This window comes from Cebidichthys violaceus, unplaced genomic scaffold, assembly GCF_023349555.1.
Source record: "Cebidichthys violaceus isolate CVI_PGR_0920_01 unplaced genomic scaffold, fCebVio1.0.p SCAF_33, whole genome shotgun sequence".
In the NCBI taxonomy this organism is placed as follows: domain Eukaryota; kingdom Metazoa; phylum Chordata; class Actinopteri; order Perciformes; family Stichaeidae; genus Cebidichthys; species Cebidichthys violaceus.
In genome coordinates, this window is record NW_027176517.1 from 1,914,133 (window position 1) to 1,986,221 (window position 72,089).

Sequence of the window (72,089 nt, forward strand, 5' to 3'; positions counted from 1 at the left end):
GTTAGCAAGCCTGGCCTCACATGCATGCAGGTCCCTGTTTGCGCGTCCTCCTGGCTAGCTACTAGCCGCCGCTAGGCTCTGTGCTCGTACGGCGGCTACAGCTGACGACGTCCTCCCGACCGAAGGCGGTGTAGCACCTACCCTCCCACCCTCCTGTTCCCCGTCAGGTGAACGCTGTGTAGGTTCCGTCAGCACTGTTGCTGTTGTTAGCGCCGTTAGCTGCTTGCCGCAGGCTCGGCCGTGACCACATCAAGAGCAGTGTGGAATCCCTCAATCATAGATCAGCTCTGAATTCCATGAAGAGAAACTATGTAGTAGAATAAGTGAACTCCTCCTGCCACAGCTGTGACATCAGCAATGATGTAATCAAGATGAATAGAAGGTAAATGAAGAGGCATTTCATTTTCATCAAACTCTTTTCAAAGCTGATTGTCCCTTTTCATACAATTTGGCTCTTCCTACCTATATTACCGTCATGAATTATTACAGGATGAGCCCAATTTAAATAATTGCATTTGAACAGAATTGGCATTATTAAGTCTAGTGTTTGATGAGCATTAAGTAGGCATGTCATAGTGTATTGAAGCATCACACAGCGCCGCATGACCTCAGTTATCCACAGAAGAAACAGTGCCGATTCCAGGCTCCGCTCTCTGAACACACAGACAGACTCGGTCATTGACTGCGGAGCAGCGTATTTGTAAAAGTGTGACACAAATCCAAATAATTCATAAATGACCTTGTCTAGCGCCGGTGCCTCGGTCCTCTGATGAGTACATGTCACAGCAAAGGATTGTCTAATAAGTGATGCATCTGAAAGCCCGGCCAGAGGATCCCTGAAGCAATTCTTCTGTAATTGATGTTGCAGCATAAAATGGCTCTCAGTGGGCCAGGCTGATTAGGTTGCTTTCTTTTTGTTGCCGTCTAGCCGCTCGCCTCTCACCAACAGTCACTCACCAGGTGGAATGACAGTTTCTCATCCAATTATCCCATTAAGCCCGGCCGCATTCTTCTGCGTCTTGTCGTTTTTTTGTCTTTCGTCTCATCTCTGAATGCGTGTTCGTAGACCAGAGCGGTCCGTGTATTCATATTAAAGTCTGACTATTGACCATCACTTGCATTGATGCACAGCAATGCAAACAAACACAGACAAGCTGCTGGAGTTATTCCAGGGTATTGAATGCAATCAATAATTTATCGGGATGAAAATGATGGAAAAAACTATTTTTCTCCCCCTCTTCCCCTCCTTGTGTTAGTTTCTGTATTCCATGCCGTGTGGACTCTGTGGACTCAATGCAAATGTCTCGGTGTTCCACTTACTCCTCGATCCAACAGGGTTCATCAAATCTAATCAGATGTGTGCTCTGCTGATTCCCTTTCCTTGTAACGGAGCCAGAGAAAACAACAGAAATATATGGCTCTGCTTATGCAACCTTATCATTTCTCCCCAGTTTATGAGCTTCACATGCATTGCAAACATAACAGCAGAGTGCTATGCGGTATAACACATCATGATTAAGGCTGCATGCTACATTATAAACACAGCATTATGTTAGTTTGCCATGCAGCTTCCCCGTTACTGTTAAACCCACTGACCCTCGCATGCAGCGCTGCGTGTCGCGTATCACGGCCTCGTAATCATTAATGATAATGTGAGAGAATTAGCCCAAAATGTGCTTTTGATGACTTGTGAGCGCCATTCGAAGTCAAGCGCGGTGCAGCCGTCTGTTTGTTGTGATGTTGTGTGGGACGTTTGAAAGAATATTTCCAAAATGAAAGTGGAAGCAGAGGCTCTCTCATCCTCCGCGCTGTTGATTCCACTCTGTGTGTTTGACTTACAAGGACACTCTATTCTGGTGTTTACTGAGACACGTCTTCTGTTTGCTGCAGAACAAGGAATAGAACCGAGTCGAATACAAACTAGAGGTGTGACATTAGGGGGCACGATTGATACTTGAATAATAATATATAGGTTATTTCCAAAATTGGTTTTCCTGCGGTGGTCTGTTCAGTTTAAAATAGCTCCAACATTGAAATGCTTGAATAAGATTCTCTCTCTCTCTCTCTCTCTCTCTCTCTCTCTCTCTCTCTCTCTCTCTCTCTCTCTCTCTCTCTCTCTCTCTCTCTCTCTCTCTCTCTCTCTCTCTCTCTCTCTCTCTCTCTCTCTCTCTCTCTCTCTCTCTCTCTCTCTCTCTCTCTCTCTCTCTCTCTCTCTCTCTCCCCACACACATCCACAGTCGATGCAGCCCTGCTTCCTAATGGATGGCATTCGTCTGGCACCCTCAGTAATGTCATTTTACAATGCATCATAGTGGCTAATAAACTCAGGATTGATTTGTGCTTATACAAAAGCACATCAGGCGGAAACCATCACATCAGTAATAAATTGATGCTGATCTGGTCGCGGGGACGGAGCGGCTAAATGCCAGGAGAATTATATTTATTCACGTTTTTAGTTATCGGAGGCTCCTCGGTGGGGCAATCGATCTCGGAGCAGAGCCTTTTGTTCTCTGAAGTAATAAAGCAGCATATTGATTTATTGGCAGGCGACAGTTACCTTTTGCCTCCTCCTCCTGCTCTCTGCTTCGTTCCACTGTCGGGTCCTCAGGGAGGTAAAGTTTGGTCTGTTTGGAAACTGCAGCCTTACACTCTGCTAGCATACAACAAACATCCATACTGACATTGACATTTGAGTATATATATATATATATAGATATATATATATAGATATAGATATATATATATATATATATATATATCTCTGGACAAGCTGATTTATTCCTCTGGGTGTTACTTGGATCATCACACCACACACATGTTTGTTAGTTTCTGACTGTCAAATGACAAAACAGACCTCGTCCTAATATCCACTCGGGGATTAAATGATCTCTTCCGAGTTGTTATGATAATTGTGAGCGTGCATGATTGTGCAAATGTAGGCAGGAATTAATGCAGGAAAACGTAGTGACAGATGTGAGAGGAGAAGCCACTGCACAGAGCGGCACCAAGAGGACTCATGTCACAATCCAACCCTTTGCTTTTACATAAAGTGTGATTATAGAGCAGCAGTTCACAGAACATATACAGAACAGCTCGGCCTCTACAATTTATAAGATGCCATTTGGAAGAATCCTGCAAATTACCATATCTGTTTGACCAAATTAGTTCATTTCCATCATTCAAATACACTGTAAAAAATGACTGTGGGCAATATGTCATCAGGACACTCTGCATCTAAAGTTCGTGGCTTGGCTGCAACAAATTGTTTTTGTTGATAAAAAACGTTTATCTAGTTTCTTATTTTGTTGCATATTGCATATTAGTAGTACCGTATATCCATGTAGTTTCTACAATGAGACAGGGTTGCCCTTTGGTGAATCATACCAATTGCTGTTGTCATGCATTCAGATCTAAAATTACAATCAAGACAATAACAGCTTATTATACTTTTAATATTCAGCAAGATTGAGACAAGTTCATGCCCAAACAAGTAACGGAAAAACTGATTAACAACAACAGCAACAGCAACAGCCCACGCAGAGAGCCACTCACTGATCAGCTCTGCATTCCAGTCTGTCGAGGAATAGATTTTACTGAACTACGTCTCAGATCCTCTGCAGGAAGAGGAACTCACCGGAGCTCTGGGGTCAGAGGCCACAGGTGTCTCCATAAAGTGCTTCGAGCAACGATGCTGAACAGATCTTGGCCAAACTTCCAGGTGGTTTAAGTTTGTTTCAATATAAGAATACGTCTCTTATTTCCTTCACTTTTTCTTTTATTCAGTTGTTTGAGATGTTCTTCGCTGTGATTTAACTTGTCTGACCTTTTGTTTCCATCTCTGAAGGAGAGTTGTTCATTTCCATCAACGTTGATTCAAGCCGTCAGAGGTCATCATCAGTATAACTATTCTGCCTTTGGTTAACATTTACCTCACGGCTCACTCAAAGCTGAAAGAAGAGAACAACCAACCAACAGAAATCACAAACAGAGACGTGAATCAAACAGGATTACGGTGAATGGGACCGCTCCGATGCCTTTGATCGACAGAACTTCTCCAATCAGAGCTCGCCCCCCCCCCCCCCCCACTAACACAAGGGCGGCTGCATTGAAACACAGGAGGAATGAAACCGTCAGCTATTTACAAGCTCACAGTGATGCATTATGTGGCTAGCTGCGTTTGCTCTGGTTATTGCATGATGAGTAGAGTGCTGTTAAACATAATTATGAGTATGCTATCTTGGGATTTTGAGGTTTTGTGCTGGAGGAGGAACACGTAATGTAGGGAGGGAAGTCCTCCATTTCCATTTTTCTTTGAAGAACACCTTCCATAATTACTCAGACTGTGCAGATGTTTAATTGTTATTCATGAGAAGATGAGTAATTGTGTTTCACTCCTGCAGTTTCCTGTCTAAGAGTTCTGCTAACCGTCCTCCAGAGACCGTTTCTGGACATTTAGTGACCTTAAAGTTGAAACAAAGTCACCGAAGACTCACAAACACAACATGGCGCTCATTCCCTCCGACATGCTCTTTTCATGCTTTGGTGAAGCACTCATTCCCTCATTTCCTCGTAGCTGACTCGGCTGTAACCAGGAGAAGACGTGCTGACATTTGGCAATACATTCCAGCACTCGCACATCTCACCACACACACACACACACACACACACACACACACCACTCACCCATGTGCAGCCCGTCGCTAACGTAGCTTTTGACATAAGTTGGCGTTGATGGGAGGAACAGACAAATTGAGGCGATGACCGTTAACCTTCACAAATGCTCGACTTCCCTTTGGTCTGCGGTGTCACTGAGACACGTTAACAGATCAGATGTGGCGTCTTATGTCTCACATTAATAATGCAGATGCAATCGTTGACCTTCAGTTCAGAGGCACGCAGTGTTTGATCAGTGACTATCTCTTTAACATCAATAAATCATTATTAATCTGGTGACATTAGTTTAAAGCCTGAACCTGCCCATGAGTGAAAGTGAGCCTCCACAGCTGACTGTTAAACCTGGACCTTCACCCAACCTACCAACACACTGCCTTGGACAGAAGTCCTGTGTTTGTTCGACCCATTCATCTCCTCTCCCGGCAGCCCTGTGTGGACGATCTTTCCCTTAATACTTGTTGGTCTGAGCGTTGAATATTAATAGAAAGTCCGATAGCAGACGCAGACGAATCAATGGTATTTGAAGATTCTGGAGTGAGACCCGGTTTCATTTACAGTACGCCGCAAACATTTAACAGTCGAGCTAAACTCTGGTTTGACATTTTGTAAAGTTCAGCGGCAACATGTATCAGTAGCAGGAGGTCATAACAGTAGTTTGACTTTACGTTGTTTATTTTTAGTCCTCCAAGTGATTCAAGGGAATATCCTCCAAGTGCACCATTTACAGACTAATGTAATCCATCAAGCCACACTGAAAGGCTGGCTTGAGCACTGAGATCGCTAGTTAGCTTGCTTGCTAGTGGAATGGTACGCTACATTTAATTTTGTTTTAAATGATCTTTTGGTACCAATAATCAACCTCAGCAAACATTGTAGACAATGAAAAATAAACTGGTATTCTGGTATGAACTGGTATAGTAACCAATAGTCAGTGTGCTATTGAGGAAATGACTGTGATCATGCTTAAATATTACAAGCACAAAATGGCCTCTGATGTTGAAAGTAAAGCTCTTGTTTGCTTCTTAACAGAGTGCCTCCCACACACTGACACAACACACACACACACACACACACACACACACACACACACACACACTCACACACTGTCTTGCAGGCACAGTTTAACAATAGTGTGTTGAGCTGCTATGCACTTGGGTTGGACAAAAAGTGCTGCCTGAGCTTAATTGGTATTTGGTCCCATTACCTCGTCTGAAGCAGCATGTCAGCAGCACAATAGCAGCAGCTGCTGTCCTCTGTCAGAGTCTACTCTGGACCCGTTCAGCCCCGGTGCTGCTGCGTACTCAAGATGTGTTTGACAGATCTCTCAGCTCAATGCACAAGCATATCGGTCTCTGTACGTGATTTAGAAAACTGGAAAATGTTGAAATTAATGTAAAAGGTTCCTGGTTGCAGTTACGTAATGGGAGTGAGGCAGGAGCCACAGCAGGGCCGATGTAGTCAGCTGCACTGGTTAGAATGCAATGCGCCTGTTCACAGTCAGTGTAGGATGTCACTCGCAAAAGACTTCAAACTCTGGGGTCAAATCATGTATTTTTTGCACCACTGTATTAGATTTGGCAGAGAATGAACCTGATGGTTTGACAGTACTGGTGAGTGAAACTGTGAGTAACACTCCTTTTAACTTAACACTATTCTGCCTCATTGGATTTCACCTTAAAGGACTGTTTTCTCCTCGAGAGACGGGGAAGAATACAGCCGAATAGCGTCCATAGGAAGAGTAGTCTTAAGGAACACAGAGGGTGAGCACCTTCATTCTTCTCTTCAGGTAGACATCTCGCCATTATGTCTTTACATTACACATAGTTAGTGTGCTATATTAACAGGTCAGGGCTTGCCGTTGAATCCACCGTCTTTACAGTAACCCGACCACAATGAGGGCAGTTTATTGATTGACGTCTGATGTTTGTGCTCCGAGCAGATTTCCCTCGGTGAATGTCTGTTCAGTGAAGTAAGCAGCGAATGTTGTGACACATTAAAGTAATTGCAGAAGTGAATTATCCAAAGATGACTCTGTGGACGTTACGATCGCTTCATCCAATTCATTTAACCCAATTCTAATTTGCCTTAAGTGGATTTTAGAATGAGAAGAACAAAAAAAAAAAAAACATCCCGACAGCTGTAATCTGTTATAACGTGATGTTTTAATATCAATTTATCTACAAAATCTTGACTGACACCACTGTATTCAGGTCTTCATGGAAAGTGCACTGTTACTGAAGCAAAGGAACATATAAAAGTTACAAACAAACAGACTTAACCATTGTTACCATAAACTGTCCATTCATTTGGCATTGGTACTTACAGTATAAATGAGCAGAGTCATATTGAAACAGGATGGTTCAACCTTCATGTCCTTTAGTTTGTACTGTATAGTTCTTTGTCGTATAGTTCGTTCTTGTGAAGCAATTGTGCGTCGTCTCGCCGGTCCACCTCATTCTTTATGATCGAGCACTGAAGGTAGTTGCCACAAAACAGAAACCAAAACAGCCAGATGAGTACATTCTTCAGCTGTCCACAAGTCGTTCTCTCCCGGTTTACCATACAATTTGGTAATCCATAGAGACGGAGCACGACCGTAAGCATCTGCACCACAATGGGGACCCTCGTGAAGTCCAGGAGTTCGGTACAGGCCGGTCCAGTTCTCCCTTCAAGCAGCTGTTAACTGCACAACTTGGTGGTCTCGTAATCCATGGAATTGGGCAGACGTGAGCTGAAGGCCTGTAAGGAGGCATGAATGCGAACCACCTCACTGGCAGTAAGTTTGAGACGGTGTCGCAGAAGACAAGCGAACAGATCCAACCTCTGTTGTCCCGCAGGGGACAGCCGGTTCACCCGGTCTCGTATTTCCAAGAGCTGAAGCATGGCAGTGTCCTGGGACCCTTGGGTGTACGGGTAGTCCAGCTGCAGAATCAAGTCGCGGATCGCCTCTGGGTCAAAGTGCATGCTGTAGCCAAAGACCTGGATGCTGTTGATCTTCATGTAGCCCAGGTTCCGAGCAGGATCCGTTACTTCTAAAGGCTCGTAATATATGCTGTCGTTCACCCCATCTTGAGTCTTTATCCTGCTCCGAAGGTAGATGTGGATGGTTTCAAAGAAGGTCTTCCACTTGTTGCCCAGCGTCAGAGTCCAGTTGTAGCACTCGAAGGGCAGGTCCAGCTTGGTGGCCTGCCAGTCTGGAAAGTTGTTCTCATTCACGGGGATGAACCAGCTCTCCGAGTGGCTCCCCCCAAAGGGGTTGATGTAGAGAGTAAGGACAGGCTCCAGGGTGCTGTTCTTGGTAAGGCAGATCTGGAGGGATACTCCCAGCAGCATGTGGACCATGTTGGACTTGTACTTGTTGCTCTTCAGCGTCAGCAGCATCCTCTTTCTCCACGACGGGTCAAACCAGCTGTTGAGTCGCATGTCATTGCTGATGAATATTGCGTGGACCTGTGGGACACACAAAAGATGAAAACAGTATAGATGTACCCGCGTCCATGAACACACCGCATACATGCAGTGAACGATTGGAATTATTATAACCTAAAACAAACTGTTTGGTTCTCATTACATCTTTGCAGCAATCAATGAATCAAATGCTCTGCCAAAGGAAGAACAACAATAATTTGGTCTGAATGAAATAATCGGACTGGCTAATCAGCCTGTGCGTAATCTGCACATGTTTAAGTTCATTATGATATCTTTACTCTCATAATGATAATTTTGGGGGCGTGGCTTTGGAGAGAGGCCTAAAGGGAGCAAGTGTTGACGACTTTGGTGGTAGGTGGTGGCTACTTGTTGGCAACACTGGGCTGAGTCTTTAATTTGGATGATTTATTAAATGTAGCACAGTCTTGCTTCTCAAGATTACCAAAAAAAGTAATGCATGGAGGGGGGGGGGGGGGGGGGGGACCTCAAAGGCAACAGAATAGGTATTAGTTTACTTCTTTATTTTGCATCTTCTTAATTACTCCAACATACAACAACTTAAGCAACTTAAGTCCAACTTAACTGTTTTTTCAAAGCATTCCCATCTACCCTATGTTGTCAAACAATGCTTGTGTAATATTAAAATTAATCTAAACTATCTTTGACATTAACGACCTGATCATATATCATTGTCTACAGATCAGTAGATTCAGTTTGGTTTACTATTTTCTATTACAATCAAAGAGCCACAAGTTCCCTCAGATGAACACAACGTGTCTCAATAAATACGATGAAAAGCACGAGGACATTATGAAGTCACTCAGTAGCCAGAAGGGCAAGACTCCCATGAGTGAGTGTGTCTGTCCCCGGATGCTGCTTTGAAAGACAGCTCCGCTCCCGGTCATACATTAAACAAAAGGCTAACGTGAAAAATATACCTCCAGCCTGCGGTCACTTCTCTGCAGTAGGTAGCCCAGCTCCAAATCCTGGAGGTCCGTCTCGAATCCCAGGTAGTTTTCCGTAGAGTCCGCCACCATGGACCTGCAGGCCCCCTGCGTCAGGGCGAAGCCCGGGTTGCAGCTCCCGCAGCGGGTGTGGTTGTCCGGCGCGCAGGCCGCGCACGCCGAGCCTTCCCCGACAGAGCAGGGCGGCGGCAGCTGGCAGGGGCTGTGGTCGTACCGGCAGCTGCAGCTGTGGAGCTCCTCGGAGAACGCGCCAAGCTGGTTGTTCTCTGAGCAATACAGCAGGGACTGCAAGTGACTCAGCCAGTAGGACTGAGGCCTGCACCAGGGAAGACAGAGAGGCAGAGGGAGGATGAGAGAGAGAGAGAGAGAGAGAGAGAGAGAGAGAGAGAGAGAGAGAGAGAGAGAGAGAGAGAGAGAGAGAGAGAGAGAGAGAGAGAGAGAGAGAGAGAGAGGTTGTTGAACGGGGCTTATAGGATGAGCTGCTTTAATAGCTAGCTGCTTTATTAGCACTGGGACACCTGCCTGGGTGTACAGACAGCTTGCTCATTAAAAAATAAAAATAGAAAACATAATCGGTATGATATAAGGTGTGCAGACAGGCCTGAGAGGATTCAAGTAAGCATGGTTGAGGTGAGGTCAAAAGGCTGATATCAAAGTTACATAAATCATCATTTCAGCAGCAATCATTTAATTCATCATATTGCATTGTGCACTTATAAAGTTCCCATTGAGTGTAGGCTACATATGCAAAGAAACAGCAGAGAGAGAGTTATCTTTGATCAGCATGTGACATAAATATTAGAAGTGCGCTGCAGCCTCGGGGTATCTGACTCTCAGACATGCATACAGTATAATTCCCCCATGCGGGCCAGAGTTTGATTCCCGTCTGCAGCACTTTCTTGACTGTGATCCCTTTATGCCTCTCATCCTCTTTGCTCGCTGAAGAGAAGAGATGCACGGTACATACCGCCGGCTTTCCTTTCAGAAAAAAAAAAAAAAAAGAAGCCTTTTTCTTTGATGAGGGTGTATTGTGGTAAACTTTATGCTAATCTGAAAATGTTTGCCGGATTACATTTGGGGCATCCTTCCTCTGCATTCCAAATCTCCATTGTATGTTTGGCAGTTGGAAGCAAGTTCAGAAAATCACTGATTTGAATATCAAAACGCCCCAAATGGAAGAAGCGGTCATGGGAAATGATCCGAGAGCGCTCTTCCTTTCCATCACGCGCCACCTGTGGGCGAGGCATTCCACCTCCGACAGCTTCAGCGGAGCAGAGCGGTCCCCAAGACCAGACTGCAGCTGCACCGCTGGGTCCCTGGTGTGAGTGAGCACAGCCTTCCTGCAACTCCTCCTCCCGCTTGGATCACAACGTGTTCCAACTTCTGCGCCGCTTTAAAAAAGGAGCAGGCGTCATATTGGCCAAGCGGAGCTACACCTCAACGTACTGTTATCATATTAGAATGTACCTTTCTGTCCTTTTATATTCTTGTATATAAAATGTTTTCACATTTGTTTGCTTCTGCCTTGCATTCCATTAGATGGTGAAAATAATAACGAAGGAATAGTTAAACTGCTTTGACTACAAATCACTTTCTTGTCAGACTCATATTCATCTGCTGTCAGAGGTACAGTATGCATGCTACTCACAGAAAATGTGCCCAGCCAGTCAATTTGTAAATCAAAATGTAATAAATGTGGACGATGTAAATGGAGAAAACACCAGAGTCATCACTTCCACGCCTTCTGGCCGTTTGTCCTCGGTGTGAATTAATGTACTGTACTGTAATTGAAACAGTGTGAGGCTGCAAAGATGAAATTGGTCTGATCTACTGAATCCCTTGACAAGTTAATTAAAAAACTATTCAACATTTCTAGAGTCAAATCTTAATTGCACTCTCTTAGTAGTGGAACAAAGACGAGAGGACTCGCCGGCACCTTTTCTGTTTAAAGCCGAGGCGCAAGAAAGGAATGTTCTCAGCAGATAAAAGCAGGAGCACTGAAAGGAGCACTTGAATGACAATGTGCATCATTATGCCTAATGCCAAAAGTTTGAGCAAGTGTGCTGTGCGGTCTTATCATTACCCGCCTAATAAAAGACAAGCCGACTGCTGCTTTGACTGGATTATTCGCTCATAATTGTCAGAACAGAATAGAAAAAAAAAGTAGGCCCCAGGACGCAAAATCAATCACATCGCTCTCATCTATCTCAAGTGCCTCAAACAGGACGTTAAAGGAAGAGTGAGGGGCTTTCCAAGAGCTTCCGTCTCTCTCCCAGGCAAAAAAAAACTGACAAACATCCCATTCTCCTTCCACATTTCTGTGAAGAGAGGGAAGAAAGGGAAGGCTCTCCTCGTTGATGCGCCGGTAATAACGTAGATAAACACTCCCTGGATGAGGGCGATGACGCTGCCGCTCCTTTTCCTGGCGAGTGGGCGGGAATATCAGCCGCATAGATCAGTGATTAATGCGTCTGTTGGCAATGTTGTGGAGGGGACGACACGAGATTAGTGCTGAAGACAGTGACGAGAAAGAAGAAGAAGAAGAAGAAGAAGAAGAAGAAAAGAAATCGAGAGAGGGAGAGACCGGACGTTGGACAGAATGCACTGTATAGATTAATCTGCCGGTTGATTTATGTGTTGTGCTCTCTAGCATCGCGCCATTACTGTGAAAGCTCAGTCCATCTGAGAGCAGCGTGACTGACAGTAATGGTCAGATTCATCACCTTCGACAATCAACCCCTCTGACGGGGGGGAAGGCAGCCTGAGTGAATGTGCATCTTAGTCGGTCTTAAAACACTAACTTGAAATTCGGAAGCTGTCCTCACCGGCATTGGTCAGACACTTAAAATGACCTGTGTGTGTGTGTGTGTGTGTGTGTGTGTGTGTGTGTGTGTGTGTGTGTGTGTGTGTGTGTGTGTGTGTGTGTGTGTGTGTGTGCTTTTTCACTGTCAGGCCACCTGAACGGATCGTCCTCTCTCAGCAAGCAAAGGCTGAGGGAAGCAGAATTCTTCTCTTTGTGGCCTGGAAACCAATGCGGGGTTCAGAGGGATGTCATGGGGATGAAGTCCAATGAAATGAAATGAAGATTTCATGATTTCATGAAGATTTCATGAAGCCCAATGCATTTTTGATGGAGCAGAGACTTTTTAAAAGTTGAAGTTTTTCTGTTAGCGCAGCCGACACAAGCAAAGTAAGCCAGGTATAAAGGTCACTCGTGTTGATCCGCAGAATTAAAACTAATGTAGGCGTATGAAAACGGGGCTTACGGTTCTCTTGCAGTAGATGTCTGGCTTGTTTTATTGGGATTTCACTGCATGCAGGAAAAAAAAGCGCTGCACTGTACGCCATTGGATTAATCTTTAGAGAGAACCGCACGCTGTGACTCAATGTACAGTAGCTTTGAGCAAACAAATCCCAGAACCTCGTGGATGTATCCATCACCAGAAATGGAAGGATTAAGAGATATCTACATGGAAAAGAGGCACAGCTTAAATGTAGAACGGCGTTCTGCAGTCGGGTTACACAGGACTTAACATCCACATGCTGGGCTCACCGTTCTCTCGGTAGGCGCACTTGGGGCTGTCGATGGCATCTTTTACTGAGACTGAAGAGCTTGAAGACGACTCTCTGGGCTCGGCCGGCAAGGACCCGCATGCTGTTCTCCAGCTGCTCGTATCGCCACTGGAACAAGTTGTCCATCGACCACAGGTGCTGGATGCCCGACACGTTCAGGAAATAGTTCTGGGGGAGCCTCGCGTAGAACCCCTTGAACTCATCTGAAACCACAGACGAGACACACGGGGACATCTTAACGTTTCATCAGCAACACAGCGCTGCCAGGTTCACCTCCAAGAGGATCGTTAGCATCCGCCATCGTCTCTACCAGCGATTCAAAGATCGGGTCTTTTTTACTTCTACATATGTGTAAATATGTCTTCCTGAACTTCCTGTCCTGGTTTACAACGTGTTTTGGAACTCATTTTACGTTCATGCTCGGCCTCAATTATTAATGTCATCATATGACATATTTACAAGCCAATGATATACCGGCTCATAAATACAACGCGGTCACGTGATTGCTCCTCAGCGCTCCATTAAACTGACCAGCGCTCATTGGGTTGTGGGCTGCTGTAAACACACAGGATGCTGCAGTGGTTTCCTCCCTCTCAGTCGGAGGATGGCTGTATTTTTCAGTGGCTTTGTGAAGGGGCCTTTGAAATTGGACATACTTTGGCAGCCTGTTCTATTTGGTACCTTACATTTGGACAGAGCATCTGGCATGTGGAGCTTTGAAAAGTCAGCTCACAACATTTTGATCGTGTTCGGTAAAGCAAGAAGGAAACCTCCAGACTGACACTGAAGATAATGAAGGACACGACAGGGCCACTGTGAAGCAGAGAGCAACATGTTTAACGGCATCTTTGGTTTTATATAAAATGTATAAAATGAATTCAACCAGAACATGTTATTGTTTAAAATGATACAGTATTACTACTGCAACAATCTGTACTGATCCCGTTGGTAAAAGTATCATGAACATCGTCATTTATCTTCTTAAAGCTGAACATCCTTCATCGACTTTTCTCCTTTTTACATTGCACCATTATGTTACATAATGAGTTTAATATGTTTCAATATGTTGTTTGATGTGTTTTTGTCACATTCATCGTCTTCTCCTGAATACGTGAATTAACGTTAAAGCCACACATTGTAACATTTAGCTACGTCCTGCCTGAATCAACAGAACACCGTTTGGATTTGTGACTCCATCATCTGGTTGAAGGTCAACAACAGCAGTGGCGTTAGTGAGGAATCCCCTTTTTCATCTCACGGTGAGACCGTTTTCCCGGCTTCTTCCCCTACCGATGAAGTGTGAGGTAGCCTACGCTGAAGGACACATTCATGATTCTGGGCACGCTCCCGCCCTCACTTCACACCTAGCTATTAACACATCAACTTTAAAAGTAATTGCACTTAGAGATATTTCAGCCAAATCTGAGGAGTGGAGAAAATTTAAAAAAAAAAGAAAAAAGACAGCCATTTTGATTTCACCTGAGTAATAATGACCAAGACAGGGTGACCGAGTGCAGCAATAATAACCAAACATTATGCTAAGAGCTTCTGCTGAAGCTCTGTTTCCCCGGTGATGTGAAACGCTGCTCTGGCAATGAATGGCTTTTACAGCTGATTAATCTGCTCTCGGCATTGTAAACCTCCGAACGCTGTTGATTTTGAAGAAATCCCGTCCCGTTGTGCTGTTAATTTCCTTTCTGCAGATAGTGTTCCAGGACAGGAGTCATAACCAGCGATTATAGACCGTCTATAAATCATGGAATAGGGAGGAGCATGTATATACAAACCTCGCTCAGATTTAACGGTGCAGATAAAGCAATGGAATTCATCCTTCCTCCCTCTAATGATTTATATTGTAAAAGTTTGATTTCTCTGCATTAAGTCTGAGGCACGCAACGTGGAAAAAGTGCAAAAAAAATCCCAAAACTTTCTGGACGGCTTCCCTACCGGATTCCTCAAACTCTTTGTAGAGCATCCCCCACGTCTCTGTGATCCTCTGCAGGCTCTCCTCCATGGCCTGGATGTCCATGTAGGGGCAGTTGCACTCTGGGAACTTGGGTTCACAATGGCACCAGCAGTCGTTGTCCTTGCAGACAAATTCACCCTCTCCATTGCAGGCGATGTAGCTCAGGGCAGCCTGCACAAAGCTCTCTCTCAAGTAGTCCGGAAGGATCACCTGCAAGCCTGTGAACCGAGACAGCGGCGGTGTGATCACTGCAGCCGTGCATCAGGGCTGAGCTTATAAATTTACTTCATAACATCTGTAAAGCTGAAGATCATCCCACGTGCATATACTTTTTAAAAACACATCATGAAAACCACAAAAAACGTGGTGAAAATCAGACGAACCTTGCAGCTGGACTTTATTTTCAGGGCTCTGAACCAGCACGGAGCTGACGGAGTCAAGGTTGTCATAGTTACTACATCCAAGAGGACCTGTGCGGGTCTCCGTCACCTGGGCAACGACAAAGAAAGAAGGACGATTCGTATGATCGTGTTAGTTTGAGGGTGTCTAAAATGTGCCTCATGCAACATAACCGGCATCTACAGAACGGACCGAACAGAAACAGAACGCTCGTTCGGATCCCTCTGAGCTGCAGGAGTTGTTCCCTGAACTCATTTATCTGCGAGGATGCTGCACGGTTTCCCCTTTTTCCTCTAGTCACTGATTGAAGACATTTCGATTGACCTTCTGCCACAAAGCAGCTCCAGCAAAGCAGCCTCTTTCACTTCATTTGCAAGAAGAGATCTTATTTCAAACGCTCTCCTTTTTTTCTTGCCACGACGACAGCGGCGAGCGTCTAACCCGTTCTCATTTTTCTCTCTTTGTGGTTCTGGGACACCGCATTTTGTTCAGCGATTTGTCCCGGTCGGGCTTGTCAGAGGACAGTTGGTGTAAAGTGACAGATGGATGAGGCGAGACAATGGAGGGTCAGTCGATCAGTAACACAATCAGAGGGCGGAAAAGCTCGGGAACTCGTACGAGGCCGGTGCTCCGGGGGGGGGGGGGGCTTTTTAATACCACGCCTAATCCGGAGGAAAGGGGTTTATGAGAGGAAGAACAAATATCCTGCGAATGAGAAAAGGAAAATGGAGATAATTTGAGTGCAATTCCTCGACAATGATATTGGTGTCGCATTATAAATCCCTTGTTTCCCTCATAAGGGATTTTAATGCCGATATGAACGTGAGGAAATGAGACACAGCCCTGGTGAATGGTGAATCTTTTTAAAGGAATTATTTGATATGCCATATGATATGCCATACGGCAAAACATTGACTGATGAGCAGAGCATTCAATTTCCGCTTTGCATAGCAGCTGCTATTCACTGTAGATACATTCTGGTATATTAAAAATACTTAATAGGACATTATTGGCCACCTGTATCTTGGCACACGGCTGTGTAAAGGAATGAAGCTGGAGGATTTCTGCCTTTCTTTGGTACGTTTTCATTATTGTTTCATGATGTGGGCTTCGGGTCCAGGTAGCGCAGTGTTTAAAGTATGCCACCGACTCATTGGAACAGCAGAGTGGGAGCAAGAGAAGAAGAAGAAGGTTTGGATCACTGCCACGTACAGCGGATGAGACATTCTAAATATTCTGGATTACCACAAACCTTTCACACAGACTGGAAGACAACAACAACAAAAAACCTTCCAGAGGGAGTTGAGACGGGCTCCAACTTCATGGACAAAAGAATTGCCAACATCCAGCAGTTATACAGCAACAACAGCGTTAGTCTGTTTGTGTCCACTTGATGAATGGACGTCCAACATCTAATCTCCTTTTAGCTCTGATTTGATCTCCACCGGCTCCTGAGACGACGCTAACGCTTTAGATTGTGAGTTGTTTTGTTCACCAGCCTGTCACAGCACACAGGTCACACCTGGTCAGGTACAGTACGTTTGGTGAAAACACATGTGGGCCAAAACTAACGAGATGAACGAGGTTTAAAATGTAATGACCAGAGAGTCATAGCAGGGCCCGGTTTAACAAACTCTGAGCTTCACCCTAAACCTCTGGAGGAGACTAACCCCGAGAAACGCCGAGCTGACGGTTCCAGAACATCTGATCAGAGTTTGTTCAATGAGTCAAGAGAGAGCTCAGATACCACGATTCACCATGGCAACAAGCTAAACAAACAGGCAGAGCCTCCATCATAATTCAGTCAATACAGAGATATGAATGTATGTAAGCTATATATGGACATCTTTAAACAAGGGCCTCAGAGCGGGGGAATGTCACCAAGTCACCCGGTGTTGTCCTTTACTACATCTTCAATCAGACTTCATTTCCTTAAAGGACGATTCAGTGACTGTGGCCTACATCGCATTTTAAATACATTTGTTCAGCTTTCAGCACAGAGCCCAGCGACTGAAGATGAAACATACAGTCGAAGATTATAATAAATATTTATAGATTAAAGACAGAGGGTTGATTGCAAGCTCGCTGATCCGGTAATGAGGTTTGATTTGCACTTAAATAAAAAAGGTGTTAAGGCTACATAGAGCAGATTTATAATTTGAGACATATTTAATATAAAAACATAATTCAGTGGTTTTATTTCATCTTCTTCAACACGTGTACTAGCTTTAAACACGTCCACTGCAGCGCTGTTAAAACATGTTCAGACTATATGCAGCCAACTCACTTTCAAACTTCATTCTGCTGCTGCTGCTAATCTCCAATATTATAGGAATTATGTTCCATCAGTGACAGCTAACATCAACTGTCACAGCTAGATATATATATATATATATATATATTTCATTTTGAGCTGAAGGTGACTTGATGCTGTGGAATACTTCAATGTGACGGCAAAACACATGCTGTCACTGACGACACATAAAAAGCAGTAACGTTCAATTACAGAACTGATATCCATCCAGGGTTTATATTTTAAAACATAGTGAACCTCCACTACTTAGAGCGCTTCACAACATGCTCTGAAACAGACTGAATCACTGTGCGTTCACCGCTGACCGGCCGGCGGCTGAAGAGCCGGGGTAGATATGCTGCCTGCTGATGAGAGGATGAGGAGCAGGTGAGCCTGATGAGCTTGATGAACAGGTGAGCGTGAGGGAGGCCACGCCCACACCAGACAAAAACAAAGTTGCCGATAATCACTACAAGCAACCCACGCTGTCGTCTGATTCAACGTTTAAAGCAGCTTTGAGTCTTGCCTTTAGTTTATGAGGATATGCGGAGGTGTTTTTATTGCTCTGCCAGTAAAACTGAAGCTTGGTTTCATTGTGATCTACTCTGTGATAGTCCAGACAATAATTGATCGAGTCAGTCGGGAGACACCAAAATGTGTCTCTCTACCATAATGAGAACGCAATGCAATCATCGCCGTGTGCAGACAGATGGGCAAACATGGCCGGAGTCAGGTGGGGATATCGCAATCGATTCAGTCTATGAAATTCTCCAATCGTAGCAAAAATGATCCCTGACGCTCTGCAGCAACTGGAGTCATTACTCACTGTGCAAACAAGCCGCCCTGAACACAGTTTGCTGTGAGCCGGGACTTCTTTAAGAGAGCCCAAATTTCCGCAGCCAATCCTCAGCACACCACGAGGGTAACAGGCTGTTCCCCCCCAAAATGAGCTTCAATTTCCCCTTTGCATGGACACAGCAGGGGGGGGGGGGTCTTCGCCTCGCCAGCCCTCTCTCATTCATTCCTTACCTTGTTTGATATTTTGAATTCATGCAGAGGAGCGCTTAGTTGTGTCTGTCCCGGTGCCGTGTGGGTCACCGCCCTGTGGAAATGATGCACAAGTGTGGAGGAATACGTCGCCGCTTTGACTCGCTCTCCGTCAGCGACGGAGGTGAATCACAGCTCTTTCTACTTCCTACCCGTCAGTCACGCCAGATGACTACCTCTGGAGCATGAAAGCACACTCTCGCTCTCTCTTATTCTCCTTCCTCTCTGTAGCTACAGAAAAGAAAAAAAAAAAAAAACACAACTTAATTCCCAAGAAATGAAACAGACAAAAGTATCTGCCTCTGCACCTCTGATGCTCCCACCTTAGCAGCAAAAGAAATCCCTACCCCTCCCTGAACACAATGTAGCGAGAGGACAGAGCTTTGATATAAGCACAGGGAGTCTGATTCATGCTCCGCTACAGCAGAGGAAGCTACACTTCACAAGGTGTTTTTCCAGAGGAATGAAGGAAAGGCAGAAACGAGGGTCACCCTGCGCTCCGTGGCCCTATTAACCCCGTGCTGCCTGAAGGTGACGACTGGAGGCAGGAACCTGTCACCAGCTGTTTCTCACCAGATTCATTTATCTTCCTCTCACCGTACGCACTCATCACCCGGCTTCCTCCAGACGCCATGTGCTCGGGGTTAGCTGGAGATCATGTCTCATCACAAGCTGGGTGATAAAAACCATCATCTCCCCATCGTATTGGCATTTTCATTGTATCAAAACATGGGAATCAGTCACACATTGCTTTGACAGATGACGCTTTCTGCTTTGTATATGACACCTGAAAGCAACAAACGCATTTAATATTCAAAATGAAGTAAAAATTTGAATCTGCTACTTTTTCTGTATCCTGTAGCTGCTTGCAAAATAATTTCCCCTCACAGGATCAATAAAGTTACTATCTGTCTGTCTGTCTGTCTGTCTGTCTGTCTGTCTGTCTGTCTGTCTGTCTATCTCTCTCTCTCTATTATCTCTCTCTCTCTCTCTCTCTCTCTCTCTCTCTATTACCTATCTATCTATCTATCTATCTATCTATCTATTGTCTATCTATCTATCTATCTATCTATCTATCTATCTATCTATTGTCTATCTATCTATCTATCTATCTATCTATCTATTATCTATCTATCTATCTATTATCTATCTATCTATCTATTATCTACCTACCTATCTATCTATCTATCTATCTATCTATCTATCTATCTATCGTCTATCTATCTATCTATCTATTATCTATCTATCTATCTATCTATCTATCTATCTATCTATCTATCTATCTATCTATCTATCTATTATCTATCTATCTATCTATTGTCTATCTATCTATCTATCTATCTATCTATCTATCTATCTATCTATTATCTATCTATCTATCTATTGTCTATCTATCTATCTATCTATCTATCTATCTATCTATCTATCTATCTATCTATCTATCTATCTATCTATCTATCTATTGTCTACCTATCTATCTATCTATCTATTGTCTACCTATCTATCTATCTATCTATTGTCTACCTATCTATCTATCTATCTATCTATCTATCTATCTATCTATCTATCTATCTATCTATTATCTATCCATCTATCTATCTATTATCTATCTATCTATCTATCTATCTATCTATCTATCTATCTATCTATCTATCTATCTATCTATCTATTATCTATCTATCTATCTATTGTCTATCTATCTATCTATCTATCTATCTATCTATCTATCTATCTATCTATCTATCTATTGTCTACCTATCTATCTATCCATCCATCCATCCATCCATCTATCTATCTATCTATCTATCTATCTATCTATCTATCTATCTATCTATCTATCTATCTATCTATTATCTATCTATCTATCTATCTATCTATCTATCTATCTATCTATTATCTATCCATCTATCTATCTATTATCTATCTATCTATCTATCTATCTATCTATCTATCTATCTATCTATCTATCTATCTATCTATCTATCTATCTATCTATCTATCTATCTATCTATCTATCTATCTGTGGTGCATGGTTGTTCCCCCTACTCTTCTATTTATGAATTTACCAATGCTTCACATATAATTGCGGTATGGGGGAAACAATATCACATCATATAGTAACTGGTGATTGTGATTCGCTTCCATTCAAAGATGAGTTTCATTCGAAGCTTCTCTGGGCAGATTCCCATGTTAGCGACTCCAGTTGGCAGCGAGAGGAAAATCTCAAATCCTTAAAACCCAGAAATCATGTACCGTGATTTTATGCCGGCTCATGTTGACACTCATAGCCGGTCTGCAGCTTTGGAACAAAGGATACAAAAGAGACAGGAACACAAGGTCTCATGTCTGCGATACCTGGCTTCTTAGCATCGAGCGCTTGTTCTCTGCTTTACTACATTACACCAACGACGCCTAAAGTAGCTGCTTTGATTATGCAAAGATATTGACTTGGGTTTGGGATGACGGAAGATTAAAAAAAAGGATTGAATCTTTGATAATTAAGGCGTTAGTCTGCGGACGTGCCCAAAGAAGTCGGCAGCAGAGACACGGAGGCGTTACCTTGATGGCGGTGGAGGCGATCTGGATGTGGTGCAGCTTGCGCAGGGTGCTCTCCCTGTCGATGAAGTAGGAGGCGGCCAGCTGGTGCAGAGCCTCCAGGGTCACGGTGGAGGAGTTACTGGAGTAATCGCTCACCTCTGCCTTCTTACTCAGTTTCCTCTTGTCCACAAATATCGTTAAGGCCTCTTCTCCTGCAAAGAAACACGACGATTAAAGAAGGACATTCAGGTTTTCATGTGGACCTGCCGCAAATCACCTGTCAATCAAACAGTGTGCCAACTACACTGGGCTTCTTCACTCGCACTTTCTGCTAATGAGAGTCGAGTGTCTGCATCTTGGCAACTCTTTTCACGACAGCTCATGATGACTGTTTTGTTTGGAATTCATGCCAATTACTTTTACAGTAATTTTAAAACCCGCCGCACACACACAGACACACACACACACACACACAGACACACACACACACACACACACACACACACACACACACACACACACACACACAGACACACACACACACACACACACACACACACACACACACACACACACACACAGACACACACACTATATTCCAGGTGGTGAAGAGAAAAGGAGCACCAAGGGGCCTCTGAAGAACAAAGACACTTGACCACGATTAGTTTATGCCGCCCTGTATATCAACGGATCACGGCAATCAGCCCTTCCTCGGTCTAGGGGCCACGGTTCCTAAGAGTCCCCTAAGACCTCATCATAATGCAGCGTTAATGTCTCAGGGCCCCTTTCTCCTGCCCACTGCTTTTCTTGCTCAGCTGCTGAAGGGCACCCTCTTGATATCGCAATCTATTTATTAATTTCATTAGGTCCATATGTGTCTGAACACGGAGGCGATCCGTTCAGAACCACAGAGGCGTATCTCTGGCAGCGATCCAAGGCAAACTCCTCATTCTCCTCTCTTCATACCACTAAGTGCTGGCCGGGAGCCAGAGTTATGGGCTGCATCGGCTCAGTTCGCCGTCGGTGGCGTTGCATCGAATGCAGCCGCTCACAACGGTGACCTTTTCTAAGCGAGGAATCAGGGCCGACATCATTGACAAGTGTTGCTCTGTCAAAGCAAATTGGTTTCGCAAGACTTGCTCAGACTTCTTGAGTTCTGTTCTTGTTCTTCACTCGGAGGACCATTAATGCTCGTCATCAAACCGCAGAAAACCAACAGTGGGCTGACTGTGACCGGCAGTACACAGGCGTTTACATGCATTCACACGGTACATCTCTGAAGAGCCATTTCTGTGCCGCCGGTGGCATACTATTTCTCTGCGATGTGTTATTCAGTTACTTACTGTGACTGAGTTATTGTGCCATGTCCATCTGTTTTCCATACGCAACGCCTGAGGGAGCAAACTCTAAAAGCTTTTATCAACACGCATACTTTACTAAAGCCTACATCATCTGAGAGAGGGGTAATAAGTTTGTTCTATACCGTAATGGAGAAAAGTTATTCCTAAAAACACATTTCCCCCATTCTGCGTAAACTGCAAGAGTCGCCACAACAACAACCCTTCTCCTTCAGTTCTATGTGTTCTACATGAGCGATCAGCTGACTTCATCCAGACCCGATAACTGAAGATTCAATCTTTTTGTCATACTTCCTGTAAGGTGGTGACAGGCTGATACAACAACAGCTGTTCTCTGTTTACCTCCCAGCGTAGCCGACAACAGGAAGTGAGTCCCATACTTCCGGATCAGGTTGTCAGTTATCATCTGGGTGGTGGGCCTGCGGCCCAACATTCGGATGTTCCTGATGAACTCCGGAGTCAGAGGTAACGAAGACTCTAAGAAATCTCTCCTTTCCACTGCCAAGTTGTTCACCTTCCATCTCCCAAACTCCCTGGAAAAAAAACACAACAACAACAACAACAACAACAACAGAGGCGTTCGGTTAAGAGCGAAGGAATATTTGCTGCTTTATAGGGACATCATATAGGGACATCATATAGGGACATCGTATAGGGACATCGTATAGGGACATCATATAGGAACATCATATAGGGACATCATATAGGGACATCATATAGGACATCACATAGGGACATCGTATAGGGACATCATATAGGGACATCATATAGGACATCATATAGGACATCATATAGGGACATCGTATAGGGACATCATATAGGGACATCATATAGGGACATCATATAGGACATCACATAGGGACATCATATAGGACATTACATAGGGACATCGTATAGGGACATCATATAGGGACATCATATAGGACATCATATAGGACATCATATAGGGACATCGTATAGGGACATCATATAGGGACATCATATAGGACATCATATAGGGACATCGTATAGGGACATCGTATAGGGACATCATATAGGACATCATATAGGGACATCATATAGGGACATCATATAGGGACATTGTATAGAGACATCGTATAGGGACATCATATAGGGACATCATATAGGACATCATATAGGACATCATATAGGACATCATATAGGACATCGTATAGGGACATCGTATAGGGACATCGTATAGGGACATCGTATAGGGACATCATATAGGACATCATATAGGGACATTGTATAGAGACATCGTATAGGGACATCATATAGGGACATCATAAAGGGACATCATATAGGGACATCATAAAGGGACATCATATAGGGACATCATATAGGACATCATATAGGGACATCATATAGGGACATCATATAGGACATCATATAGGGACATCATTTGCCTAAAGCTGAGTGCGTAAGCAGAATAAATTGCCAGAGGAGAGAGAGAGAGATAGAGAGAGAGAGATAGAGAGAGAGAGATAGAGAGAGAGAGATAGAGAGAAAGAGAGATAGAGAGAAAGAGAGAGAGAGGAGAGAATTTAATTCATTATGTCGCTCAGTGCTTTTGCAATGTAAGGAATCCCTCGACCGTGCCGACGCAGCCCAAACTAAACCAAAGTGAATTGATGGAGGAAGAAAGAGAGAGAATGAGAAACAGAGAGAACTCTAGTGAGAGAACAGGACAAAACATCCAGACTAAAACCTGGTATCGTCTGAAACTACGACTGTCACCTGGGACGGATATGTGTGCTGCTGCTACACAGCCGACAGATGTTTTCCTTAATAGCCCATCGCGGCAAAGATACACATCGAAATGAACGAAGCACAAGGTGGGACGAGAGACAGCCTCATTCGCTCCAAGAAGACGTGTCTTCTGTACGGAGAGAGAGACAAAGCGGGAGCACAACTGTCATAAAGATGAAAGCAGTGTGAACCAAAGACTGTCCGCCGGCGTCCTCTTCCCCTCCGACAACCATGTCCGACCTCAACCACGCAAACATCTGGACGTGAAGCAACACATGCTCACTCCTGACTGGACACATAGCGACGGTTGATCGGTGGCTCGGTGGCTCTCTTAGGCACCGCTCCACAGCTTCCGCTCATTACACGCAAACAGTGTCTTTTGAAAATAAAGCTCCAACACAGATTGACTTAGTTATTAGGTTTGCTTGGTTAGAACCAAAAGAATCGTGGTTTAGGTTAGAGTAAGTACGTTTGCACGCCGTTAGTAAAGTACATAAACCAGTAACAAAACTGATATTCTTATAACTTTTATGCAATTATGCAAACCCAACCATTCAGTAGGATTATATCAGGTTTTACTTATTTATTATACCTTTACTGTGTATTTATTACACGTGTTTTGCTTTAATTCTCTTGTTCGTGCACTGTCCATTTTGCTGCTGTAATCCTGCGATTGTCCCGGCTGTGGGACTAATAAAGGATTATCTTTTCTTATCTCATAAGTCAACATTGACTTGGTTTCATAAGGGACCGCTGTCCCGGGTGAGTCCTGTGTCCGACCCGTCCAACCACCCTGGGTGGACGTTCTCGCTCGCTGCACTATGTGCGTCGTCGTGACGGTTAATAAGAGGAGTTAGCTGAAAGCCTGCTGCATCCCATGAAGACTCTAAAGGGTGCCTTGGTGCCTCAGACGCAGAGGGCCGCCGACCAATTGTCCATATTTGACGAGTTGTGTGGAAAAAAAGGAGGTTTGGATAAAACGAGGCAAGAAGCAGGGAGGGAGTGGATTTTAATAACGCGTTGTGAGCTGGTAAGGCAGGACTTTCTCCCTCACTATCTCCCTCTTACAGCTTTAAGCTACTGTGACTTTCCTCTTCCATGTACAAACCTAACATATACACTGTAAGAAGGATAAATATATATATATATATATAGAAATATATAGAAATATATATATATATATATATATATATATATATATATATATATAAACGGCAGCATGGTAAGCTGAACTGGTGCAAAACTCAATGAACCAAAGGATAAAGGACCAACCGGCACGCATTCTGTCGAGTGCTCTTTGTAGAACATTTGTCCAAAGGTAAGCTCTTTGAACTGATTGCCTTGATTCATATACAAGGTTATGAATGAAGGTACTTCCAACAATTCCATGCCAAGTGTCCTTTTGCTAGACTTGTAGTTCCACACTCAGCTTAACAGAGGGAGCATCCTATGACTTCCATGTGCTTTGTGTGTCTGACATTTAGCAAAACAGTTCACACTTTAGCCTGAGAATCACGTGTTTTGATTAAGAACAGAGGTGTGCATGGTACCACTGCCTCACCGCCGATTCACCACAGACTAAATGTCCGCCGATATGTAACGTGTGTTTACGTGAATACATTTCAAAGATGGACACAGGTATTGATTGAGCATTTGTTTTGTTGTGTGCAATAACTGCCTGTGAACCTCCAGTCATGACATTATTTTCAGAGATATGTTTGATGAGGAAACGCTGTTCCTTTAGGAGGAGCACACGTTTTCACTATTTTCAGTTTCGAGGTGGATCCAAATATTAACCAAATATCTATGTTTGGAGAAAACTATTTTTATACAACCCCCCCATTTAAAACACAAGACATATGTAAGTTATGAAAAACATGGTCGTAAGATGTTTTGTTACAAGAAGTCAGTTAAACTCAGTTTACTCTTCTATATGTCTAGAGAGTAATATTCATAAAATCAATGTGATCGCTCATACACTTACATATCCTAATTAAAATAACAGCAGGGTTATGTAAGCCAGTTCATGTGTGTGTGTGGGGTGTTATTAACGTTAATTTATGAATCTGTTATTAATCCAAATTAGCTAAACATATAAGAGAACCACCAACAGAGAAATAACCTGTTTCAGCATCGGTAACAAGAACTAATTCAATATTTCCTTTCAAAATCAAAGACACTGTTTGAAGACCATAACCATCTTTGATGTTTAAAATAAGTACAACTCTGATATTAGGCCACAGACTAGATTAATGCAACACTGCTTTCCCTTCATCACACATCTGCATACGGCTGCATCAACAGGCAGTTATGAAGACACAAACGGATATCACAGCTGTAATTATAACAGATGAGGCTTCAGGAGCGACTGGCACCGCCCCAAAATGACTCACACGGTCATGCTTACATGAGACGGAATAAGAAGTCCCTCAGAGAGCCGTCTGGCTTTTTAGAGAACGTTTTGAGCTTCTTCATCCCGATGCTTTCTCTGAAGAAGCGTACCTCCTCACACCACGAAGGAGCCGCGCAGACGGGAGCGTGATTCATTGTCTCGACCGAGGGATTGTTTTTTGTCAGATTGCATTGCGAGAGGAGAACATAAACAGTCCGTGAATTTATGCAGCGGCACTATCGGTCAAACGTCGCACTTCTCTCTCTCTTCAAAATAAAAGCTTGACTGCTGTAATCACAAGGCGTTGAACAACCTTGGCTGCCGATGATGGATGTAGGGAGTGTGGCCTTTTGAAAGGGTATACATCACATTAAACCAGGAGTAATGAGGAAAGCGCAAACAGCCAGATGTTTGAATGATACAAAGTGTAAATCCCTGAGAATCCAAACTGCTGTCCACAGGGGGGGGGGGGGGGTTTGTGCAAAAGACATCAATCTGAATGTCTGTTATATAATCTCGAAACAAGACACTGATTCACACAATATTAAGCAGAACGTGTGGGAAGTAAACATAATGATGTTAAATGGATATGTGGTAACCGCTGACCTTTCTGCTGACACTGCAGTGTTCAGACAAAGCCTTTGACGAATCTCTTGCTCAGATACATGTAGTGTGGCTATTAATCTCCACCTTATTCCACGCCACGCAAATAAATGACCTCTTCAAATGGGACACGGTGTCTCCTCAGTTGTGCTTTGCAGCGCTAGTTCAAAGCCGCAGCACGTTCTGTGGAAAAAGACCAATACGCAAGGAGGATGGGGGGGGGGGGGCAGGAGAGAGATTGGGGGAGGGATGGGGGGGCAGGTAGAGAAAGAGTGTTCGCAAATCCCCGCTGTCGTTCGTTTCCTCAGTTATCGTCGACTGCGATAAGCTAGCCCCGTCTTATCTTAAACCCCCGATGGGCCAAATGGTTCGTCCTGCAGGGAGGAGGAGGAAATGAAATGGGTTTCACCACAGAGTCAACTTTAGGGGCTGCAATCCCCCGAACCAGCAGCTGAGTCATTACTATTATCAATTCTGTTGCACCTTTTTCGCAAAGGTACATCAGCTTCATCAGATGTGGACGCTATCAAAGCCAAGCTGTCTGAGCTGTTGAACTTTCTCCACGTTCAAAGACGACCCCCCCACCCCCCCCTTTCTTTAGCAGGTTCATCAGGTCTGCATCTACAGTGGTGGACAGTCCCTAAGAGGACTGACTGAAGGACTGAAGTAAGTAGAGTACAAGTACAACGTTGAACTTCATCACTTATGTATTATTTTTGGATGTCTCAATCATTTCTCAATAATTTAAAGCATAAGCACTGAAGACAACTCTCCGCCCTTTATCTTAACAGAACACAAGCTCTCAGCTGAGCGTGCACACACACACACACACACACACACACACACACACACACATATAGAGCATGTGGAGATTACAATGATATAGACAGAAAGGCATGTTTCCCTAACATCACCACCAGCCGAGTGTCGGTTAAATAAAAGACCAAACAAAAACAACAATGTGCCAATTTAGGCTACCCTACTATTATTATTATTATAATTATGAAAAAACAAGTTGTGCACGTTGGCCCACCGTGAAATGGCCCGGTCTGCCAGATGGCCAGTGCACCCCTGGTTGCCAACATACAGTATTTGGATCACGACCCCTTAAAAAGAAGCAGTGGGATCATTTGTCAGATGCCATTGAGTTGTTAGCACACAGAATGGTTTGATTTAAACAGTGTAAAAGGCTCTCTCTCTCTCTTATATATATATATATATATATATATATATATATATATATATATATATATAGATATAAACAGGATTCAGAGCACTAATACGGCAGCAAACACACACACATCCTCTGTGTGTGTGTGTTGTAAATCTGAGCTTCTCTGAACTCTGTTTGTGTACCCGGCCCAGCTGTGCATGCATTTTTGTGCATGTGAGTCTCTCAGTTGTGCACACCCCAGCTAGCACACGGCCAACACTCTGCCTGGTGCCCCCCCCCTCTTTCCCCCCCCCGGTTAACACGGTGCGCTCCGTCAGCTCCGTCAGCTCCGTTGCTGTTGTTTGCACTGTTCACGCTGATAGCACCGTTAGCTGGTAGCCACCGGCACAGCCGTCACCATGCTGAGAGCTGCATGGAACATGTGTAGCTACAAGGGGAAGCTGATGCATTGATGCATTAGTAACCATCTAGTAATGTTGTATGTTACAGAGGCCAGTAATACTTTCTATAACTTTTTAGATTGTTGTATTGGTAATTTTTTTTAAGGATGAAAATATGACTTCTGTTGTTTGTTATATCCACGTTTATTCGCTGGCATGCAGCCTAATCTTTAAGCAGTTTAATAATATTTAATGATCATAGTGCATTTTCCACAGTTAAAAGATGTTTATAATTAAATCGTATCCCATAAAAAAAATAATCACATGCATTAACCAACGCAGTATGTTCAGAACGGGGCCAGAAACGCGTCGACACACACACACACACACACACACACACACACACACACACACACACACACACACACACACACACACACACACACACACACACACTGCCTTCACCCTGCTGAACATGGCCGCCCTCCCTTGGCAATGCTTCCTGTGGACAGGTGGTGCAGGCGGAAGGCCCACATTGTGTTTGCACTGGAAGCAGTGGGTCTGCTCTCCACAGTGAGTCACCAAAACACACACAGACACACAAACACAAACCCGCTTCCATTTCCTACAGATGACTTATTTATTTATTTGTTCAAATTCAATCAGTAAGAGAGGCGGGGAATTAAGTGGGGGGGGGGGGGCTAGCATGGTGTGAATTCATTACTCCATCAATCCTGAGGAAGCTCACACACTGTAACTCCAAGCACTGAGTCTGGTGATCCATCTCCTCCTGTCACTGAGCCATTTGTTAGGATTAAGCAGAGATATGGACAACACACATGAGGAGGACCGGAGCAGAAGAGGACTTTCTTTCTATCACCTCCACCCTCTTCATAACACAGAGTGATGATCAGAAATGATCTTTTACAACAAAAACAAGCTCAGCATGAATCTGTCCACCTTACTTTTGTTTCATTTAATTTATTTTGCACAGTGCAAACAATAAAATTAAAAATAAACAAACATAACAGAGATAGATGAATATCATAGTGCAGGAAGAGGCAGAACGCCAGCTGGGCTTATTTGAAGCCTCCACCTGTATAATATTAAAAATGTACAAAATTACAAACAACATGAAATAAAATATGCACAAGACATTACGTTAAAAAACAACAAAAGAAAGAAAGAAAGAAAAAGAAAAAAATAATGTAAGTGTGACGAGTGTGTGCGAGCATGTGTGTGTGTGTGTGTGTGTGTGTGTGTGTGTGTGTGTGAGTAAGCATGGGCTTGTGTTTGTTCAGGGATGTTGGTTCATACACCTGCAGTAACTCTAAAGCAATGGTAATGCTGCAAGTCCCCATGAGTGAAACAACTATGAATGTAATATAACAGCTAAAACAAGAAACACTAATACATAAAAAAAACAACTGTTACAAAACAGTAATTAGGTTTTCTTTTGAAACATTAGGAGGGAAAAGTCATTCCATAATTTGGATAATTCCTAAATCTTATTGAAATCTTATGGACCTCTGCTCGTCAGTAATCAGAGGATGAAGGCGTGAAGATGACGAGTTGAGTAAGAGTGAACCTGTGAATTGACTTTAGGTCTTGAATTGATCAGGAATATTCCTTCACATGAATGAAAACACAAGTTTGAGAAGTATCGACGTCATAAATAGTAAGAATCTGCAGTTTTCTGAAATAGAGGAGCAGATGAGATGTGAGACTCTGATCCGAACAAAACGTCAGGAGAAAAGTACGAACTATATTACAATATGAAAGACAGGGATACATTATACTGTAATAAAGAATGAGGAGACAGTTTGATTTAACTTCCTCAGATTAAATACAACAAGCAGCGTATAGAAACCAGTTGTAGTAACAGCTGCTTCATTTCTGTCTTCATACCTTTTGTTTTGAATTTATTTATTTACCTTTTTATTATTAGCATCAAGTCAGCTAAAGTCAGCATGCTGTGATCACACGGCTAAAGGTTGATGTCAACCATGTTCACCGTATTAGCATATTAGCACGCTAACATTAAGACCAATCCATTTAATACGCTCCACGTCGAAGCGTTTCACTCCACACCACGGATCACAACCTTGTGGAGGACAGTCAGCGGATCACTGGAGTCGGGAGGATTAACCCTGTGGGTACGATGGACGTCTGTATAAAATGTAATGGCGATCCATCCCGTATGTGTTGAGATATTTCAGTCTGGACCAAATTGATTGACCATCCCACAGGCTGAGTCGGCCGTCCAGCCGTACTGCTGGTGTGTCTGAAAGCCTGAAGAGAGGAACCATAATGAGGCTTCCCTCACCCCTCGTTTTACACTTTCACTCTCTTTATTGAATACAACTTTAGAGAGACAGCTTAACTGGAGAGAAATTGCCTTCAGCTTGCGCGCCGTAGTAACAAATTAAATAACAGTAAAAGCTAAAATAAAAACTGAGCAATTAATGGGGCTGATTCAAGGGAAAGTGTCTAATGTTGTGTCTTATGAATCGTGCAACGCTCAATAGTTTTTCTTTTCCGATGTATTAAATAGCAGATGTGGAAAAGTGTCTTAAGGATGAAAAACTACAAGTTATTGCCGTTCATTTCGCCAGCTTATTAACCACAAGGAGCTGCTCGCCAAAACGTCCGAGAGAGGTGAGGAGACGAGGCAAAGACCGTCGGTGGGACGCTGAGGAGACACTCCCCTCAACCCCCTCCAGAGCACCTGCAGACTCCCCCGTGGTTCAGGAAAGCTGCTCATTGTGCTTGAAGTGGCTCTCACATCCAACAGGAAGCAGCGCTCTTTTGATCAGGTTAAACTCAACGGGTGGGCGTGTCCTACACGCTCCCATTTGCAGAATAAACTAATTGCAGATACTCCTGGCTTGAATTAATTACGTGTTGATGCACGGTAATGACTATTGACACAGTGACACTATCTGTGCTGTAATTTACTCATTTCTAAACCCCCCCCAGGGGTATTTTCTGCAGTTTTAAGTGAGTGTTCTTCATTTTAAGTATTAAAGCAATTACTTGACAGCAGCTTCACGCCTCAAAAAGGCCTTTTGGGTGATCGGATATAACGCATAAAGAAAAATACACGTTGCAGTGTAGTAATGCAGCTGCATTTACAATCAAATACGTGATCGCGCTCGACATTTCCCAACCAGCGAGGAACGAGACGACGTGACATTGCGTTGCTTGAGTTGGACACAGCGGTTAGATTCTAATCCGATTTGAATGGGGACACAGGAGACTCATTAATACCAGGCATACATTTCATCTCGACACGATCTGGACATGAGACACAATTAAATCCAACTTAAGTTCATTTGAACTTTTCATGTTGGGGAAAAGGTCCATATAAACTCCTCAAAGCTGATAAATCCTTTGATTTAGTGCATCAAATTGCTGACTTTATCCCATCAATGCATCCACGTTCTGCACAGCACCTTGTACATGTAAGTCTCTTGAGAAACACGTCAAACGTTTCTATTCTAAATTAGTAGAAAGCACAGACGTATTGTTCTGCTGCTATTCAAATGAAACGGCCTGAGCTGTGAGCAGGTGTTTCCCTATCGGACACCGTTTCTACCTGCGGTGCCCGGTGGCGAGTGTTCATCTACCTTTTTAAAAGACGGAGAGGTTGGGACTCGCTGCCGCATAGATCCACTTCCTGCTTGTGTTCGTACACGGCGGTTACAGCTCGAGTCAAACACGTGAGGACTTCTGTCACGCAGCAGGTATGGAGTCCGGGGCTCTTGGGAGAATACTGCAGTGGGCACACTTTCTTTACTAAGACAACCCCACTAAATTTTTCACGAGGCAGCTCCAGGTGTGAGTCCCCCCCAAAACCATCACCATATATTTCACCCCACCATGACGGGCATTGAAAGAGAGCTATAACAACAGAGGCTTGTACCCACAGCTGCATCCCTCCTGTTTTCTTTAGATTCCGTACTGAAAGCGAATGGGACTGAATCCAAGTGAATTCAATTTAGAAAGATTTACAAGCTATTTACTTTTTAGGTTAGTTTTTCCTTTTAATATCATCTCTATTAATCAATGCCACATTGTGGTAATCTAGAGAGCCTCAAACACAACCTTGCAGCTGACAGAAGCCTCTCAGGGGATTCTGTGATAATGCAGAGTAATAAGTACTAAGAGCTCACTAATCACTTGGCCACATGATAAGACTATTAATCTTGCCGCCCATGCAGCTCCGCGCCGAACGAATGGCTGCCTTTTCGCCAGAGAAGGAAATATTAAAAAGCTCCAAAGCTGCAAACGATCACCGGAGCCATAAAGCATCCTCGCGCCGATCCATAGATGTCAGGAACCTTGTTCGTCTATTTCCAGAATGCCTGGACAACATCCTCCTAAATGACGACGGATATGATTCATGACACAATCGCCGCTAATTCTGTCGCACGCCGATACCTCGGACCGTGCCGCTGTCGTGACAAATCATCATTGTTTCCCGGTGCTAATCAACGTATTTCAGTTGACCACCTGATCAGGTGACACCCCCCCCCCCCCCCCCCCGAGGGTTTGGAAGAACAGCCAGCGGATGGCAGACGTGCCCACATTAAATACATCGTGATGATTGTGTCTAGGCATGTGCTACATATCCTGTGAACATCGACTGTGAGGAACCTTTCCTGCATGACAAGCAGGCCAAACCGTATCGGCCTGAATAACCAATAATAATCACTGTGTGAACTAATATCACATAATGCAGTTGTATTATATTCTTCCTTATATCATTTTGATGTTACAGTGGAAAAGCAGATGTAACACTAATAAAGACCCTGTGCAGCTGTGGACACTACCGTCACAGCAGGGTTGAGAGAACCTCATCACATACGTCGTTAGCATAAAACACACTTGGAGTGACCTTGTCCTCAACTTTAATCTGATCCGTCACCAACATATTCCAGCAGATTCACATTTGCCAGTTAATTCAACCAAGACAGATGGAGGTTCACTCCCTTCCTTGTCTCTATCAATTTACCTAACTTCAACTGATTTCGCTGCAGTGCATTTCGCTGTAGTTTCCCGCAGAGTGCCTTCATAATAAAGCCGGGTCAGGTGAGGACACGCGGGCTCCAGGTTGCTGACGTTCATGGTTCACATTCATTATGAAAAGACACGTCTCTTCATCCATATGTTTCTCTTACTGCACATATCAACATATGCAACATCTGACTGTCAATACGCGTTTACATGAAATAGTCTGCGTTAACAGGCGAGAATGACGCTCTAAGGTTGATACTGTTGAGTAAAATACTTTTCCCCCAACCAACATATGTGCATAAACACAATGATATCTATACTGGAGGTCCTCAGCATTTGGTACAGCTGTGGTTGTGAACTGCGTCATGGCGACGCAAACTAAATAGTTTGACCTCTCATGTCTGTATGCTGAAGTTGTGTAATTCCTTCGAGAAATGTGTGAATGACAAGTTGTGGTTACGCTGAGGGTTGTGTGTCTGAATATTTATATTAAACAAACAACAAAGAGCCTCTTAATTAAAGAGCTTTAGAGGCGGATAGCCGTTAGCTCTCAAACCGAGCTAGGTCATGCTAGTATCCCAGTTTTTCAAAGCTAAGTGGCTAGAGGCTGTAGCTTCATGTTTACATGTTTCAGGGAAGCTAATTAACCTCGTGTATTTTTCCAAAATGTTGAACTATTCCTTTAACGGACACGGCTCGTACGTTTGATCATGTGATCAGTTTGCGACGTCGGCGTGCTAGCAAAAAGTAGTATCTGGTCAGCTAGCATTACTGTCTTCTTCTAACGTAGCATGCTAACTCACAAAGCTAGAGTGACTGATCCAATGTTAGCAGTGACTGCTGGCATCTTCACATGACCACTGAAGGTTTTTGCTAATGCTTTAAATCAACAATGATCTGTTTGCTGGTGGTAGATGAGCCGGATCACGCAGCTCTGAGTGCTGCTGAGTACAGGCTGTGGCTCGTGACTTTGAGAGTTATACTCATCTAAATATGTAAACACATCATATCATCACATTATGTATGTGGCCTTTATTTACACACAGCTCTGATCCTTCAAAGGACAACCATGGGGACCGTATTATGCGTATTATGGGAGTAGTGACAGCAGAAGTAAACAGTGTGGAGTGCCTCTTCCTCCCGCTGCCCTGACTCACCTGTATATCTTGTATCGGGTGGAGAAGCCTTGCCGGTTCTTCTCCAGAAAGTCGATGTACTCCGGGGAGTGGTGGAAAGGCCCTTTATCAGACAGGAGCCAGTCCAGGGGGCCCCCGGGCTTGTCATTGGGGAGGCTGGCAGTCGCCACCGCTGCTGCTGTTACCGCAGAGTGTAAACACACCCAGCAGTGAAGGCTGAGGCTGACGACGCCCCATAGAGCCATCAGAGATGGAGGGAGCGAGGAAGGGATGAGGGTGGTGATGGTGGGAGGGGGTGGGGGCGGTGGTGCGTTCAGCAGCCAAAGCCACTCGTCGTTAGCTGGCTCCTCCACTGGGATGACCGGGGGCCACGCATCACCTCAACGCCCCCCGAACACCTACAGAAACACACAGATAAAAATAAACACCCACGTCCAACATAAAGCCTGACAGCAGTTCAACCTGAACCAGCTCCTTTTGGCAGCTAAACGCTTGAACTGAACATTGTTTGAAGGGGTTTTATTACATGACAGGACCCGGTTATTGTCAACAATGTTGATAATGAGTTATTATGTGAGTAATGTATCAAGCATTTATCAGCAGAAGCTCCTTAAATGTTCGGATTTAGTTGTTTTTTTACATCAAAGCCAAGGCTCAAGCCGCAAAGCCCCAGACTCATGGACGGCCTCGCAGTCACACATGCGGCCAGTGATGCAATATTAGTGCTCCATGTGTTCACAAATGTTGAACCCCGCGATTTGAAGATTTGGGAATTTTGCGCATGTGTGGCCATGTCCTTACGTTCTCAAATTAGGGAGAATGTCACTCACAATCTGACCACATTAATTGGCAATGACTAATTATGGCAACTGCGTGGAAACAGCTGACATATTGTAGAACATGATGTAGAACAGAATTACACCTTGGGCAATGAAACAAATCAGACATCATGTAATGACAAATCATCATTTTTCTCTGATAACGATTAACATATTACTGTTGACCAGCCGTTTAGGTGACTGCATAACCATAAATAAGAAACCGTCTCCACTGTGGTCACCGATATCAGATATCAGGTGTATTAAATTGACCCAAATGTGCTCCTAATAAAACCCTACTGTCACACTACACTAGCGCTCGGATAACCTCATCACATGACCTTGTCCTCAACATAATGTTCCTGCACAAACAGATTTGTAAATTTGCAAATTAATTCAACCAAGACAGAAGCAAGCTCACTCCCTCCCGTCCTCGTCTCTGTCGTTTAAATCAACCTCACCTGATTTTACTGCAGTGCATTTCATGGCAGGCACTATAACTTTCACTCGAGCGCTTTAATTAGGGCGGCGTGGGACACGGACACATTGTAGGTGGACTTAAGGAAATAAAGGCCGCCTCTCTAAATCTGAACAGTAGGAATATTGTAGTAAAGAACAACGATGTAAAACACAGTAACCCCAACAACAATGCAAGACATCAATCTGATGCTGGGAGCTTTCACGCCTTAGAACGCTGCAATGTTAATCGATATAAAGTAGAAATAGTTGGTTATGGTTGTCAACTTAAATCTGATCAAACAAGAATCAACCTGTTGATAAAACTGTGAAATGAAACATACAAGACTATAAAGAAAGAATGATGTCATATAACAAAATTAAATCAACACTGGTAAATTGTGATGGGTATGTTTCACACATAGTCCTGAGTGATTAGCATAAATGAACGAAATATGAATCAATAATAAAAGCCCTACACTACACTTAAAACAGCTTTTTTTTTCGGGGCTAAATAGTGTAAGTCATCAGATCACAGCAGTTCAAAGTGAAATGTTTCTTTGTGATGATGTGAATCAATCTGCCTTTGATGAGAGAATAATTCAGCTCTTTTTTTTTTTTGAACAAAGTATTTCACGTTCCTAATGAGTCACTGCTCTCTGTGATTTTCCTTTTACTTGGGTAAAAAAACCCACAAAGTTTCTCTTGATTAGTAACATAACACGTTTCTGTTGCGGCCTCCCTTTCTGTGGTATTCTGACCAAAGTATCGCCTCATACGACTGCTTCTAAACTGGCAGTTATGATTCTAATTGTGAATACGGCGTATAATTGCTGTGCTGCTGTTTTCAAAATTGGCTCATCACACTTCAACAGTCACTTTGCCGTAGCACTGCAACTACGGCATTAAGAGTTGCGCTCGCGTGCAAATAAAGGAAGGAATGCGCTCACGCTCTCCTCTGCTGCTAAATACAGAGTGTTGTTTGTTGTCTTTTAAAGGACTACCTGCTGTTCAGACCGTTGTCCAGGGCTCACATGAGTCTCCATCGCCATCTCGAGACCTGTCAATCATCTCCCCCACAGCGACACACTCCTTTACTGTGTGTGTGTGTGTGTCTGTGTGTAGGGGGGGTTTTGAGTCCCATTACGGTATTCTGATGACAATCTGTCAAGCTAACTCAGCCATATGACCGTGTGTGTGTGTGTGTGTGTGGGTGTGTGCGCGCATATGCGTGGGTTTCAAAAATCATTACTCTCAGACAACACAGCAGACAGCACGGGAAGAGCGCACAACAGCTGGAGGTGGATAGGAAGCAGATTTGAAATGTAGTGTTAAGATGGTATCGTTGGTTCCTGCTGCATGCTCACACGTACGAGAACCAACCCGCATCTCCTCCTGTGGATGCTTTAAAGTAGCAGCGTTAATTAGACGAGATGAGCTCACGTTTTCAGTGTGTGTGTGTGTGTGTGTGTGTGTGTTCATACACAATCCATGTCTCAGTGTGCTATCATGATAATGCATGTAGTTTGTTTTTTTTGGTTTAGTTTAGTTTTAACATTGTTTAACATGTAAACAAATGAATAAATACAATAAACACAATCTTGCACGCCTCCCTGGTTCCTGCTCCAGAACAGAACTACATCATAAAGAGTTTGTTTCTATGCTTTACCAGAACAACAACGCAGCATGAACACCAGCACTTCACCATTTGCATCGTCTGCTTTTCCTCCCTTGGTCCTGACTCCAGTTGTAAAAATGACTCATTTCAAATAATGTTATTGGGAAGAACGGGCAGAGACTTGACCAGAAGGCCAATGATTATCATAAAAAAATAAATTAGAATCACACGCTGTCAACACCCACGGGTCCAGACTGTGATGGTCCAACATGTTTATGATGCCAAATCATCATCGGCACCATAGTCCTACAGAGAAAAAAGGTCTGGCTCCACACATTAGCATTCTGGTATGGGGGGGGGAGGGGGTGTTTGTAATTCTTTCAACCAATCACAATTGTTTTGCACAGGATGCAGAGACGGGGTCTTGCGAAATAGAAAAAAACGCTAGACGGCAGACACGGAGTTGAACGCCAGCTGAAATATGAGGCCAAAGGCAGGCTTACAACCGGCCTTCATCCCCTGAGTCAGACTATCGGCGAAGCAATCACAATGTGTGTCCCCGCCTTGAGTCTGACTCGGGTCAAAAGTTTCCAGTTCTTACACTCTGTATTATGTATTATGTGGAGCTTGGAGTGCACAGCACTGCTGCTGACAGTAAATAGAGGCGGCGGTATAGTAACCCGACACTGAAACTGAGCAAATTCTTCCCAATTCTCTCTTAACTTTCTTTTTGTTTGTCGATGCAGTTAAACTTTGAACAAATCCTGAATAGTTTATTCACACGGAGACGGAGGCATCTCCCCGGCTTCTCTGTTATCTTCTGCCGAAACTCAAGCACTGCACTATTCTCTCTATTCCTCCGGGGCCACACAGTGAGCAGAGGCACTAACGCTGTGGCTTGTTACCGTACGGCATCAGGGTTGGGAGTATGATAACGTATGACGACGCCTCTCTACGCTGTAATAGAATTGGCCTCAAAACAGCTACAAGTGCACCTTTTGTGAGCTAAATCCAAAAGAACACTTTGCCTCCAACTTGACTGGGCGTCACAGGTGAGGCGCCGCCGATGCTTTACATGCTGCATGTTGCGTATCCAGCGACCTATCTCGGAGGGGACTCTGTGCGGCGTTAATAGCGAAACGGAGCACAGAGGTCATATTAAAGGACTCTTTAATCCTATCATCCTACAGGCAGCCGTCCAGAAAGCTGATGCAGGAGAACTCTGCTCTCTTTTCCTTCCTCTCACACTCCTTTCGTCTTTTGCTGTTGTCTCCCCTTCCTCAAACAGCCCGCTCTCGTCCTCCTCTGCATTCTCAAATGCCTCTAAAACCTACTTTCGGGTTGTTGTTTTTTTTTCCCTCCACACACTCGCTGTGACAAGTGGCGTTCGTAAACATGCGTTGTTTTCAGACAGGTCTGCTCCAGCCTTACAATCACGTTATCGCCCAAACAAAGCCGTCCACTGAGCCTTTGTTATCAGCTGCCGGGGAGATATCAGATACATGCCATTTTCATTTACAGGGGCATTATGTCACATTTCCAACCTCGTGCAAACACTGCTTTTCATCAAACGATGTTAGGAAATGCTCCTCCTTGAGGCAGGAAGCCCTCGCATAATCTAGAAACAACAAATCAAATGTCGGGTGATACGACGAGGAATTTCCAATTCAAGCGGGAGGCAAGCAGCCATGCTGCAGTGGATCCACTCAAATATGATTTTGCACAACGTGGGCCACCAATAACCCGGGGCTGTTTGGAACCTCTGTGCAAAATGAAAGCTCTGTTTGTTCCTGTGAGGTCCTCTCAGTGGGATTGTGAGCGGAGTGCAAATGATCGGGGGATAGTAATGAGGACCTTCAATTCTCTGAACGGCCGAACGCCGAGAATAATATCGGTGAAAGGCGCGACGCGGCATCACACGGCGAATGCAGCCCTTTAATTATCCTCGCAGATGTTATTTACTGAGTGACTCTGATTATGAAAACGCAGCGCCGAGGTAATCACAATGGTACGAGCCGTCAGGAGTATTTGTTTTTCTGCTTTTGAAAAAGGGGGTTAAGGAATGTCTCTCTGGGCAAACGCTGACTCTTTCTTTCGCCTCCTCCACTCCTCTTTCTCTTTCATATGTTTTTTAAAAATGTCCCACACATTCGCACAGGAAATATGAATATGGCAGCACCTTTGTTTGAGTAAAAAGACAGCGCAGACGTCCCTGTTTATCTCTGAAACGACACCTACAAGGTCCTGTTTATCTCTGCAGGGGAGAAATATCCGCCTGGAAGTCGTTTACGTTCTGCCAGTTGGAGAGACAAAGGAGGGCGTTAAACAAATGGCCGTTTCGAGTGAGACGCAGCCAACAGTGGATCAAACTCTACAACAGTTTTACGCCCACTGAGCGTCATAATGACCGGCCATATTCAGTAAGCACCGCTGAATATGAAATACTTCAGCCGCAAAAATAGTTAACAAGTCGGCTGGGATGAGTCCTGTCATCTGCAAAGGTTTAATGTCGAGTCGTTACTTGACCAAACAGCCCAGCGGCTCACAGAGAGCGCCGTGTTTCCCTGCTACTGTAGAGAAACACGGCGCTCTGTTTTAAAATACAATTCTCTGAGAGGGATTTCAGACATTCTCTATCCAAACACAGAGATAACTCCGTAATGTCTACAAAAGAGATACGGGGAAACGTTACGCAATAAATTCATCCGAGGAACCGAAGCGACGTCCAGATTGAAAAACAGTGTTAGAAGACCAGCAGTCGAGCAAACAGGGAAAGACGCTCACGATGTACTCATATCTCCAAATGCTCTTTCCTGAGGCATGATGAGATAGTGAGTCACAGGCATTTTTCATTACAAGCACTACTGGTGGTTACATTAAGGTGTGACGTACTCGCCTGGCATGTCCTGCGGCTATTTGGAACGTCTGAGTGAGATGACAACTTTCTTTGTTTTTACACTTTTTCTCTGATATATATATATATATATATATATATATATATATATATATATATATATATATATATATATGTATGAATTTTAAATCTTGTAAATTAGTAGCCTCAGGATAAAATAAATAAAATGTCGTAGAAGCAATGATTGTTGATATTCTTATTACGCGATGGGTTCACTTCTTCTTCAGCTGAATTAACTGAATTTCATTCTCGCCACTTTGCGTTAATATCTCAATGGATTTTGCTAAAGTAAACTTCAGAATCGCTCTCATGTATTGGCCTTCCCTGCCAGTCTGTGGCGTCTGTGATGAATACATTCACACGTCTTCACGGGCGCGTCGTTCAGGCCGCTCTGCAGCGCTTCCCGTTAACTTTGAGTGACTGCCAGAACCACACCTTCCCTCCGGAGTTCTGCCGGCTCGTCGCTGCAGTGCTGTGGATCTTGACTCTCGCCCCGTCTTTCGGAGGACACAGTTAGCTCGATGAGGTGTGGGAACTCCCAGCTCTAATCTTTGTTGAGGATTTCAGCAGCTGATTTCGTTGGAGACCCGGAACAAAACGGAGCATTCGGGCCCCAAACATCTGCTCGCTTACTGCAGGATGCCAGAGCTGTAACGGTCACCTCCCTGAGCCATGTGTGTGTGTGTGTGTGTGTGTGTGTGTGTGGTTTCTTGCAGTGTGTGTCCACATCCATGATTGGAACACTCACCTCAGCAGATCCTTTTTGTTGGCACTGCAAGTATGCAAATTGAAATTATTCTTTTTTGTTGTGATATCTCACACTTTGAACACGTTTGAAGGAAAACAATGGTGGAAAGAGAGACGATGGGAGGTGCATGCTTTGCGGGGTGGGCGGTGGGGACGGGGGGGGGGGGTCCGATTAAAACATTTCATTAGAATTAGGATCCACTTTGTAACTTGTCTGCGAGCCAACCCCAAAACCATCCTCAAAGTAGGGAAACAGGAACCGATAAACTTTACATCTTCCCCTCAGTGCTGACTAATGAGGTTTTTTGGCCCTAATTAACCCAGTTATCTTCCCTCCTACAACTGTCAACAATACCTCTCATACCGGCGCCACGGGGAAAGCACCGCCTTTGTGAAATTACAATATGACTGCCAGTCGCACTCATCCGGCTGTCTTACAGAACACATGCAAAGGATGAGCTCCCGCGGTGTCCTGGGAAGACGACATCAAAGACAAAGACATAGATGTACAGATCTACAAACATGCATATATAATATAAGACTCAAAGCAACAACACGGGGCTGTTGGAATCAAATGAACGAGTGACTACAGGGTGACGGTGTTTTGTTTGTTTTAGCCCAAACTGTCGTGTCGGTGTTGAGTGTTCTGTTCAGCCTCCTGGAGATATTTTATGGATCTGATATGATGATGGAAGCTTCTGAAAAGAGAAAGAGAGACATTTTCTTTCAGCCGCCCCAGACCTTCTTCTTAACTACGGTCTTCAAGTCTAAATTGAGATTTAGTAAGTGGACACTCTGAACCATAATTTCATGCACATTAACTCAGTCTTTTTCATAATTCCTCCTTTTATCACTGTACATTCTGATTTAAACTATGATGATTTGCATAATGACTGCAGTATTCTGGATCTCGTGTAATCCTCTTTGTATGTAAATGAGTCTTAGTGGAGCCACGGTAAAGAAAAACAACATATTTGCATTTTTTATTTACATTGCCTTCTGCTATAATGATGCAGACTGTATGTGGATATACTGTAAGGAACACACAAACTGTAGCATTCTTAAAACGTACTCTTTGTATAGACTATATATTTCTACATATGTGGAATTGTTTAGGCAACAAAACTACAGTTACAGGCGCTGTTAGGTTTCGATAAAAACATCATGAACTTAAAGTAACGTAAGCTGAGTGAGGAAAAGAATGCAACAGGAAAACATAGAACAAACACTACTCTGGGAACATAAATATCGGTCTGGAACAGTCCGGTGTTTGTCTGACCTCCCCTCCCACAAACCATTCGTCTCTGTCACACGACGTCATACTACGTCACATGTTCAGAGTGTCTCATATCCACAGGGAGAAGTTGACAAAGCAGTCAGTTCACACGACGTGAAAAAGCAGGATATGCGTTGTTACAGCACGCAACATGACTTACAAGTTGTCGTGTGATTCGTACGCCGATTGGTGCGAGTGAGCTGGGTCCCACAGGCCCCATTGCTGCACGATTAAAATATGAAATTAACTACATTTCCAGCTTTAAATAATTCCTTTAACCGACACTATTAAAACCCAGTAGGTAACAACTAATTGAAGAGTAATCATTCTCTTCTCTGGGCTAGAGAGAGACCATCCTCCAAGAAGAACGACGGCATCGTTTCATCAAGTGACAGCCGTAGTAGTAAGGAAAGGAAGCAAGGTGGCATTGCTATACAGCGTCAAAGTCTGCGTAGGGAGGCGGTCGACCTTAATTATTTTAACCTAAACCGTGATCCAACCCCTAACCATAACCACAGCGTTGTCACATCACCACACATCATTTTTGATTTGTGGCGATTTCGTAAAGCAGACGATGACCAGAATACCATCAGAAACATTACCATAAAGTTATTGCTGCGAATAAGATCACAAATCATGCGTCTCGTGTTAAACGGCCTATAAGTCATCAAACAAACGGTTATCCTACACAGTGATAGGTCTGCTGTCACAGGCCCCAGAGAGCTCCAACTTCACGGTACGACTCTGATGAAGAAATTGTCAAAAAAAAAACGTAGAGCAAAGAAATGAAAATAGATTGTAATTGGGGACTTGGGAGGGATAGCGCTGCGTATAAAAGTACTGCCAACATCAATCACCGCTATAGAGCATGTAAAGATCCTTTGTACAAAAGCTCGCTTTACAGCTGAAGTCTCTGAGACCCCGAAGACAAGTGTCATCAGTCATCCAGGTCAAACCGTCTCCGTTTGTTCCACATGAGCGGCTCATCAACAGGGCAGCAGACACACCAGCCGGTGTCAGCGTGGGCCTTTACAGCTACGATGTGTGTCGATCTACAAATGTCTCTGCAAAAATCACATTTCATCTCTCTGAGGCCATTTGCAAAAATAAGACGGCGGCTTATTAAGGCGACGAAACACAGCAGACATCTTCTAGGGCCGCACGGAAACCGATCAGGCCAAGACATCCTTCATCTCACACGGGCAAGATGGACGTTTTAGCCGGAGGAAGAAGCAATGAAACCGGCAACAAACACAGAGAAACCTCCTGTTTTGAATCCAGCTGCGATTCATTTAGCACCGAGCCCAGGCTCCTCCCACACTGTGAGTACATGTGTAGCCTTTAACGCGTTTAAATGAAGTGCGCCATCTGTAATCTGCAAGGCTACTGTAGTAAATCACTATTGTGCATAACGATTAAAAAAGAAGAGTGAAGAGTTTACAGGGGAAAAGTCACCTTAATAGTTGCTACCTAGACTGTACACTTCTGTTGTGTGTGGCTGCATACTGTGTCTCACGGTGGGGGAGTGAGGCTCCTATGAACAGCGGAACGTGGAGCTCTTCAGCTGATGGCCTTGTTCAAACACGGACAAAGGTCGCTCTTAAATTGAGAGGGACGGTTTCCAGTCGTACTCTTCTGCCTGGCTTCGCTGCTCCTGTGTCTTCTGCTGCTCCACACATTAGACACACCTGTGTCCTGTTCTTACGTCACGTCTTCTATCTATAGAAGAGGCTCATAGCAGGACACGTATTCAAGCGCTAGCTTTCATGTCATCGGGATTGAAGTTCCACTTTTTGTGGTTTAGGTCTGAGAAATGACATTTTCATGTAAAAATCCTCCACGATAACAAAATATTTATGAAATGTATATCCAATGAAGTTATCTTTTAATTTGCTTTCTTCTAACTACAGAACCACAGCGTGAACAGCGTGGTCCTCTCCCACCTTTGTACTTTTAAAACGCTGATAAATAGTTGTGAGCGTCACAAATAGTGAAATAACTCGTTTCACCATCAGAATGTGATCATTATGTCTAGAAAAGACACTTTAATTATTAGATCTGCATTCAAGTTAGCATCGGCCGAGACGTCTTCTTCTTCTTCTTCTTGGATTTGGCAGCAGTGCGCAGCAATAGTTTGTTTATTATCAATAATCGTTTTAACAGTTATTAATATTTGTGTTTGTAGTCAAATATTGTGCAGATATTCCATTTTAATTTTAGTCCAGTTCCGGCGGAAATCTGCTCAAATGGAGTGTGCAGCAGTGAGATGGGCAACAATATATATATATATATATATATATATATATATATATATATATATATATATATATATATATATATATATATATATATATCTTGAAGCATACAAGTTGAGCATACTTATTATTATTAAATATATAGTGTTAATTATTTATATTGATACAAAAACAGCAACATGATAATATGTTGGTCCATATCGCCCAACCCTGTGTTAAGCCCCAAAATGAAGCATTGCTCTTTAATAAGGAATGTTTTGCGTCACTCTTCATGTTGGAACACAACCCCACTCGTTCCTTTGGAAAGCTGCTTCAACTATGATCTGTCGTGACAATAATTTGCTCTATGAGGGATGAGTTATTTCAGGCGTATGAACGTGGTGAGTCACGTTTGACTCGTCTCTGGTTTTGTCCCTGCTTGAATGCCTGACGCTTGCCTGCTTTCCTGACAAGTCTGCACTCGATTTGTAGAACATCATATTTAATAGAGCGTTTGTTTCTGAGTATCTGTTGGTGACTTACTGCACGTGTGTCGTGTCTGTCCATTAGCTTTGTGTGTCTGCTTTTACAGAACGTGTTCGGACTCAACATTCAATTACCAGTTGCCTCTGAGAGGGATTCTGGTTTAACACCGCAGTGGTTCTTAATCTGAGAGATTCTATTTTAACGCTCTTGTCGGTCTCAAATCCCTCAATGAGACATTCTTTCTCCCACTTTTTAACATTTTATCCTCTTTTGATTTATTCTCATCGTCTCATCTCTGCTACTATTTTATTCTCTCCCTCCAAAATGCTCTCCTCCATAAATTTAGATTGAAGTCAAACTCGTCGGTTTGCTCATTATCATAAAATAATGGGCTGTGGATATTGTGAGGAGATCTTGGCAAAACTTGATCCCGAAATACCACCAAAATCTGCATCGTCTATCATTCCCCTCTGTTCATTCTCTCTTCTTCCAACCCCTTATCTTCTGATTTCAGACTTCATTTTTTACCTGACTCTTCCAACTCCCATTCCCCGGCAAAAATATGTGATTATCAAATACACTGCTGTGGTAATTCACACAGCGAGGGCTCTCATTCATTAAGTCCGACACTTGTTAGCTTCCAACCCACCCACCACCCACAGCTGAGCAGCGTCGAAGCATTTTGCATGGAAGTGAAGCTGCGCAGAGTCTTTTCATTCCCTTGTGGTGTGTTTACAGTGGGGGGGGGGGGGGGGGATTTCTTTTCATTCCCTCCCTCCTCCCTCCTCTCTCCTCAGCCATCACACCTACGGATGATGCCTCATCCAAGTCCAATCAGGCACCCAACACTAAACCAAGAACAAGCAGCCCTCTCAGGCTCATGATTCCTCTGCTGGCATTAGTCTAGCAGCCCACAGGGGGCTCTCTGCTCAGCCACAGTTGCATGTAGAAGTGTTCTCCCAGCTCCATTTGTCTCTCCTCTCAAGTACATGCCCATCACAGGCAGCTGGTCTTATCGTCAACCCGTTTGACAAGCGAGCGTACGAGGCAGACGCACAAACAGCCGGCCCGGCTGGACGACCTAACGAGGAGCGATCGCGGCGTATTTGTTGAGCCGGCCACTTTCTGCGGGGCAGGTGAGCAACGCCAGGAGAGGGATCTCTCTTTTCATGGGAGGAGACAGTGTGCCTTTCAGGCCCGGACACGGTCGGGTTCACCAGTCTCCCAGGATAGATGAGGACGCTGCTGAACAGTGGCCCTGTTGTGGCCCTATAAAAAGTCACAGGCGTTGGCGCTCCTGCCTAACACTGGCAAGTGGCAATGAGAATTACAGCGGTGATTCACTGTTTTCTTTTTCCTCCAGCATAAAGCTCAGCCACAGAACCTGCCTCTGCAGTGGGATAGTGGCTCTGAAACACTGGTTTAGTATGGAGTAGAATTTAAAATACATTTGGACACCTATGCAAACCTGCCCTCGCACCGGTATGATTGCATTTAAGATGATATTCGTTTGGCTCATTAACAGAGCCTCCGCTGACGACCCCACGAGGCTGCCCTGACTCTTTGAGGGTGACGCTGGAGGGTGAAATGTATAATTATGAAATCGGTTAGACTGTTCTTCTTCTTTTTCTTTTTTTCCAGCCCGAGAGGGAGCTGGGGGTTTTTTTTTTTCTGCATCGCTGGTGCTCGGCAAACCCTGCTCCGTGCACACATCACACATCGGTGTTAGAGATCTGATCCTCTACAGGCGGGGATGTCAATACACCCTAAGGAATATAGATTAGAGATGTTAGCAGGAGAGGCAGATAAAGGGTGGCAGTGTTAGTAAGGGGGGGGGGAGATGGGTCTGATTGTGCTAATGTATATAGTGACAAGGCATGAAAAGCAATATTTTGTAAGCTTTGGAAAGCGGCGGGAGATTCTCTGTGTATGTGTGTGTGTGTGTGTGTGTGTTTGCATACATGTGCAGGAGTCTGGAGTCATGTTTGTCTAGATGAGTGTGTGTGTGTGTGTGTGTGTGTGTGTGTGTGTGTGTGTGTGTGTGTGTGTGTGTCTGTGTGAGAGTGTGTGTGTGTGTGTGTGTGTGTGTGTGTGTGTGTGTGCGTGCATTGTGCTCAGGCCTCAGAAAGCGTTTCACACGAGTCACAGCAGAGCAGATGGAGGAGTGCTCTCAGGTCGAACACACTGCTGGTGGGTTGTTATTATCCAGGAATCAATAGAGAACACATAAGCAGAACACATCCACAGGTAGGCTGCTCACATTCTTTTTTTTTTTTTTTTTGGGGGGGGGGGGATTCTACTTCCACACAGCAACATTGGACAACAACACATGCATAGATAATGAACTCACCGCGGGTTGGAACAGCGGATAAAGTTTAAGTCAGTATTTCCCATTCTCTTGCTGAATCTCGGTGGCTCTCAACGCACGGTGTCGTAAACTCATGTCACAGTTCGTCAGGGTTGAGAAGCGAGTCCGCGGAGAAGGATTAAAGAGAGTCACAGCGCTCCAGAACCCTCCAGTACGCACTCGGGGATCCGAAAAGAGGTGAAAAAGTGGTCGGCGAGGATGGCTGCTCCGGACCAATCCGTCGCGCGGTTCTACACCAGTGAGAAACTTTGACTTTCTGCTGGGGGTGAAAAGTCGGCTTATCCCAGTGTAATGCAGTTCCTAGAAGCAGAGGCTCTGACCTTTCTGTGGATAATGACTTAACAAAATGAAATCATCCAGCAGGAGATGCAGTCAAGAGCAGACACGAGTAGAGGCGGAGGAGGAGGAGAGAGACTCAAGGAGCGCAAAGGGGCTGTCGATTAGGAGATTAAAAAAGACGCGTTTGCGCATTGGTTTCAGCCAGAACCCGGCGGGGGTCCAGCGTCGGACAGATGCGACGGAATGCGGCTACCGGGACGCGCACAGCCGCCCCACGAAGATGGTTAAATATCCCGTCATGAATTCCACCCCAGCGCCGTTTTTTTTTTTCCCCTCCCTATACTTGACCCGCCTACTCCGCATCGCCGTGTGGAGGAGCGCGGGAGCCAGATCCTGGAGGAACCGTAGGTAGGCGTCCAGCAGCAAATAGCGGGCATGAGCGCTTGAGCTCTCCCCTGTGCCCCTCTCTCACTAAGTCACATGTTTAAGGCACAAGTAACCCTCTGTGATAACTGCCAAAGGGAGCTAAGGTAGGCGACGTGGCGAGAATGATAACAGGCGTGTCGTTAACGGGCTCCCTCTCCCCTCGTCACTTTAAATGAAAAGCACCGGTGTGCACTAACAGCAATGACAGTCTTGTCAATAACTCCGAGCCCTGATATAGTTCTTTTAATGTCGCAGTTATTTATGAACAGCGCAATGGGAGTAATTGAATATCCCCATAATTGCTTGACTCGTCCAGTCCGAGAAAAAGCGCCTCCGGAGAGGACGTCAACGTTTAAGTCCTTCTCCGTCTGAGCTGCCACATTAGTAAGAGGAGAGCGAAGGTGCTGAGCATAATGCCTAATCCTCTTTGGTTTGTGGAGCATGCCCATGCATGAACCATGAGTCATTAAGTGACACCGCACAAGGCAGCTCTGCCAAAATCACCATGCAGGAGAGACTGTGGCCACCGAGTGAATGAATAGATGCTGGCGTCTTCATAATGACCATGACAGCACACATTACAGGGACAGGGATCAGCGCCGTTTCACGCAGAAGGTACCTGATTCCACTTCACATTGTTGTGATCAGAACCAGAGCCGGAGCGATGGGGGATTTGGACTCGTCAGGAGGGCAGATTCTGCTGTCTGAATTATACAAGTAGAATCCCTCAGTGATGCGGAAGCTCTTCGTTATAGCTAGTGAGAACATCACTTATGATAAAGTGAAAACAATGCTGTGTGTGTGTGTTTCAATTAGCGTTCATGTGACTGAAGTATGTCAGGAAGACACAGTGTAACTAAGGAGAAGGTGCTGCATCAGGTGCAGTACCACGAGGGTGGTGTCCATGGGTCGTTGGTTAACTCCTGATGATTCTGCAGGAGCTACAGAAGAGAAACTCGTTCTACCCAGAAACAGCAGAAATGAATCTGTGAAAGCAATCAGGTGTTGGAATTCAGCAGCCTCAGTGTGGCGCTAATTAACCCAGTTCCCCGTGTGTTTCAGTGTCCGTTTAGTATGCTGCGATGTGCTGGAGCTGTCCGCGGGTCTGACGTTGATTTATGTCGGGTCCCAGCAGAGCGTTCTGCCAGATTCCTTGTGTCACAGACTCTGTTCTATATTCCTACTGTCAATTGTGATCAGGACGATGCCGCAAAAAACTGACAACGTATAAGAAAAATGTCATTAATTTAGCCATTTCCTTAAGTGTATTCACCCATCTGTGCGCTACGCTAGGATAAATAAACGACAGCGTTGTTTCCATCCCGACCCATTTGTCATTCACATTGAACCTTTCCAGCTCCGCCGGTGTTGTTGCCGATGGACGGGGTGCTGTCCGTGGAGCTGAATCACCAGCCTCACCCTGGGATCAAGTTTCATTTTCCGAATAAAAACCACTTAAACAACTAATTCAGATTATTTATATACGCAATATACTGCTTACACAACAGCAAACACAACTTAATTACTAACCACTTTAGGTGATTGTGTTTTGTTTGACAAAAACACTTCAACAGAACCAACATTTCACCAGAAATATATATTTATTTTCTCAAAATGGCTCCTTGTCGGCGCCCCTTTCTTCTTGGCCACGGACGGCTTAGTACTGTAATTCCATTAATTTAGCTATCAACCATTAATGACTACCATTAGCATATTAATGAGTGATGTTCACGCGACGGATCTCCATCACGTCTGGTGGGACTGGAGCGTTCAGTGTCTGTGATGAGCAGGGCTGTGTCACTAATTTACACCTTCAGCAGAGTGTGGTGTGAGGAGTGTGTCTGGAGAGCACCGCGTGTCTTCAGAGCTCTGCCGCTGTCTGGATGGCTGCAGCATGTGTTCCCTATAGGGGGAGGGGGAGGGGAGGGGGGGGGGGGTAACATTTGGCCATTTTCACTTTCTTTTTTTCATTTTCTAATGCAAGCGTTCTGTTCAAAAGGGAGTTCATGTCCATGTCAGAGGTGAGTCAGCCCTGAACCAGAGATATATATATATACCGTTAATGCACAGCAAGGATTTGCGTTTTCAACCCATTCCGTGTCCCATCTCAGTCAATCTCACTGTAGCGGAATGCCTGAATGTCAGGCTCCTGCAAACTCTTAAGGCAATTCGTCCACAGTCGCATACGAGCTGAACCCCCCTATAATTTGACCTTAGCCGTCTCCAATATCCCTCCGGCAGCCGTGGAGGACAGTTGATTCAGATAACTCCATTCCACTGGGCCTGTGAAATGAATTTAGGTCTGTTCAACTAAGGGCCCATTCATTTTACCTCCATTTCACCGTCTATCATTTCCCCAGAATACCATCAGACCAGCAGTTATCTATTCTATATTTAAAACAGCTAGGATTATGTGGTGCAGGGGATGAATATACCTCATACTTCATACAGATTACCCCGAGCCATCTAGTGTTACCTTCTATCTATTGCCGCACTACAGATTCAGCATTAGAATATATAAGCCAGCGCCGGCAGGATCGCACCCTGTTTATTATGGAGCGTGCTTATCACCGCATAGCCAGGACAAAAGGTTCATGAAAAGAGAAACTTTCAAACGGCTCACAGGGGGATATTCACCGTGCGTCTCATCACGCGGCAAATTCTGTTTCTTCCCTTCTCGACTTTTTAAGAAAACGAGTAGCAATCATCATCATTTACCCTTTGTTGAACACGGCGGAATCTCAAGAACAAGCCGTTGAAAAAGACTTAATGGTACTCAGGGTTAATGCTTTCATCTACCCAACTTCTCATAATATCATATCCAGTTCCCAAATGCACGATACCGTTGTACTTATTATACCATAAACAACACTTTGTGTAATTGCCAATACGAGGCTTAATGATGACCCTGATGAGAAGAGGAATTAAGTCGATACCAGAGGCGCTTTTAGAAAAAGGTGAGATAACCTTGTTTTCCACTGAAAGGAACAACAATAACACCGTGATAGTAATCAGTGTATTCATTCACGATATTTATCATGGTGTGACAGCGTCGGTGCTTAAACAGTGTGGCTGCTAATTCGGTGGGATTGCAGGACTGATAAAACAACTGTGGAGGAGGAGGGGGGGGTAAACTGCTCCGTCTCCCCTCGAGTAAAGACAGATATCACGCAGCGATTCCTCCCGTCGTGTGACGCGACAGAGCTGCAGGTTCAGAGCGCTTCAGTCAAGCTTTGAGTCTTAAACTGCATCGTCTTGCTGCGGCTGGAGAAGTAAACTCATGACCAAGAAAAAGTTGTTGGCACAAATCCCCGGACAGACCATAAAAAAAAGTTAAACATCAACTCCAGTCAAAGTGCCCTTAGGTTAGGCACTGAACTTACAACCACCCCTGCTAAGCTGTTCATTACAGAGCAGTAACACACATTCGACACATAAGTCCCACTGCGACCGCTCCCTTGGTGTTGCTGTAATGTTTTTACATCTTTGGTATAAATGTTTAAAACGTTAAGAAACAGAATAAACTAGATTGTGATCGTGATCTACGGCCCGTCGTTCTCTGCTGACTTTGTGGTTGCACATGTCAGCGGTGCAGACATCATCAGTCACTTCTCTGACTGGGACAAAAAAAAAAATTGGGAATTGAGAGGCCAGATAACCCGGTGTGCTTTCATACCTGTGCTGCCATGGAGGAAGCCTATCATTGAAACCCAATGAACAGATAGCTTTGAGATTTATCGGAAATGATATAGCGCTGTGAATGAGTAGGCTACGGCTTCTCCGCTAGCCATCCATCACCGGTGATGTATTGCAGATAAAGTACTAGGCAGCAACAAGCTCTCGCTGAGAGGCTGACCTCGTTGATGAAAGCAAAAACTCCCCCATGGCCATCCCGGCACACACAGCCCCCTCCTTTCAATACAACAGTCGGAGCTTGTCTCTGTACAAGGGAACTCATATCAACACTATTACTCGTTGGGGGTGGTGTGTGCGCACTGACAGAAAAGAACAAACCCGCAATTTATCTTCAGACGTGGGATGGAAAGTCTCCCCTCTTCAACATCAAGTTGAAGTCAGAAGGCACTGTGAAGCTGATGCGTCTTCACTTCCTACACACCGGTGAGCCCGGCACGCGCTCGCACTCGACACCTGATTAACGCTGTGGATTCAAACTGAGCACCTCGTTAGCTTTAAGGAAACACATCCTGCTCGGGCTTAAAGGAGCAGCGTGTAGAATTTATCCAGCGGTGACGTGGAAGCCGAAGCAGGTTGATCTGTCCATTCTGAGTGACTGTAGAAACCAGGCGGCAACCGTTGGTTCTATAAAGTGAAGCCAACGAGAAGGTGCCTTAAAGCTGCATTCTCTCTAGTGTCCACCAGGGGGCGACTCCTCTGGTCGTATAGAAGTCTAGTCTAAAATGACTCTACTTCTCTCTTGATTTATTCCCTCAGTAAACATTGTAAACATGAGTTTATGGTCTCAATCTCTAGTTTACAGTCTTCTTCAACACAGCATGATGTTCATTTAGTCAACTGGGGGTGTGGCTACCTTGTGATTGACGGGTCACTACCAAAGGCCTCTACTGGGTCTCTACCACGGCTTCACTCCTCAGCAGTCCAAATATGGTCGCTTCTGTTCCCTGGTTGCAAACAAACCCAGATGAGTCTCAGGAAATACGTCTCAAGTGGAGCTCATTTCTGCACTCACCCCCACCCGAGTTCTTCACTGCTCAAGAATCAGTGCCAGGAGTAAACTGCTACATAATCAACCTACGTCAGGTGACTAATCTCTCAAAAAGTTCTACAAAAACCCTGACCTTCAGCAACAATAAGCTGGCAGTAAATGTCCCAATTCATTTCATCCACAGTCCTGACTTCACACCTTTAAACATCGTGTTGACCTCCATCAGCAGGCGCTCAATATTACATTTCTGTTTGTACTGTAGCACGGCTGCACAGTGCATGCATTGCATAATGCCTGCACTACAGTAAATAAGCCAATGTATATATCTTTAAATATTGTGTTAAATAAATATAGCTTATTATCTTACAGGTTTCCTATAATTAGCTTCCAATCAAATGTAATAAAGTACCTTATGTCATGTTGTATGATAACAATTTACTAAAGTATATTAACATAACCATTAGTGCATGTATAAATAAGTCTGTATCATATCTGTATGAATGTATGAATAATGTCCATCTAAATCATTTACTTACACTTTATAAATTAATCATCTACAACTCCTGAATAATTGTTTTGTAATAAATACAATACTTCATTTACACATGTGGACTCCCATCATTTATAAAATATGAAAACACAATCAGCAAACACATAATAGACGAGCTTATTAATGAAGAATAACCGTTTGTGAATTGCATACTAATGAGTGTTAATGTAGGAACAATGCTTTATGAATAATGAATTGTTTACTCATATTTAACTAATGCTTCATAAAGTGTTACCTATATTTGTTTTTAATGAGCTCAAGGAGCTCCACCATTAGTAATGAATTCATTAGTTATTAATTAGTAAGAAATGAATGCATCACTGAGTTTGTTCGATTGCAGACCCTGACCAACCATGAAGAGTAACAATGAAGACCAGACCAAGCTGCTTAGTCATCAGTGCTATTCTAGAACATGTTTGTAGAGTTGTGAGACATTGTGAGACATAACACCGGGAGAATGTCAATAGCATCATAAGACCAACGATGCGGTGTTGGGATCTAGTTCCTGTCCCCACAGGAAGCCTTGGGCCAGCCTCAGAAGTGATGGAGGAACGAGATCTCATGTTTCTGATATTTGTCTTTTCCTGAGGGGGAGAGCGTTGCTCCCGGTGACCTCAACATACCACAGAATAAATCTATGATATCTAGCAGCAGCAGCACTTCATGATTTAGGCTGAGGGCAGTTTCACATGTTAAAACCTTCTCATTGCAGCAGAGCAGTGCTCCTTGTGTTTTACCCCCCCCCCCCCCCCCCTGTGTATTCTTCTTATCCAAACCTTCTGCTTCAGCCAGAAGAGAGCAACTGTACGACACAAAGCTGAGAGGAAGTTGTGCAGATAAATCCTGGACCTGCGGTTTGCAGAGGATTGAGCGTTAGAAGAAAGGACAAGTTAAGGCATGTGAAGTGACCCGGTCCACATTACCCCTGTCACTATCTGTATTTCCCAGCTTTGGCCTGATAGATCCATGGGCCCCTCTGCTGACAGAGATAATAGAAGTCAGCAGGAAGGACTGTTTTGTGACAGCGTTGGGAGAAGCGGAGAAGGGGGGAGGAAAGTGCATGACTCAGCGGAAGGTGTCGCACCATTAAAATTAGATCTGCAGCTGGTTTCAGACAAATCTGTAAGCTTTGTAGCAGCAGGCAGAGGTGGTTGGGCGTTTGGAGGACGTTACAAATTGACACCCTACTTCTCAGGACTACTGAATCATTTATTACGCCTACCTCTACTTAAGCTGTCCGAGCAGTGATGGGTTTGGCACCGTGTTGTCCACAGTTCATTTATCAGGGGCGGGGGCGGCCGGTGCACCGTCTGCCCAGTCGGCCGTTGAATCTTCCTCCCGTCGTTAAAAACTCCCCAGCCTTTATTATCCTCATCATCATCATCATCGGCAAAGCTGAAGGAGACGACGCCATGAATGCGCTCGCTACAGTATGTTCAAGAAGGCGTTTATACGGCTGCCGATTTGAACAATCGATATCATAATGTGCCGCCGCTGCTCAGGGACTTCATTGATTCACGGTGAAGTCGTAGCGACGCCGGCGGTTAACGGTTGAGGTGGGGCTTTGATTGGTCCGACAGTGAGGCGCACACCAGCTGATGTTTCTGTGAGTCCCTGTCGGGCGCGAGTTTAACTCCACCTGAGCTGCACTGTGCTGCGATGAGCAGCGATGAGCAGCATTTGTTCTTCTAGAAAAGGGAATTTTTTTTAAGTATCCGAAAGCAGCAGAGCACAACTCCACGGATAGCAGTGATGAATTCCTCCTGTGGACTATGAGCCCCGATTAAACACACAAATTAAAAGCATATCTAAAACCTGGCTTTCCCCACTGAAGTATTACTAAAACCAGAAATTGATTTCTTTTTTTAGACATTACCATAATACCCTTATATCTGTCTGCCCAAATTAATTACTTCAATTACAGCGAAGCTTAGCAGAATGGATTTTGTATTTTTTTGGCCAGAGAGCAGAAGCCAGTCTGTCTGTTTAGATTCTGCTTCAGTCGCGACGCTTGATTCACCGCGCCTTAACGCTCATTTTTAGACTCTCATCTCATTAAACGTCTTCTCAAAAATGTACTAAATTATGTTTTGTATTGAAAAACATATTTGAAACAACAGCTGTTATCAACCCATGCTTCCCTCGTCATGCGAAGATGTTTGCTCTGTAGCTTCACATAAAAGTCAAGTAGCTCATAAATATCATATAACCTATCAAAGTGAATACACAGTGTCTCATTAAGCCAGATCATCGCCTCGCAACATCAATCTGGAAGTCCACTGGTGGATTACACATGTGGAAATGATGTGGTTATTAAGGAAACGGATTGAAAACAAATTCATGAAGAATTGAGTTAATATGCCGCAAATTGCAGCGTAAAGCGTAAAGTTTTCTCAATGTTGTTTCTAGATGTGAAAAGTATTTTCTTTCTTATTTAAAGAGCATTTTGAAATAGATCCTCCGAGCCTCTGCGTAGGCAGACCGGTGGACATGTTTGACAGATTCTCTAACTTTAGAATAGATTTCCTTCTCATTGAAATTCATATAATTCTTATTCAGTAAATACAAATGCGCTTGTAAACACTCTCCAGGAGGACCGAGTGAAGATGTAGCCGCTGAGTTTCTAACGCGTCGCTGTTGTTGCCGGTTAAGTTTGACACAATCAGTGTTTGGGGGACATGAAGGTGGAGTAAAGTGAGGTGAAGCAGCAGCAGCAGCAGCAGCAGGTCACACTTGGTTTTCCAGTCATGAAGTTAAAACATCATAGCTGTTTAGTAAATGTGTATTTAAAGTTAATACTGTGTCACTGTTCTGAGGGCTCCTCCAGCGACTCGTCACACATTGAAAGAACCACCACAGCTGCTGAAAGACCCGGTAACCTTCACATGCGATGAGTTTAATGAACTGACGATCAATCGCTTCCTCACAGTACATATAACTTGAAACAGAATATTTAAAAAATGCATGGTGATGAAAACAATGAAAGGTCACCGCTTGAAGCCTTTTTCCTTTTTACACCGGTGAACTGTTCCTATCACACCGACCTGTGTGGGATGATTCTGCTGCACACATACAGTAGATATTACAGTAGATATGCGAGTGGACCGAGACACTGAGACGTGGCCGTTGGACTCGCTTTCTGCCATCGACAAGTACTTAGATTTTGAAGGTTGGACGTCTGCTTTTTCAGGATTTCGTGGAACGTTTCCTGAGAGTCAGATCTCTGCTCCGTTTGTGTTATCCCCGCTACAGACGAGGGATTCCGGGGCCCTTTAGAAACGGTGATTGACAGCCATGTTAAATTACACAGAGCTTCCAGAAGAGGCTTCTTCCCTCGCGGTTTGACCGTCTGTAATTTTTCCCTGAATCTGGTGCAGGCATTCCCACACGTTCCCGAGCCCTCATTTAAACAGGCCTAAATCACCCGAGTGCAAACCAAACGTTGACTGCCAAGTTAATTAATAGAAGCCCAGCTGCCCGGGCCTCATAATGGCACACAATGCCAAGGAGGAAATATTCGTCTGCGTACATGTCTATTGTGACAACAATGCGTTGGTGTCGGGGGGACATGCCCTCATTGGCCCTCTCATCTGCTTTGTTAATTTTGTTTACAGAGCCGTTGCTTTCCAGAAAAAAAAAAAGAAGTGCCGTGATTAATTTCCGTATCGAGGCTCTCGGGGCTTCATGTGCCGTCAGATCTGAACCGAAGACGGTTCTCACTCAACACGCTGCTGGAATTCTGTCTTTTGGAATCCAATTTGTCGAGAAATTTCTGTTTTTGTAACGATTACCTGCTGTTTGTTATAAAAAATAATGATCTTATGATCTGATCTATAACAGTTTCAAAAGTTGTATTGTTTATTTACAACCATCTTTAACAACACACACACCTACACACACACACACACACACACACACACACACACACACACACTACATTAAAAGTAACTTGGGAACTACTGGAGTTTGTTTTGCTGAAATTATTGAAGGAAACATTTTCTTTCAGTTACACCTGTGAGGACAGGAGAACGTCCAACAACTGAATGTGACACAAAAGATAAAAGCCAATAAAATGCATTTCAATATATATAAAATGAAGTCCTTAAATAATTAGAAAATGTTGACATTTCTTTTTATCTTTGACTTAATATGCATATCAACATCCAGAGAGTGAATGCCTAAAGCAGACATGTATGGGTGTGAACATGTGTGACAATAAATGAGCCTCACTCTTCATCCTTCACTCACAAAGTAGTCCTACACCCCCCCCCCCCCCCCCCCCCCCCCTTTTCAATGTAATCCCTGGTCCGGTTCATCGAGGGACCGGGGTGATTGGAGGCGTAGATAACAACATGTTTCCATCGGGTGCAAAGCGTTATCTCATTCACTTTTGTGGGGAGATAATGAAAGGTCAAAACGACTGACCAAGGCGGTGCCTTCATTTGCAATGTTGTCCCCTCTGATAAGGCGCCGTGTCATCCAGTCGCTTAATTGACTTTGCTTTACATATTGTACCTCAGAAATGGAGAGCGATATGTACGGTTGGGGGAGGTAAGGTCATAAATCATCTGGCCTGCCTGTAAACACCATCACGTGAAAAGAAAAAGGGATTATAGAGATTAGCGGACGCTGTTAACAAATCTCCTTTGACCCGAGAAACAGTCCGGACCCGGACCCGGGTCCTTTTAGCAGGAGCGGTACGCGTGCAACTTTTGCATCTGATTCTTAGATTTTTCATGCATCTCGTGGTATGAAGAGTCAGATTGAGAAACATTGCCTCCAGTATGGTAACTGTGGTCAGTTAATGGCCCTGAAATATATGTGGGCATCGTCTCCCCGTCGGAGGCACGCACCCTATCGATTCCTTTGGGGCGCCATCAATCGTGGCGATAACTTCGCCGTCACATAAGTTACTGAGAGCCATCGCTCAGGCCCGAGGGTGAGGGAGGACAAGACAGGAAGGGACAGAAATCTATGGGCCCTTTATCTTCCCCGGTTGTTAAATTCGTGCAGGTGTGTTGTTGCCAGCAGTCAGCGTATGATGCCGTTAAAGCAAAATGAATAGGCTGACATAAACACGTTCCTTCTAATCCTCCTGTTTATCAGTTATCGTCACCTCTCTGGGATTCATGTGATCATGCCGAGTACCCTAATGTCCCGTTCATCTTTGGGAAGTAGGGAACGCTGTGGTGGAAGCACGCTACTAAATTACACATACGCCTTTTTAATTTGCTCAAAGCTTCACGAATCAATATCGTCTATATTGCTTTTTACACTCATGATTAATATGCTTATTTAAGAGCAACAGTTCCGGTAAACAGTTGTTTTTTTTCTTTCAGAGAGCCAGACAACAGATTTAATAGGCTAAGCTAATTTGGAGCCTCAATTACAATCAAAACGTAATTAACAATGAATCAAATGGCCATGCTTAACGTGACGCTATATTTTATATTGGCTACTTATTGTTATTCATGTGTAATGATTGTTGATTTTAGAAAAAAAAGGAGGCGAAGACACACGTCCCTGGAGGTCTCCATCAGTGGAGCTGATGAAGTATGCAGCTTTTAAGTGACTGGTAGTCAGCACCACAAACAAGCTGAGGTGGTCCTCACACATCTCCACCCACCTGAAGAAAGCTCAGTAACGGTTGTATTTCTAAGCTCAGGGGATATTAAAAGACAAAGACCCAACCTGTCCACCCTGCTGCTGTCTGGAAGGAGATACAGAAGTATCAGCTGCCCAACAACCACACCTCAAAACAGCCTCTTTCCTCTTTAATTCACCCTCCACCCTCCATATGTAATACAGTTTTATTTGTTGGGAGTACAATCTAAATGTCGTTGTGCAACCCTGTCCTACAACGACAATTACAAAGCTTGTGACCATGTAACTTTGCAACCTTAAAACAGTAGAAAATAGTAAAAGTAAAATGATTCATCAATTGTTATAAATTGATTAATTAACTAATTGTTTCAGCACAATATAGCTTACAGGCTTATTTCATGCTTCAGTCTGTCAGAACTCTCATCACCCTCAGGTCCAGCAGCAGGGAGCGGTTTCAGCTCCGATGAACCCAGTTAACGCTGCCGGCCCAGAACCACAGACCAGACCAACGGGATCTCAAAGACATACACGAGATGCCCACGACCTCTGAACAGCACACGGTGCGTTTGAGTGCCACCACCGTGAAAACAGCTTAACGTTGTAGCGTTAGGCAACAAAAACACACAACGCCACTGGTTCAGGAGAATCCTCAGGGTCGGGCTTAAAGTGAGTCTTCAAACACGTGACAAACGAGACTTCAGAATAACTCAACGACATGTCGGGTCTCAGGTCTCACCCGCTGTTCTCCTGGGTGTTTGTTTGACCCGTCCTCCTCCAGCTCCCGCCTGATGTTAGCAGTCCTTCACGTCGTTAAGACGTCACTAGTTCTGAGCATATTCTCATGGATGTGTTTAATTTGTGGGTCCACCATGAAGAATGATCACAATTGGACTTTCCATTGTTTGGCTGACAGATTACCTGTTACCACCATGCGATGTGCTGTTATGAGGTCTTGGTCAACTGAGACACAACTCAGGACTATCTAGTGAAGAAGTGGAACATGTAGCCAGAGCGCTGGATCTTTATCCTCCGGTGTTGTTCAGGCCAAAGCAGATCTGAAACGAGAACAAATCCTCTTTTCTCTCAACTGGTCCACAGAAATGGAACTTCAAATGTATGCTAATTTTAGACTGTTTGATGTATAAATAGGAAAGTATTTGCTAACACATTTACCATAATAACATAATACTTTGTCAGGGCTGTGTGAGTGGTGTTGAGTAGTTCTGCTCACAAGTGAACAAAAACTGTGAAATATACAAATATTAAGGACACTGTCGTCAATCTGTGCCTTGTGAGACAAATAGAACCGTTTGCACTTGGACGGTCAATACCTTTGGTTAAAGTCTTTCTGACCAACAAATGAGTCAGAAACATACGTTTGAGGTTTTATGTTCTCTTTTTCCTTGTGATTTGCACAACGTATTTATGTCGTCGTGTGTGTTTATGCTCCTGGTGATTCCCTCTTTAAAGGAACGGGTCACCCTGCTGCAGACAATCAATGAGTCATCAGTCTCATTGTGCTCCGAGGACTTTTGTGTCTTTCAGTAACTTAAAAACGTTCCCACACATATTGATATCCACCTCGACCAAAAGCACAATTCTTACGAAAACAATGACCACCAATTTTTGGCAAAAGAAAAAAGTCTCAGTCCTAAAATATCCACGTCGATATCCAGTCATCCAGGTCCCAGCATTCTGTTTGTTTTCAAGTGCCATAATGTTTGTGTTTGCCATAGATCAATGCAATTACTTTTTTTCTGACAGTAACGGTATGTGAAAGTCAATTTAGAGTATTTCTGTCTGGCTGACGACCTGTCGACTTTGCTGACACAGCCTTAATTGTTCTGGTGCGGCAAATCCCCGCCATCATGTACCGCACACCGATTAAAACAGAGATTGATTAGCAAGTCTTTGACCCGGGCCTCGCTCGCAAGCAAGCCTGTGCAAAAAGTCACTCGCACTCGCTGCACGTTCGAGCAAAGAGAGCGCCAACGGCAGCAGGGCGAACTATTTACTCTAAAGAGGGTTTTGACGGGTTTCCAGAAGGGTCTGTTCTTTCTCTGCTTGCAGCAGGCTGTGAGTAAACAAGCGGCTGATTGCTTTGCTGATGTCAAAGCTTTCCCACGGGACTGACATAGCATATGCGTAAAAAAGGCACGTCTTGAAATGCATGTAAAGCCAGAGCAGTGAGTGAGTTGCAGAGGAGTTGCACTGCACCACTTCTGTGTTAGATCGTGTGACGAGGGGAACGACACGCGCATGTGTTTGACCTCTCTGCGTGTCACGTGAAAAGGTGTTTTCAGTTCAGGCTGATTAGACCAATCCTCATGTTTAGTGTGAATAAAACACATGTGTGAGGACACATTCAGAAAGTTATAAGGTGTTATTAAATGAATGAGGAAAGTACTCACACAATACTTTTAACTACTTCAGAAGAGTGTATGTAGCCTGTTGTACACTGGACACACCTGTAAAGTACCACACCATTTGAGCACCAGTTGAATACACAAAAATGTCATCTGCAAACGTTCAACAAAAAGCATCATCGCTGCGAGTTTGTGCTCTGCACACAGATCTCTGAGCTCTAATCAAACAAGTGAACAGTCCTGTGTGTGTGTGTGTGTGTGTGTGTGTGTGTGTGTGTGTGTGTCGAGGCTTTACCCAGAAGCACTTGTTGTTGATTAGAGCCCGCGACACATTCCAACCCTTTAAAATGTTATCTTGAACGTTGCACACGAGGATGCTGTTTCCGGAGCGCTCCCTCACCAGATCGACTTCATCCCTCAGAGCTCGAGGGAAGTGAGTCGTTATCTCACCAATTACGCCGCGTTCTCATTACGAGCAAATGTTGCCTGGATCCCGTTTGTTTGCTCTCATGTTCAAGGGTGTAAGGATCATTTACCGTCATTCTAAAACACAGGTAGGCTAATTATGCTAGGCAAAAAAAACACTACTAAACTAGAAGAAAGAAGGGAATGCAATAGTGCAATGTTCTTTTTTCTTCAGAGTAGTTTGGTCTCAGGAATACGATTTCTTTCTTCCAAATCAGCTCTGGGTCACATTCCTATGTGGTCCTGAAGCTAATACAGAAAGACCTGCCACCAAACCACAGAAGAAGAAGAACCTCTTTCTCTCCACAGAACTTTCCATCTCTGGACTCACGCATTTTAGCATCCGTTCATGAATAACTTCCAACCGTTGCAGGCCTATAAGGCAGGACTTTTCTGGTACAATGTCCGGCGTAAACAGTTTAAAAACAGATGTGTACTACATTATGGGTCAAGTACTTTGTTCAGCATACAGTACGTGATGATAATGCCGCTTCCATATCACTTGAACAACAGCTTGTCTCCTGCGCATCTTGTCAGATTTACCTGCACAACATATGCTGGCACAGACAACGGCAACGTGTGACGAATCCGGGCGGGACACATCGTGAGCGATAAGACCCAAACAGGAAGTAAACGTGGGCGTCGTCGTCATTTTCTAAGGTGTCCAGTTCTGCCTTTGACTGTCTTTCACTTTGCACTTGAAAACAGATCGTTAGGAATATCCTTTCTTTACAACACCACAGGTGCTGGTGACGTATAACTCACTACAACCACAGCCCTTATGATTCATGTCTGCTATTACTTGCTGTGAATAAAAACCCAATAGCTTACAATGCTTCAGTGTAATAGGAAGAAAAAAGCTTGGTTGGGACTCAAAATTGGATCTGGAAGTGCAGCAGCAGTCTGAAGTGGATGGTATAATACTGATGTTGAGTCATTGTCAGTAAAGGAACATGGCAGTGGTTATGGTTCAGCCCATTATCTGAAGAAATCATGTTGAATCAATTGGTTTTGATTCTAGTATGTTTTGAAAATGAACTCCAGCAGACTTGCTAGATGTTTGAGACGGACCGCGTTACCGGCCCGGTCTCATGGAGATTTGACGTTGTCATTTTGTGTTCATTAACGGCGCTATTCTTGCGTGTCATTTCACACGACACGGTCCGTTCTGACTGAAATGTAGACCCAGGTGCGTGAAGATGCTTTGCTCAGAACGAGTGGCTTTGTATAAAAAGAGAGAGACTTCTTCCAGCTGGTGGGAGAACAGGGACAAACAAACTCAGGACCTTCAACCAGGAGGCCGGCGCTCGTGTCCCAAAGTGTTGAGTTGAGTGTCATTGGTTAACGATGTGGCGTATAATGACATGCAGAAAGCCTGAAGTGCGTTATCATGACTGACGAACCATCCTAAACATGTCATACAATTCATACGCAGTCAAATGAGATCAGGTTTACCTGAAGTGTAAAACAAAGGAAAACTTCTTGATGTCTTTAAATGAATACACAGTTTGAAGTATGTTTATGTTTTTCACGTTTATTCCACAAGACCTACTTTTACATTATATATATATATATATATATACACACACCAAAATTAGCTGTTAATTGGCTTTGCTGCACCCGTGTTGATGGGTCACATTTGCTGTAAAAATAACAATTAAGATAACTCCAAGGCCTGAAAGGTTTGTGCCGTCAAAACAAATCAATCCCAATTAGCCGCTATACAGGTACCGAAGTGATTACAGCAATTATGGAAAATGACCACAAACAGTGAAATTGGAGGTGAATCCAGACGCATATTGCTCCTCTAATACCGCTTGGTGCGAAGAGTATAATATAAATTTTACGCTGTGCTTTCAATACCAACCTTGCAAAAAGCTCTCTCTCCTCATTTGAATATTTGAAATCTAAAAAGGTGCTTCTGTCATTTCCATTCAAGCATGCTGCCTCAATTAAACTCAGTGGAGCCACGGGTCCACGGTTATTAAGATGGAGCCCACACAAACTGTTCTAAGGCTGGTTTTGCCCCAGCAGGAGCCGTCATTAACACGGACTCCTGCTCAGAGCCTCCAGCCTTTTAACTGGCCTTAAACGGCCCGTGCAAAAGTGGGAAATTAGCAAATGTCAATCATTGGCTGACACAACTATCAAGCAGGAGTCAGCTGGGGTCTGAAAGAGCCTGAGGGGGTGGTGGCGGCTTGATGTTTCCTTTACATCACTGCACTCTGAATATCAACCCATCACTTCATCCTCCTCACTCTGCTGGATTCTCGCCTATAGAGCTTCACAGCAAGTCCTCCTCTGTCACCTGGTTTGCTCAGAATGACGACCGTTGGAGATCAGGTCGGTGTGTAAGTTAGATGGCAGCACAGAGCAACGATCTCCAGCACATGATGGGAAGATTTCAACCAGGTCGCCTCTTCCTGAACTCATGATATCATCAGGACACTGAATGAAGCCGTCTGAATGACGTTGGGTTTGCTTTGATGACTTTTTACCAGTTATGTGGTCGTTTAAACGTTCATCGTCATGAATGTTTGTAACAATCAGTTGCCTCATGGTTATAATTTCAGATCACATTTGATAAGTTATGATTGTTAGTTTTTCTTGCTATGGTGGCTTCGGTTCTAGTTTTGGACTTTCCTGTACTTGTTTACATGTAGAACACTGTGTTCATTGAGACGTGGCACAAAGCACAGCCAGCGGCGCTCCAGGCGCGTATGCAGATTTTTGGTCATTTTGTGTCCAGAAGTGAAGTGGGAACCTGTGGCACAGCTGGACTTGTGTGGATAGGGAGCAACACATTGAAGGACGTGTTGGGAGCCTGATATCCAGGCAGAACCAAATCACTGTTCCCTCGTATGTCTTCCCCTTTAGAAGCCAGCGAGAGCTCTGTTCTGTTTTCCACCATACAAAAGAACTCTCACCAATAGAAGGCAGTGTTCTTTTGATGGGGCTGCAGATTGTCGCAGTTGTGATCTTCAACAAGAGAAAGCAGCGTGTTGGATCACACAGAATGCAAACTAAAATACAGATATCTCTTCTTCAAATTGGTGTTCTGGCAGCCTGACAAATACCAGATTGAAACAAAATCCCTAATATCCAATTATAGATTATGAGCTGTGACATCACCCTTTGACAATTGATAGACCATGAGTAACTTTGAACTGCATCACCATTAGCGTTCATGCATTTGTCATAAGCAGAGCAGAGGATGTATCTACAGCTGACGTGGGTGCAAACACATTTTAAAGGTGACTTGGTAGCACGTTATTTCCTGACTTACCTACATTGACAGAAACCTTCAGAACGCTTCATTAAACAATTGAACATTGTATAATGGGCCGCAAAGGGTAGAGCACTTTGTATCCTCCAATTTCAACCACGGAGGCTGCATCTATTCCTCTCCTTTGTAGAGGACATGTCTGTCAACCTGTGCTGACATATTGGCTTTTAGAATGTGGACTCTAATAGAAGCAGAGCCTTTTGAATGGGAATCCAGCGCTGCAGAACTGCCAAGTAGAAGTCTCTCAGTCTCCCATTGTGTCCCCACATGCGGTCCTGTGCTCCCCTGCTCATCTGCTTCTAATTAAGGCATTTCTTATTATCCCTGGTGCATGTCGGCTGAGTCCTCACTGAGTCCATACTGAGAGTAATAGAATGGTGCAGTTATGAACAAAAAAGAAACAATTATTTTGTGATTGAAATGAACTCATGAACTCATAAAGTTATAGTTAAAATCCTTTGCTTGCTAGCAGACGAACAAAAACAACATAGTTAAGACCACACAGCTGCACAATGTAGTTGATACTAATATGTTTTACAGTGAAATACACTTGGTACACAACAAACCACAGATTATAAATGCTGTTCCTGGCAGAGGGCAGCAGTCCTAGCACACGCCTCAGATTGTAACGTTAACGTTCTCAGGTTCTGCTACTTTCTCCTGAAGCATCTGCTGCCCGGCTCTCCACACCTCGTGCCCTTTAGAACCCGGGTTCCCTTACATCCCCGAGTTTCTTTTAGAACCCAACAAATCGGTGATGCGTCCCCGTCGTTTAACAAGCCCGTGTTGTTCGCTCGCTTCCCTTCAGGTAATCCCTGCTGCCGTTTTAAGTGTCTACCATTACTCTGCAAACTCAAGTAGACTTTAATGAATTCTCAACCTTCCGAGGGAGCGAGTGAACGATGTGCGTGATGCAAACAACGTGTTATGATTTCTTTTCTCCGCATCATTAACGGTGTGATATACACAAGGGGACAGCATGTTTAGAGGGCGCTCCTCAGTTTTTATTTTCCGCTGCTTAACGGAGATTATGACGACGTACTTTTAAATCCCCCGTTACCTTTGGACGCTGCCCGCTCACTATGCATGCGAGTGTGGTAGTTGTGTTGACTAACAGGTGCTGTGAAGACGAAAATCCGATTCCTGCGACGACCACTGGGTCCTTTGTTAAGTGACTTTCAGTCGCCGTCAGTCAGGTAATAAGCAAAATAGCTGCACAGCTCGAGACGCCAAAATTACAGCGTACTGCATCACTGACACATCTCCTCACGGTGACTTTGCTCTGACTTTGGCAAGTCATGTTCACGACGCCTCAACGCCGCCTCCCCTCTGTACGCCATCCGTCATGGAAACTCAGCTCACAGTGCCGCTACTGCTGCTAAACTGTCTGTCGTAGGAATGTTATTCCAGCAGCAGTGAGGAATGAAAAGTATAGATTGCACACCATTGCGTAATTGCACTGATAGTAATAGTGAAAACTGTGAAGATGGATGAAAATAGACCCTTAAACGATGACTCAACAACACCAGAGGCTAAATGCAGTTAAGGTACTGTGACAAGTCAAGATGTCTTCAATGAACAGGGCCCGTCATCTTCTTCCTGCACTTAAACATCTGGCAAACACTCTGAAGATTACACAAACATCTGACTTCGTGCTCATTGTTCTGCTGAGGCGCTTGATTATTATTATTAGTATGAAAGACGTCACTCTCGTATTTGGAGTGAGGACGGGTTGGATGGATCGATAACACATGAGGAATGGTAACATTATGAAGAGAAATCACTTCCTGTATGGCGTACCAGTGTCCTGCACACGACAGGAAGGTTCAGTGGAACCGAGCTGTAAACACAGCGTTGACATGCGGCGTGATGCGGCGTGATACGGCGTGATGCGGCGTACTCGTTTGCCTGTTTACTGTACGCATCCAGCAGTCAGAGAGCATTAGCCTTCGTTACGGCTCTGGGTTCTGTCAAATATTGACCGACCCTTTGGCTCCGTTTTGCTCTTAGCTCAACTCATGAGGGAAATATCTGAGTACTGCTCGCTCCACGATGTTTACCAGCTATAATTGCCATTTTCAACTGAAAACAGCTGCATGCTGCGACTGGAAACGAGGCAATGGCGACAGTTAGAGCTAACCAAAACGGTACCGTTTCAGTCTGGAACAAACTGAAAGGGACAGTGTGGACGTTTAAGTGGCATCTAGCGGTTTGTGGGAAGTTGCAACAAACTAAATATCCTTCCGCCCACCCGTCCCTTTCCAAGCGTGACGGAGAACTATGGTGGGCTCCAGGTAGAGATAGACAGTACAACTATGGGCTACTGGTACTCCATACTCGGCTCTTCTATGAGGCTAAATCATTGTTTTTTAAATAGCCTATAAGAGAATTTTAAAACAAATGAATTAGAAGTTATTAATAATTTAGATATAGCTAAATATTGTTTCTAGAGCAGCAGCAGTTGTGTCTACAACAGTAAAGTCACTTTATAAAGTCATTAATATCTCTTGGAAAAGATAGAAAGTACTAAAAAGAAGCTTTCTGCCGATCCTTCATCCTGTGCTTGTGTGAAGAAAGCTGCGGTGCCTGAACACTAAAAGACATATCGATAAAGTTTTGGCTTTTTACTTTACTGCAAATATTTTATTGCACGTACAGCAGCAAGCTTAGTTGCCGTCAACTCAATTATCCTTCACTTCACCACAGCGGCCAACCTGCTCACTGACGTATCCCGTCTCCTTATGTCTATGTGTGTGTGTGTGTGTGTGTGTGTGTGTGTGTGTGTGTGTGTGTGTGTGTAGTTGGAGGAGCTCAGCCCGGCAGAGAGCAAATGCTCGCTGAAGCCCGATAATGAATCAAAACATTAAAAAGTACGAATAAAAAGTACCGGTAACGCTGGAACTTATCAATACTACGATCTGTAATCATTTATAGCACCGGGCCTCGTTTAATACCGGGATCCAAAACACATCACTACCTTCACATAACGTAAACATATATATATATATATATGTGTGTGTACATAACCCGATCCTCTGAATGAAGGACGACCCTGCTCTAGCACAGAGCCACAGCACACAGCTTAAGTCAATATACAGTATGTATATATGTATATTTCATTAGCTGCTTTGAAAAACAAGCATCCGTCCGTCTCAGAAAAGGTTTTCGCAGAGTTGAGGATGTGTCATTTTGATAATATTCTCATTGATCTAGCCGGTTATGCATTGAGAAGCAGAGGAGGCCTGGCAGGACGCTCAGTGTGAGGTCTCTGCAGACGAGCCATAGTGCAAATCTTAAACAATGACAGATGGTCCTTGATTAAGCTTCCGCCTACGAGGGCCGCTGGATTTGATAGCGCAGGAGTGTGAGATCATTTGCATTGATTGTGTCACACTCTTGTTATAGAGAGCCAATCCCTGAGAATTAACTTCAGTTCCGGAACTCTAATCATTTTTAACCGCCCTGCTGAAATGAAGGCAAGAGTGATCAATAGGACTTCGACTGCCTCCATGCGGGGGTCGCTCCGCTTCTTATCTCCTCCTCTAACAGCATTGACTGATGAATTTAACAAGAGGGGCACTATCTGCCTCGCCAAGAACAGAAGGGCTAAAATGTCTGCGTCCTCGCTGTGCATGGTTTCAGCAGTATTGATGAATACATCACGGTGTGGTCAGTCAGAGGCAGACAATCCTCCAGGCCGTGTCCACTCTACTGCGTCTCCGTCTGAAAACTCACACTACGTTCTGCTACGTTGACACCGAGCGGCCGCACCACGCCGGAGTTCTCGAGCCCCGAATGAACGGGTGAGTTTGAAAACGCTCCCGAGGACGGATACGTTTGAGAACCCCGGGGTTGCCTCTACGCGTGGAACGGTCGAAAACGGACGAGTTTGGAAACGATGACGTGGACAAGTAGTAGTTCACTGCTTGATTGGTTGAAGTCGCAGGCGTTGCTGACGTTGATGTCTTTACGAGCAGCTGAAGTCACGGTTGGCGGCTTTGAGGAGGACGGACACAAAACGGAGGACTTTTTTTATACCACAATGTTTCTGCCTTGTGTAACAATAATTGTGAACGTTTTGTACACGCTACTTGCACCATTTGTAATTTTGAAATCTAAATTCTCCATTTTCTCCTCCTGCACTGTGTGATGGTGTGAAGTCACTTTGGTCGTGCAGCGATCATAATTCACCCTCAAGATGAAGATCAAGTCTTCTTCTCATCCTCATCATCTCAATAAGCACGGTATTACCTTACTTTGTCTGGTCTTGGCTTTGACCCTCAGGACCTCAGACTGAATCCTGAATCCTGATTGCTCTCTAGAACTGATTTAGGACGGCGTGATCTCAACTCCACAAATGTTGCCGCTTTGTCAGAGGCCCCTTCAGTCTCCTGTTGGACTCATTTCATTGTATATTACATTGTTGCTTTTTTTATTGTATGCAGGTCATGACCAAGTTTATTTAAATATTTCAATGCATTCAACTCCAGCGGATTTCTGTTGGCCATCAATGATTAAACCACCTTTCCACTTTGAAAAGTCTGATTCTGTGTCTGACCCGTTGGCCGTGTTGTGTTCACCTCCAGCAGGACCGTTCAAAGGAGGCGCTGCCTGCGTGACTGGTGCCGCTGACGCCTGTAGCTTTAGGATCAGAAGTCTTCAGTTTGGAGGAACTCAGCTTCCCTCTACTGCAGCAGACTTTCTGCCTCTAGTTTAAGGAGAAACGGCTCTCCAATACCCCCGACAGTATGGCGGTAGTTCCTTGCTATATTCTCCACTTTATATTGTTGATTTAATGTGTCTCTATGTGCACACGTGTTGTGTTTTCATGGCCCGTTGCTCCCGAGTTAACACGATACAAGGTTGACGTCATTAAAACAACTGGATGGATTACATCCAATGAGAAAAACCTTCTTTAGGAATGTTCATCCCACCTAATCATTTCACCACACATGTTTTGCAAATGCTTTAATGCACGGGTAGCACAATGTTTGTATTTATTTAATTCAACAGGTACTAGTTTATTAGCCTCACAGGAGAAGTAAAAGCACCTGCATGGTGACACAGTTTGTTTTCCTCAGGATTGATTTAGTGCGGCGCATAGGTTAACAAGATCCCACTGCGGGAAATGATGAAGGACACTTATTAATATCACAGCGTGTTCCGGCCCGGGGAGAAAGAGCACTCTTTGTTTTTCCGAAGCAGCGTGACATCCTACAGCGTCGGCGTGGAGGCGTATTTACCACGCGTCCCTTATGTTCCGAGACATCAAACTGTACCGAACCTCTCGCTCTCCGCGCTCTTTTTATTACAGTTATTGTCCTGTAGTGTGAGAGGGAGAAGTGTTGGGTTCACTTCCACTGTATTCAACCTGCAGCAGAGACACCGAGCATCCAGTTTAATCGTTTCCCTCGTTGCTGTTGTTGAAAATCCTTGGGACAGCAGATGCGTTATTCTTATTAACATAACAAGCCATTATGTTTACCATAGCCGATGCTGCGTTTATGCCGACACTGTAAACATGCTGTTATTAGCACTTCACTGTGTTCGTTACAGCCATTATGGGCTGCAGTCTCTGACACGTGGGGCCTATAGAGCGAGCTGAGCGATGGCACCGCTGAGCGCTCCGCACAGACTCTAGGTGAGCCGTTTGGGTCGGGGGTTACTGATGACAGCATATCATTAGCTGATGTGAGAATATCATCCCTCGGGACGCATGTGTTTGTTTCTGTATATTTTCTCTCCATTGTTCCGATGGTGTGGAGTCCACGCTCATAAATCACCTCTCGATGGGAAGAAAGCGGTATATAGGTTAGATACTGTAAGTGTAGCACGGCCACTGGTTCAGCAGTGACTTTAACTTTGATTGTTGTCGTTATTATTACAGCTGCATAAGCTGCATTGATTGATTATTTGGCCACTAGGGGGGGCACCATACAGCACCGGTTTCACCATCAGTTCACCAACACATTCTGTTGAGGTGGAGTCTCTGGCTTCCTGATCATCCTTCAGCTTTGGTTTGGTCTCCACCAGTTATGAGGCTTAAGCTTTGTAGAGCTCAGCTTAGCACAGCAGTCTAGTTTTATTTACACACAGCTGCTGGAAGCAGGGTAGATAAACCATATAGTAACCATACGTCATTAGCCATATAGTATCACACAGTTAATATGAGGAAACCAAACCAATTAGCTAAAAGTGGCTGGAAATAGAAAGCAACATAACACTTTGGTAACGTGTCAATGCTGATGTCACATCAAGCATCACGTACACAAACTGTGTAGATGCTACTCACCGGCATTGGATTTTGGAGGATTGTTAGTTTGGACAAACAAACAATCAAACAGTGGAATCACCTCGTTAGCATCTGATTTAGCTCCTTTTATTGATGAAGCTGAAAATACGAAGATAGACTAGTCAAAAAAAAAACGATCCCATTCTCTGTGCTGCACACAGTGATGAGGTGTTGACATTGTAACTAAATACTCTGAGATTCCAGCAGTATAGATTAACTGTCAATTGTGTTAATTGCCCCCCCCCCCAAATGACGTTTTATTTCTTTTCCTGCCGAGGTGATTAGAGTAATGAGGAGCAGTGTTTAACAAGAACAGGCCACACAACTGGGCCAACGCCGCCGCTGCTGCTGCTGCTGCTGTCGCTGCACGGAGACGTGTTGATGGCTGAATGGAAAGCGCTGGACTGGAGGAATTTTAGGAGAAGCAAAGACAGACCAAAAGAGAAGGGGGGGGGGTGGGCAGAGAGAAATAATCATTGGGAGAGGAATGTGCTATCCACAGGGGCTCCTGCTAATTGCCTCGCT

The 72,089-nt window shown here is 44.2% G+C and overlaps 1 protein-coding gene across 1 annotated transcript; it reads right to left on the reverse strand.

Annotated features, from left to right (window-relative positions):
- Positions 1 to 6,817: 6,817 nt before the first annotated feature.
- On the reverse strand, positions 6,818 to 48,752 carry LOC137883499 (BMP/retinoic acid-inducible neural-specific protein 3-like). Its single transcript, XM_068724991.1, has 9 exons — positions 47,595 to 48,752; positions 34,717 to 35,093; positions 22,585 to 22,775; positions 20,906 to 21,096; positions 14,991 to 15,096; positions 14,589 to 14,825; positions 12,622 to 12,844; positions 9,042 to 9,384; positions 6,818 to 8,124 (listed from the first exon to the last, which is right to left on the reverse strand). Exons 2-9 carry the CDS (start codon positions 34,938 to 34,940, stop codon positions 7,354 to 7,356), a joined length of 2,286 nt encoding a protein of 761 aa, XP_068581092.1. The 5' UTR covers positions 34,941 to 35,093; positions 47,595 to 48,752; the 3' UTR covers positions 6,818 to 7,353.
- Between the last annotated feature and the right edge of the window lie 23,337 nt (positions 48,753 to 72,089).

Coding starts and splice junctions, on each gene's coding strand:
- LOC137883499 (XM_068724991.1), bottom strand. CDS start 34,940: ATGGCTCTATGGGGCGTCGTCAGCCTCAGCCTTCACTGCTGGGTGTGT. Junction 21,097..22,584: donor GTTGTCGGCTACGCTGGGAG/GTAAACAGAGAA, acceptor GTTTCTTTGCAG/GAGAAGAGGCCTTAACGATA. Junction 12,845..14,588: donor CAAAGAGTTTGAGGAATCCG/GTAGGGAAGCCG, acceptor CTGTGGTTTCAG/ATGAGTTCAAGGGGTTCTAC.